The sequence below is a fragment of the Dromiciops gliroides genome, chromosome 3, assembly GCF_019393635.1.
Source record: "Dromiciops gliroides isolate mDroGli1 chromosome 3, mDroGli1.pri, whole genome shotgun sequence".
NCBI classification, from domain to species: domain Eukaryota; kingdom Metazoa; phylum Chordata; class Mammalia; order Microbiotheria; family Microbiotheriidae; genus Dromiciops; species Dromiciops gliroides.
In genome coordinates this window covers 351,247,965-351,315,185 of record NC_057863.1, presented here as the reverse complement: position 1 = coordinate 351,315,185, position 67,221 = coordinate 351,247,965, and the positions used below count along the sequence as shown (strand labels likewise).

Sequence of the window (67,221 nt, the reverse complement as noted above, 5' to 3'; positions counted from 1 at the left end):
TTCCTAGGACACATAATAGGTGCTTAATAAATGTTTGTTGACTCATTGGGTGTACAGGTTTAGTTGTCGATCCGTTGTTTTTCACTCATATCCAACTCATAACCCCATTGGGGGTTTTATCAGCAAAGATACCGGAGTGCTTTGCCATTTCCTTCTCCAGCTCATTTTAAAGATAAGGAAACTGAAGCAAACAGGGCTAAGTGACCTGCCAAGGGTCACACAGCTAGTGCGTGTCTGGGGCTGAATTTGAACTCGGGAACATGCCTGCAGGCCCAGTGCTCTATCTATTGTGCCACCTAGCTGCCCAGGTGTAGAGTGGTAAGCACTTAATAAATACTTGTCAACTGGCTGATTCTGCTAGGGAGATATGTTCTCTGGCCATACATGATCTCCATGTATGCCTTCTTCCCTAAGAGATCCCTGTGTAAGTGCCCTATCCTGTCAAGTCTGAAGCTATACCTGTTCTCTGCACATATTCTCTCTCCTGCCAGTGGAGTGGTCTTCTATAGGAGAATACATAAGTCTCCTGAACCCATGGAAGGTGAGAGGCTTTTATTATCATTTATTTTGCTGAGGTAGGTTTTGGGAGTTCCTGGGTACTGCACTTTGAAATCATCCATGGATCACAGACTGTCAGGAGCTAAAAGGGACTTAACAGGCATTCTAACCCAACTCATACCTGAACAAGAATCCCTTGCAATTCCGCATGCATGATCAATTAAGATTTTTTGGTTCTACACATCACCCTGTTGACCCATAAAAACCCTGGGATCATTTTCTGATGAACTGCTAACTTATTTGCAGACCATAAAAACCCCACTTTTCATCCCCCTATTGGAGACACTTATTCCCTTGGTGCTCTCCCTGTGGTCAGCACAGTATTTCAATAAAACTTGGGAAACTGAGTCACTGAGTCTTGTAATTCCTTGGGATGCTTCACGATCGATTTGATCAATTAAATCCATCCCACATCACATTCATAGTACCATTTTTTGTTTTTGTTTTTGCAGGGCAATGAGGGTTAAGTGACTTGCCCAGGGTCACATAGCTAGTTAAGTGTCAAGTGTCTGAGGCCGGATTTGAACTCAGGAACTCCTGAATCCAGGGCCGGTGTTTTATCCACTGCGCCACCTAGCCACCCCCCATAGTACCATTTTTAATGTAAATATTATTGTATATTAGTCATGAGTCATATGTCCCTAAAACTTCATAAAACTTCTTTCCCTTTATCCTCTGCAATAAATGTTAACATATAAACTAAAAGGATCTTCATGGTTGTGGGAAAATATGCCCCCCCCCCAAAAAAAAAGAAAAGCTGATTGAATTTGTCCGGAGAACAATTAATGTCTGGGAGGTGAATTTCAGCTGGGGGCAGGGTGCTTACCAATGGCTCTTTTGACTATACTGCATTTCAGTTGGCTAGTGTTTGGCAACAGTGTCTTGGTCCTCCCTCACTAAAGGAACTTTTCACAGGCAGATGGTCCACCCCCATCAGTCTTCTATAAAAGTACCTTCCAGTCTCCTGTTCGAGGAGATTGGTACCTCTGAGCCATGTGCTTTGTGCCGATCTCCCCATGAGAAGTCCAAGGATTTCTTTCATGGTTTCCCTCCCCGCACCCTTCCCTTCCCTTGGCCCTAAATAAACTACCACCTTATTCTAACTACTTTTGTGTGCAAGAGGGTGTAATTCTTTTGTGTGTGTGTGTGAGGCAATTGGGGTTAAGTGACTTGCCCAGGGTCACACAGCTAGTAAGTGTCAAGTTTCTGAGGTTGGACTTGAACTCAGGTCCTCCCGAATCCAGGGCCGATGCTCTATCCACTGCGCCACCTAGCTGCCCCAAGAGGGTATAATTCTTTAAAGAGGAATTCCCAAGAACCCCAACCCCTATCCTAACCCGTACCCCATTTCCCCCATTACATGCTCATCATGAAATCTGCAGAGAGATGACAAAGCATTCCATGAAATTATGCTCTTTGGAGAACAAAATGAAGCCAGTGCTATAAACTCTTTTATTTATGTCTTAAAGAAAGAACCTGTAGACCATCCTCCCATTTAGCTGCAACTGCTTTCAGTCTTATGGTTTCATTCACTGTGGAAAATATAGATATAACATAGGTTTATATATTACATTAATACAATACATTAATATATTTATCATATGTGTATATATTACATAAAATATATGTGTATATATACTGTGTTTTTAAACTTAATTTGCTATTGGTGTAGATATCAGTTTTGGTGGTGAGTATATATTAATTAATATGCTACCAGTAAAGGATTGACCATGAATCCTAACTTCTCATGGTCTCAGGTCACATAGTAGAGAAAGCAAGGAGAGAACTTCAGCATGTAAGTTAGCAGGAGCAGGAGAAAAGCCCCAGAATACCCATGCTGTCTCCCAGAGAGACAGCACATGGTTTCAAGGAGACACAAGAGAACTCACAAGACCTACACTGCCCTAAAAGAGAGAGCCAAGAAAACTCCTGGTGTCTTCCCAGGGTTTTTATCCTCTTTTCATAGAGGAGGGTCATTATACATTGATCAAAGCTAATTGGTTAGCATCATTCAGTTCCATTGGTTGACATGATTTGAAGGTAGTCTGCATTAAAATGAACTCCACAGATGTCAGGGAAAGTATGCAAAAGACCCTCACTCAAGTTGCTTAAGGCAAAGTCCATTAATCTAGGTGTGGTTTGATCCCATCAGTCCTTCACTGAGCTAGACAAAAGTATCTATCTCTATTTCTTTTGTTCCCTTGGGTTTGTCCCAGATCTAAGAGAACTGGACTTTCTGGAGTGGGGGTTGGGAGGAGAGAAAGGACTAAGAAACTGACCTCTGGGTCCCCCCAAGAAAGCCATTATTAAAAATTATTTTCTCACAATAAACATACATATATACATATACACATACATATACATATATGCATGTATACAATACACATATACATGCACTTACACACATATTACACACTTTACACACATACATACATATACACACACACATACATATACAGGTTGCTGGACAAGGCTCTCATACTGAGTATAGTGAAAATGTAAATTTGTGTTTATAGTCAGTCTAGAAACTTAGTGGTTTTTAGAATCCTCTGCCCTCTTTTCTATTACTTTGGCACCATCCATGCTCAGGACTGGGGACCTTTTGCCTTTCTTCATTTTATGTTTTATCATGATCAAACAATTGAACACCTCCTGGCCAATGAACCTGTGATGACCTTTTCTGTACTGGGAGATAAGCTGGTGCCACACTATCAGTCCCTGGGACGATCCTCAAACTGTCATGGGAGGATTATGGGCCCCAGTCACCCCAACAATTCTCTGGGGGGGTTCAAGGAACTTTTTCCTTGAAACCTCAGGGGTTTTTCCCTTGAAATCAAGTAGGCCTCTCCTTGAACACAATCAAGGACACACACACACACACACACACACACACACACACACACACACCCCTAATGGAGATAATCGGCACAGATCGAACTGAGCATGCTCCAGGACCATCACCCTACATTCCAGTCATCCTAAGCATCTGGATGAGGTAATCCAGGAGAAGACCACCTGGAACCGCCCATCAGCAGACTGCTTAGACCCATCAGGACAAGGTTGTCACCCACCACCAGATCTCTCACGAGGGATTCTTCCTACCCCAGAGCAACGAGGGAAGACCACCAGCCCCTCACCCAATAAGAGACTCTTGCCCACCCCATCTAAACCCTATAAAATGGCACCCCACAAGTTAGCCGGGGAGGAAAGCGTTTTGTTCTGGCAAAACCTTTCTCCCGGCCAGTTTCTCTTGTACCCCAATAAACCTGTTCTCTTATTCCTGATTAGGTCTTGTGCGAGAGTGTAATTCTTTACAGAGGAATCCTAAGGACCCATGTGCTTTCTCCTATCGGTTTCTCCCCCATTTCAAAACCCTTCCCAGAATGACAGAACTAGCCAAAACCTGGGTTCCACTGGCATAGCTCCCAAGAACCCAAGATCACCTCCAAGTCTCAGTTCAGTGAACACTGACTAAGTATCTGTTATGGGCAAGACATTGTATTAGCATTGGGAATATAAAGTCAAAAGCACAAAAAGCATGCCCTGTCTTTATGAAGCTTCCATTCCCCTGAAGGATACCAAAAGTACAGAGGTAAGTAAATTCAAGATAAATTGAGGAGGGAAAGGGTACTAACAACCAGTGAGCTCTGAAAATGTTCTGCAAAGGAAATTTGGTGGTAACCTTGGAGAAAACAGCTTCAATCTAATTGTGGGGTCAAAAGCCACCTTTAATACAAGATGAGAAAGTGGAGGCAATGAGTAAAGTTTGATCCCTTCTAGTTAGGCTCTGAAAGTGTTTTGGAGGGACTTGTAAAATAAAAAGAGAATTTATTAGGAATATATGGCCATTTTTATTCTACAAGATTCATGATGAGCCTCCAATTCTTTGGGTGAGCTGGCCCCCAATCCAGGTTGCAAACCATTTCAGGTGCTGAAACCTGGGAGAAGTCATCAGACAGGTAAAAAGGGGGCTGTTCATTTAGTTCTTGGATTCCCCAGGTGGGGTATGCACTGTGTTTCCTCTGTCAGGAGCCTCAGTTGCATTGGGCAGGCCCCCAAGGTCTGAGGTTGGAATAGCCAGGCTACTTACAGATTCTCGTTTCTCTACAGTTGGGAGACATCCCAGTTTAGAGACATACTCCCTGGGTTTTTGTCCACACCCACTTGGACGCAAGTGTGCTCATCTTTCCCAGTGCAGTCTAGCCCAACCCACCATGAAGGGACAAGGAGAGAGCAGGTGTATTCTTTTGCTTGACTGATTCCTGGTGTCTCATGGATTCCTTATCTTCCAACTGTCCAATTTTAATTTTTAAAGCATTGTTTTCTTCAGTAAGATTATGCACCTTTTTTTCCATTTGGCCAAGTGAATTTTTTAAGGCACTGTTTTCTTCAATGAGATTATGCACCTTTTTTTCCATTTGGCCAGATGAATTTTTTAAGGCATTGTTTTCTTCAATGAGATTATGCACCTTTTTTCCATTTGGCCAACTGAATTTTTTAAGGCATTGTTTTCTTCAGTGAAATTATGCACTTTTTTTTCCATTTGGCCAGTCAATCTTTGTGCTTCCTTTTCCAAGCTGCTGATTCTTTTTTCATAGTTTTCTTGTTTTGCTTTCATTTCTCTCCCCATTTTTTCTTCTACCTCTCTCAGTTGATTTTTAAAATCCTTTTTGAGCTCCTCCAGGAAGGCTTTTTGTTCCTGAGACCAATTCACCTTCCCTCGTGAGGCTTCACATGTAGGCAATTTGAGGGTATTGTCCTCATCTGAGTTTGCGTTGGCTTCTTCCCTATTGATACAGGAGCTCTCAATGGAGAGGGCTCTTTTTTGCTTCTTACTCATTATTGCAGCTTATTTATTTATTTTTTAAGTTGAGGTCTGCTCTTGGGGCACCAGAGTCCCTGTTTTGGGCTTCTTGTGCAGGGGTATAGGTGCTGTGTGACCGGTTTTTTACTCTGAGGCCTTTATGGTATGTGGAGATCCCCTGCCCTGCACTTCCTGTCTGGGTGCCCTCGGCCAGCCAGGCTCCCGCTCCTGGCGTCCGTTCCCGCCCCTGGCATCCGTTCCCACCCCTGGCATCCGTTCCCACCCCTGGCATCCGTTCCCGCCTGACCCGTTCCTCGCCCTCCCGGCCGGTGCAGGTAGGTTTTTCCACTGTCCTTCCTGGCCACCAGATTTTTGAACCAGGTTCCAGGGGCCTCGGTTGTTCGGCTGTGGCCCGCAGCTCCTGCTGACTTGCCCTGACCCCCTCGGCGCTGGGTTGCTGCCCTGCGCTGGGCCTCCCTTTTGCCTGAGTCAGACCGACCTTTTCCTGAAGTCTTCTAAATTATCTCTGGTTGGAGGACTATGTCTCTCTGTCCTTTTGCAGCTTCTGTAGTTTCAGAATCCGTCCAGAGGCTTGATTTAATGTTCTTTTTGAGAGAACAGAAGGAGAGCTCAGGCAGTTTGCTGCTTCCTCTCCGCCATCTAGAGCAGGTGTATTCTTTTTTTTTTTTTTTGCCTTTTTAAAAAATATTTAATATTTCCAGTGCACAGCATAGTACCTGTCACATAGAAGATTCTTTTTTTTTTTAATGTATGAGGGATTTTATTTTTTCCATTACATGTAAAGATAGTTCTCAACTTTTGTTTATACATGCTTTACAATTTCAGATTTTTCTCCCTCCCACCCCTCCCTCCCCCCTCCCCTAGACAGCAGGTAATCTGATATAGGTTATATCTATATATCTCTATACATATACATATAGATATATATACACACACACACACACACACATATATATACACATAATAACATTAATCCTATTTCTGCATTAATCCTGTTACAAGAGAAAGAATCAGAGCAGTGATGCAAAACCTCAAAATAGAAAGAAAAAAAAACCCAACAGCACCCAAAACAAAAGAAATAAAAGGTTCAATCAGCATCTATACTCCACAGTTCTTTCTTTCTTTTTTTTTTCTTGGATTTGGAGATCCTCTTCTATCATGAGTTCCCTGGAACTCTTCTGTACCATTGCATTGGTGAGAAGAATCTAGTCCATCACAGTAGGTCAACACTCAATGTTGATGATACTGTGTACAATGTTCTTCTGGTTCTGCTCATCTCACTCATCATCAGCTCACGTAAGACCCTCCAGGTTTCTCTGAACTCTTCCTGTAGAGCAGGTGTATTCTTAAAAATGGGGGGGGGGGGGTTGCGGGGAAACTGGATTTAGGCAAAAAGAAACAAATGATTTTTTATTATAACACCAAATGGCTGTTATTTTCAGGAGAGAGGAGAATGAAGGTAAATAGGCTTCCTGATTAGCCCCTACCACATCCCAGAGTGGACTAGACAGGAAGAAGTAACATCTCACAGTTGGTTTCCTTGTATGTCCTATGTGTATTTAAGTGTCTGTCAAACGTAATTGTGTACAATCTATGGGAAATTTTTGGTTCTGACTGATAAAGCTGATTCTAAACCCTGTCACCTTCCCAAGCTGTGGCCAGGCTCTGAAGGTGAACTACTCAGAGTTTGAATTTGGCATTTAGAATGTCAATTCTCTGCTATGCATTCATAGTCTTAGATGAACATTTTAAAAGTTGGGTTAAAAAAACAACCACCAAAAAACACTGTCCCTGGGGCAGCTAGGTGGCACAGTGGATAAAGCACCGGCCCTGGATTCAGGAGGACCTGAGTTCAAATCCGGCCTCAGACACTTGACGCTTACTAGCTGTGTGACCCTGGACAAGTCACTTAACCCCCATAGCCCCACAAAAACAAAAACAACAAAAAAAAAACACTGCCCCTTTTGAAATCGTTTGTAGTAGAATAGTTTAAAATCAGGAATTATTTGTAATGTGTAAAAGTTGCAAAGAAAAAGATCCCCCCCCCCCGAAAAAAAAAACTCTAACCATTGAACCACACCGCCCTAAGGGCAGCTTTTATTTAACTCTGGTAAATGGGCAGCAAAAACCTTGACAAAAAAGTCACTGGGGGAAAAAATTGGCTAACTTGTTGTTATCTGATAAGTTTCTAAGTTATGGATGGAAGTCTCAGCTCTTTTTTTTTTTTTTTTGTATGAGGTATTTTATTTTTTCCATTACATGTAAAGATAGTTCTCAACTTTTGTTTATACATGCTTTATAATTTCAGATTTTTCTCCCTCCCACCCCTCCTTCCCCCCTCCCCTAGACAGCAGGCAATCTGATATAGGTTATATCTATATATCTCTATACATATACATATAGATATATATATATACACACACACACACATATATATACACATAATAACATTAATCCTATTTCTGCATTAATCCTGTTACAAGAGAAAGAATCAGAGCAGTGATGCAAAACCTCAAAATAGAAAGAAAAAAAACCCCAACAGCACCCAAAACAAAAGAAATAATATGGTTCAATCAGCATCTATACTCCACAGTTCTTTCTTTCTTTTTTTTTCTTGGATTTGGAGATCCTCTTCTATCATGAGTTCCCTGGAACTCTTCTGTACCATTGCATTGGTGAGAAGAATCTAGTCCATCACAGTAGGTCAACACTCAATGTTGATGATACTGTGTACAATGTTCTTCTGGTTCTGCTCATCTCACTCATCATCAGCTCACGTAAGACCCTCCAGGTTTCTCTGAACTCTTCCTGCTCATCATTTCTTACAGCACAATAGTATTCCATTGTATTCATATACCACAACTTGTCCAGCCATTCCCCAATTGATGGGCACCCCCTCAACTTCCAATTCCTTGCTACCACGTAAAGAGCAGCTATAAATATTTTTGTACATGTGGGTCTCTTTTAAAGAAATTTTAAACAAAGCTGGGAAACTCACCATGTTATGGATAATAGTATTTTTGTTTTTCTTTTAAAGTACTAAAAGTATTAGGCTTTAGAAAGTTAAAACGTACCATTTATTATCTCATAAGACATAATGATTGATTTTCTGTGTAAAGTATAGAGTAAAGCACATGCAACTAAACTAAGAACCCCTGGTTGGTAATTGTATGGGACGATTTCCTCAGTTTACCTAAATAAATCGAGGATACCACCGAGTCAAGCAGAGACAAATTTATTTCATTCTCATGAGAAAGGGCAACCCCATTCAAGGAATAAGGAATTCGCTGATGAGCTCAGGAGTTGGGTTTTTATAGAAGTTTGAGGGGGGAAGTCCCCTCCTGTACTAGATGGGCTCAAAATCTAACATCCTATCCTGTCCCACCTGGTACTCATGTTAAGCTCGTGATCAGGGTGTGGAGGCATGCTCAGACAGGTCTGAGAGCTGGGGGAAGGGGAGGAGGAAAGGGCAGGTGGCTACGAAACTACTCCACCCGTGTAAGGAGGGGGCAGGTGGTGGTCTCACCCATGTGAGGGGAAGGGTGGTACCAGAAACTAGGGGCTTTGGAATGCAAGAAAGGAGGGGTGGTACCAGTGTAGGTTTGCACTGACAGGAGACAGCAAGGAGAAAGGGGTTGGGGTACACCATGTTCAGTAAAGCAAAGTGTAACGATTGGAATGACGCCACCTGCTGGAGACTTACTGTAGAAGAGTTCCGCCCATGAAGCGAAGGTCTTTGAGGGCAAGACCAGGAGTCCTTTCTTTGGCATCAGGAAGTGACTCGGGCTAGTGGGAGGAGGAAGGAAGAGACTGGCGCTCGATCTCACGCTCTTTCCTTTGGACTCTGGTGGAGAGTAGAGCTAGAAATGTGCTCTCCCTTTAATAGATAGGAATCTAGGCCTTTGTCTCTCTTTACCAAATTCTTATTCTCCTTAATAAATGCTTAAAAGTCCAACTCTTGCTAAAGCTTATAATTTCTTGGCGACCACTCTTCAGATATTTTAGACAGTTTAGCTAGAATTTTAGCCCTTAACAAAAGTATGTGTTTCTCAGGGAGATTGCTACAAGACCCTGTTTGGCCACAGAACAAGGTTGCGGTGTGTTCTAGCAACGGGATGGAATATGGACAGAATAGTCTAGCAATAACAGGGACTGGGGGCTGGGTACTTCCAGAACTCAGCCTCAGAGTCTGAACGGACTCAAGTCCACTATATCCCATTCAGTAATTAATTTGTTTTGTTTCAAGTTATATTGTTTTAAGGTACTATGTTTCTAAGTTTTCTTATAGTGTATAACTTGGTTACTGTTAAAAAGGGAATGAATGCGTTAGGAAGTCATTGGTCTGCTTACCATGTGTTCTGAAGTACTATTATATTGTTAACTAAGCTATTTGGAGTTACATAGTTGTTTGTTTTGTTTTGTTTTTTCAGAGAGAGAGAGAGTCTTTCCTGTCTCTTTTTCTCCCTCCTTCCCTCCCTGATGCTGATTGCAGCAGTATGGGGGGCTTGGGGGGGGGGACGGTGAGAGAGAATAAGCCCAGAGAATTTTATATGATTGGGTAAAAGCAAGTAGAAAGAAAGTTGTACTCTGCGCTGATGGTGGAAACAGTTTGGAAATTTTTGAGGAAAAAAAAAAGCATACTGTCACTTTAAGTGCTTACCTTGCAATTAAAGGGTCTGTGAAGAACCAAAAAGTAATTGAGTTTGATTGGAACATCTAGTTGGGTATTTACAGTCTTGCAAACTAAAGTACTGGTCAACTTTAAAGTAACTTTTAAATTGGTGTATGTGTGTTAAAATTAGAAACAACTGTAAATTAGGGGACTCCTACCTGTTTTTGTTGAGTATGTTAATTGTTTTGTTTTCTCTCTAAGACAAAGAGGAAAGCACTGGAAGAATTTTGGAACTAAGGGTAAATTGTTATTATTAAGTTGGTAAATTGTTGTATGGGAAAAGATAGGAGAAAAAGATCTTTTAAAGTCCCCTTCATTTGTAAACTTGCCTGAAAAGAGCTTGTCATGGGTTGTGAAATTCCTAGATAAGGAATGGTCTTACTGAGAATTTATAAGGTTGCTTATTATGTGGAAGTAATTTCTAATGGTTGATCTTTACACCAGGATAAGTTTAAACTTGAGAAGAAGGAAAAGAAAAACCAAGTGAAATATGTTATATAAAACCTCTTACATGTGTGTCTCCTGGTAAACATTTTTGCTCATTGCAATTCCATGAGAATAGAAATGTACTATTTAAGATAAAATATCTTGGTACTGTAATTTATATTGTTTTGAGATTTGAATTCAAGTATAGTTGTCTGGATCATCAAGTCAGTAATACACCACTCCAGAGAATGCCACTTTACTCAGAGGCAAAATGCTGCTACAGGTGGAGGGATCTAGGAAAAAGCAAAGAGGACAATCTTAGTCTTGCCTAAGGTAAGATCCTTCTGGCTCAAGTTTTCCCCAGTTCCTGCTGAATAGGAAATGTTTCCCACCTCACTATTTCTGAATCTATCTGGTTACTGGTTGTTGCTTGTGACTCTTACCTGAAATCAAACAGAGCTAAGGATGTTTTATCCTGGCTGTTAAAATCATGTCCCTGGCTTTTTCTTTTACAGCAGATTTCTATAATCAGAGCAAGTAGTCAGAAGATATGAGCACAATGGAAGTATGTAAGATCTTACTGTTTTCAGTCTAAATGTGTGGTCATTTGATATGCCAAACAATTAGGTATATTAATACTCAGGTTTGCCATCTGCCTAATGCTCACATGGCATTGTCACAAGGCTTAATTAACTGGGTAGCTGAAATTCCTCCCCAATGTAAACACATTTTGATGAGAAGGGGGATTGGGAGTAGGAGGATTTATTTAAGCTAAAGATAGTTATGCATTTTGTGTTTTCCATTTGGAAAGAAAGAGGACTATTGGCTTCAAAGAATTCTCCTATGGAGCATGGAGATTATAGGCCTACTTGAGGCTGTAAACCTGCCTAGTCATGTCTCTGTTACGCACTGCTGAGGGCACCAAGCTATCAACTCCTCCATAGCACAAAGAAATCACAAGGCAGGCTTAGCTGCTAAACTGACTGCCAGGTCCATTCACCCATCCACCCTAGCCCTGGCCCCTTCCACCCTACCGTGCCCCAAGGTATCTCCCCTTCCTATACCGAGGAAGAGACTAAACAGCCTAAAATTCATGATTTTATTCCTGAGGATACAGGATGGTGGCATTCTCCTTCTGATTTGCTGCTTCTCCCCAGGAATATGACTTGGAAATTTGCAATGGGCCTCCACAATTCCACTCACCTGGGCAGGGAAGCTCTAACCACTTTAGTGAAGTCTCTCTCTATGGGCAAGGGCATCTCCAAGACCATCCAGGATGTCTGTCTGCTGTTCCTGTGTTCTCTACACCCAAACTAATACCACCAGGGCCCTCAAACTTCCCCCTCTCCTTAAGCCAACCCAGAGACAAGGGGAACTATCCAGTCAAGATTGGCAGATAGATTTTACTCACCTACCACCTTGCAAAAAGTATAGGGTTCTCTTAGTAACCTCAACACCCAGCCCAGCCAGGGGACCTAGTGTTTCTGAAAACTTGGAAAACTGAGAGATAGAACCAACTAGTGTGCCTCGATGGAGGGTCCCCATTGAGTCATGCTATCAACACCCACAGCTATAAAGCTTAAGGGGCAGAATACCTGGACTCATGTTTCTTGCATTCAACCCTTTGTCCCCTCAGATAAACAATGGGGAAAAGAAGGACATATATCCCTGTGAACTGGTGGAGGATCTCAAAGTTTCTCTACTGCTGACAGACACCCTGGAATGAGTATTCCTTCTCTCTTCTTTGCACCCTCATTTGTTTACTTTTGACCCTTCTGCTGTTTGAGCCTATTGTTCCCACACTGACTACTGCCAAGGGGCCTGAACCATCCCACCTATGGCCACTCCCCTCACCATTCTCTGGGCTCTCCCATTACTTTTTTTTTGGCTGGGCAATGAGGGTTAAGTGACTTGCCCAGGGTCACACAGCTAGTAAGTGTCAAATCTCTGAGGTCGGATTTGAACTCAGGTCCTCCTGAATCCAGGGCCGGTGCTTTATCCACTGTGCCACCTAGCTGCCCCTCTCCCATTACTTTTGAATTAGGCACTCTCTGCTCCCTGGAGTATTAATGCCCTGTTTCAATTAGGAGACACAGTGGCTAAAGCAGACCCTTTGGACTGCTGGGTATGTAAGAGATGCCCACAGAGCAGAAGAGAACTCTCAGCCCCTAGCTCATGGCCTTAATCCCTCCAGGCCATAGCCTATACCTGTACTTTCAGGGAAAGACCCTATCTCAGGCAGGCATCAGACCTGGCATGCTTGTCTCCTGCTACAATTCTTCGGAATGGGAGGGCTAATGTTATGTTATGGTGGAAAATGGGGTATGGGGTTTGGGTTAGGGGTTGGGGTTCTCAGGAATTCCTCTTTAAAGAAAAACCATGAAAGAAATCCTTGGACTTCTCACGGGGAGATAGGTATGGAACAAAGCACGTGGCTCTGAGGTACCAATCTCCTCGAGCAGGAGGCTGGTAGGTACTTTTACCGATGGGGGTGGGGGGTGGTGTGTGACCATTTGACTTTGGAAAGTTCCTTTAGTGAGGGAAGACCATCCCCCACTGGTGGTGACTAGAGGAATTGGGTAAGGGGTGGCTATGGATCTCTCAAGCCATCTCTCTCTTCTGGACACAAAGGCTGCAGCCACACCCAAACTTATCTCCCCAGGGGTAAGGGAGATCAGAATGAAGGGTGGAGGTCTCAAAGCTAGCTCGGCCCAATGTGGTCCCGCTTATCTCTCAAGGCGTATCTGTCCTCTGGTTTAGTTTCTCAAGGACAAGATTCCTTGATGTGCCCCAGAGAACTTCTGGGGTACTTTGGGCCCACAACAGTTACTTGATTGTTAAGGTCAACCAAGCAACCTTATCTGGTCCTCCAGGATATAGGTGTATTTGTGGTCATTATATGACACCCCTGGCATCCTGGGCAAATACACCTGAGGAAGCTTTTATGTCCATGGTCCTAACTAACCACTTCCTGCCTCAGCCCCTATATCAATTATTGTCAGTGCACCTTGGGTTTTATAGCTACCTGTGTATCCCTATATCAGAACCCTCTGAGCCTTCTCCCTCCTGAGGAAAGGCATAGGGCAAAAAGGAAGTCTTGGGACAGTTTCCTGTAGTGGAGCCATAAAACTGCAGCTCTTGCCATTCCTTTAGTGGGCTTCCTAGAACATGAGGCAGTCCTGACTAATCTGACCTTGGCCCAAACTGCTTTGGGTCTTGAGGACCTCCAAGAGTCCCTAGATTCTTTGGCCAATGTAGTAATGGAAGTAGGATAACCTTCTGTGTGAAACCATTTCTATTGGTAATACTGTCATTTCTTTAGTCGCTTTTAGAATTAAAGCTTTCACTGAAGGCACAGCGATGCCCTTGCAACCCTTGGACTGTGTCCATAAGACCTTTCTCTCCCTCTCTCCTTAATCAACAAGGACATCTCTATGCCCCATTTTTCAGCCTTGAAGAAGCTACAGAAGATGGACCTTTGCCCCTTTCTACCCAGAAATAAAGGGGGGGGTGTTGTGGGAATACAGTGGGGATCCCAACCCCCAAGGCCAAAGGAAAAACAGCTCTCTCTCCCACCTCAGGTATGAGGTGTGGCAGGACATGACCCCAGTATGCTGATAAGCAATATAAAGGTCTGCAAGAGGATATGCAGGATATGGTTGGGTGCTGCAGATCCTACTGATCCCCTCACAGTTATCTTGCCCTTCCCTCCCCTTTCTTTGTTTTGTTTTGTTTTGTTTTTAGTGAGGCAATTGGGGTTAAGTGACTTGCCCAGGGTCACACAGCTAGTAAGTGTCAAGTGTCTGAGGCCGAATTTGAACTCAGGTCCTCCTGACTCCAGGGCCGGTGCTCTATCCACTGTGCCACCTAGCTGCACCCCCCCCCCTTTTCTTTGTTTTGTAAAGATACAAAAGGCCAGGTCTTCTCTTACTCCAGCTGGACAGTCATCATGGTGATCTGTACCCTGGCCATATATCCCTCTCTCCTAATAAATTCTCTTTTTATTTTCCAAGATTCATGATGAGCCTCTAATTATTTGGGTGATTTAGCCCCCTGATCAAAAAGGAAGAGCAGGAAAGGGAAGGGAAGGGAAGGAAACAAGCATTTATTAAGTGCCTACTTTGTACCAGGCACTGGGCTAGGTTTTTTACAGATATTTTTATTTCATTTGATCCTTACCACAACCCTGAGAGGTAGGTGGTATTATTATTCCCATTTTACAGTTGAAGAAACTGAGGTAAACAGAGGTTGAGTGACTTGTCCAGTGTCACACAGCTAGTAAGCTTCTGGAGTTGAATGTGAGCTCAGGTCTTGTTGACTCCAGGCCCAGTGCTCTGTCCACCACATTCCCTAGTGATAGGATGATAGCATGGAAGGATGGCAGGGTAAAAAGAAAGTTTTCTAAGGATGTAGGATACTTACACACATTTGTAGCCATCAGCGAAGGAGCCAGGAGATAAGGAGAGATTTTAGAAGGAAAACAAGGAGCAGAATATGATGAAAGGGACCAGTTCTTGAAAGAAACAACAGGGGAGGGAGTCAAGAGCAAATGCAGGGTGGTTGGCTTTGGTGAGACTGTTGACCTCTTTGTCATAGTCTGACATAAAAGAGGAAAGAAAAGGAGATTACATGGAGGGGTTTTAAATGTTTGATGGAGGGAAAGAGTTCACAGAAATCAAGAGAGTAGGAGGCAATGTCCTTTTCTGAGTAGCAGAGGTGAGGGAAAGGGGATGTCAGGTAGAGAACTCGAGAAGAGAAGGTTTGAAATAACTGCTGCAGAAAGTAGGATTCTCTGTCAAGGAAAGAATCAAACTGTTGACTGCCATAGAGCAATAAGGGCTCAGGTGAGATGAGTTGACAAATTTGCAGGGGGGTCCCACTGGATACAGTTCTGTGACTTCCTCCACTGAGGTTCCAATGCAAATGAGTAGGAGCAGAAAATAACTGTAGATTACTCAGAAATATGCTACCTGCATGTCACAAATACTTCCTTCCCAGAGAGAGTCAGAAGGTAGTGGACATAGCAAGTGCCAAAAATAGCAAAAAAAAAAAAATTAAAAAGGGAGGGAGGAAGGGAGGGGAGGGGAGGGAAAGGGAAAGGGGAAGGGGAAGGGGAAGGGGAAGGGGAAGGGGAAGGGGAAGGGGAAGGGGAAGGGGAGGGAAGAACCATCTTGGGGAATGACTGGTTACTAATAAGTAAAAATCCTTCTATAGAGACACCCATTCTTTCTGCTTTTGTTTGGTCTCTGATCCAAACACCCAGAGACAGCTGGCAATGCAGGCAGCTAGGTGGGACAGTGGATAGACTCAGCTATCTGTGCATATTCATCCAAACTAAGATGAGAATTTATTATAAGCAAGAAGAAAAAAAATAGTAATGGGGGAGGGGAGAAATGCAGGGCAGTTAAAAAAGATTTCACGTTGAATTATTTAAATAATCTAATGAAAGTCAAAAGTGGGAAAGGACACTAGAAATTGCATCAACATTAACTATAATTATTTCATCCAGAAGCTAAACCAATGTAAATTAATTACTACAGCATGAAGACCAAAAGGATTCAGAAAGTGCCTCAGTCAGCAAACATTTGATTTATTGGCCACATGAGAGAGATTGCTGCCATAGGCAACATGACTTTAGAGTATAAGCCCACTTGTAAAATCTTCCAGAGGAGGATAAGGGGCAATTATGAGCCATACCATCTCATAAAGCAGAGAACAGCAGCAGGGAGTAAATCAATCAGACTTGATAAGATTGCCAACTAAGCAAGAACATTCAAGAATGAAGGCAGAAAGAAGATTCTAAGTAAAAGAAATGTGGAAAGTGTTTGCAATATTACAGCAAAGCCCTCAAGGACAGTGGAATCACCACATCTGGACCCTAACATTGAAGTCACTAAGTAGAAGAAGTAGAAATGATTCTAAAGAGGGGCAGCTAGATGGCGCAGTGGATAGAGCACCAGCCCTGGAATCAGCAGTACCTGAGTTCAAATCCAACCTCAGACACTTAACACTTACTAGCTGTGTGACCCTGGGCAAGTCACTTAGCCCCAAATGCCTCACTAAAAAAACAAGAAAAGAAAAGAAAAGAAATGACTCTAAAGAGAGCAATGATGAGAGAAAGGTAGCAGGATTGGATCCAGCATGTACAGAGAACATTGGTGGTGGGGCAACAGAATTATGAGGGCACAATTAGTTATTAAGGTACTAACCTACGAGGTGTCTAAAGGAGAGAAAGACATCAAAGGCAAAGAAGAGAATCTTGGATTTTATTGATTCCCCAAAAAGGTGACCAAGAAAACATCAATAAAACTACTGACCATGTTTGCCTACTCCCATCTATATAAAACCTTTATGAAGGCCATGTATACATGAATTGAGGACATCTTCGATGAGGTTATCATTAGAGAATAAGCAAGAGTTTGCAAATGGAATTCAACAATGGATTGCATCTTTATATCTCATAACTGACTGAAAGATCTCGTACTTATTGGCAATATAGGACTTAAGTTCAGGAGAAAATCAAAGCTGAATATATAGGTCTCAGCATCTCAAAAATCAGCATTTAGCTCTACAAAAATACAGCTTTTTCAATTAAGTGTCTGCCATCTATATATCAAGGTTATTCAGGATTCCTTGGAAGATGCAAAAACTGAAATAAACTTATTTAGTGACCCTCTCATAATAAACATGAGCCAAACCGTAAAACATGGAAATATCTGTTCAAGGGGGCAGCTAGGTGTTGCAGTGGATAAAGCACCGGCCCTGGATTCAGGAGGACCTGAGTTCAAATCCAGCCTCGGACACTTGACACTTACTAGCTGTGTGACCCTGGGCAAGTCACTTAACTCCCATTGCCCAGCAAAAAAAAAAAAAAAAGAAAAAAGAAAAAAAAGAACTATCTGTTCAACAGAGGTATTGAGGTCCATGATGGAGGAGATCCAGTTCAGAGTCCAGGACTGTGGATGGTGAGGTCTTCCCAATGCTTCTGCTTGCAGATGACATTGTATTGATTGCATCTAGCCCCAAGACACTTCAGAACCTCCTGGAAGAGATCTGTAATCATGCAGAGCAATGTGGCCTGTCCAGCCACACCAAAAAGACAAAATAGATGAAGGAGATTACCCAGATTTCAACATGCATTTGAATGAAAGTGCTGTAGAACTTTTCCAATAACATGTATCTGGGATAGACAATACACGATGGACAGTGTGCTGGGGGCCCTGACTTACAAAGAAGGGGGAAAGCAGACTTAAATACTTTTGAAGAAATGTGAAGCTCTTTTACTAACTCTAAGTTTCCTATGAAAGTACAAGCCCATCTTTTTAATACTCACACCTTACCAGTGGTGTTGTATAGCATACACTCTTGGAAAATCATCGCCTCTGAAGAACTAAAGAGAGGTATCATGTAGAATATGTGAGCAGCCTGCAGCGTATAACCAATGAAGAACTCCAAAAATTGGATAACAGAATATGTTGAGAAGCAAAGGACAACAAGTAGGTGGCTTGGCTGCTTCATTGGTACCCGATGATGTTGAGAAAATCAAGGAAAGCCTCTACCACATTGGGTGGACTCTTAGGACTGAACTTAAGAGAGGATAAAAGTTGTGTAGAATGGGCAGGGGTGAATGAATCTCAATCTGCCTCATTGGTGGCAATTCCCAAATCAGTGTGATCACAAATCAACATGAGTATTTGAGCAGGATCACATTCATTTTATTTTGTTTTGTCTTCTTTGTCCACCACATCAAACCACTGACTCCTACTTTGGACAAAGTGTTATCTATACATATGTCTCTTTTGTACTTTTGAAATTAATTTTAAAAATCCAAGTAGAAGACTGAATATTTACCCCTGGGAGCCCAATGTCCTAGGATATATGTGTGTGTGTGTGTGTGTGTGTGTGTGTGTGTATATGAATCATCATCCAAAGAACCACATCATGTCAAAGTTGGGAGGGACTTTAGTGGCCATCTAGCTGAACCCATTCCTTAATCACAATCACCTCCTAGACTTTGCTTGAAGACTTCCAATAAAAAAAAGAAATCATTACATCCTGAGGCAGTCCTATCAACTTTGGTTTAGCTTTGAATGACTTGGTCCCTCTACTTCCTCTCCTCTCCCTCTCTTCTCTTTTTTTTTTCTTTTGGCAGGGCAATGGGGGTTAAGTGACTTGCCCAGGGTCACACAGCCAGTAAGTGTTAAGTGTCCGAGGCTGGATTTGAACTCAGGTCCTCCTGACTCCAGGTCCAGTGCTCTATCCACTGCGCCATCTAGCTGCCCCCTCTCCCTCTCTTCTTAAACTCTTGCAATCAGGCTTCCTACCTCATCTCAAATATTCAAATGGATCTATGTTCTCAATGATTTTGGAGTTTCTTAAAATGATACAAATCACAAACCATAATTGCCTGCCCATCCTGTGTGATATTCCATGTTCCCCCAATCATTCAACACAAGGAGTTTACCCAATATGCTGGAGGTCCTCTGTAATTTCTACCAAAATTATGAATGTACCAGGGGAGCACACTGGCTGTTCATCTATTATCCCTCACTCTTGTCACATGAGCAGTTCATCTTTCTTTCCTATCATACACTTCTTTGATAACATCCTTTCCTCTTATTTTTTCTGAATTCCTTCTTGTTTCCATTAAGGCAATGCCTCTGCTCTCTAATTGATTTTCTATTCCATCCATCATAGCAGTTGTTTCAAACATTCTTGTCTCCCCTCAAGACTCCCATGGTCTCCCCTTCCCCCATCCTCACCATTCAAGACGTCATCTCAGGTTTCACAGAAAAAAATAAACCATCTGGTGAGACCTCCCTCTTCCCTTTCCTTCCCCTCATCTCACATCGCTGACATCATCCCCTTCCACCTCCTCCTTCATTCCAGTCACTGATAAAACAGGCCTTCTCCTTACCAAAGCTAGTATGCAACCTCGATCCCAAACTTTTCTATCTTCTCCACCAGATAGACCCCACCATCACCCCCACTCTGCCCACAATATTCAGTCTCCTGCTATCAAATGAAATACTTGTAATGCACTTAGAACAGTGTCTGGCACATAGTAAGTGCTTAATAGATGCTTGTTCTCCACCCCCCCCCTTTCCTTCTATCTACCATCTCCTCCCCTGCTGCCTTCAAATGTGCCCACATCTCTGCCATCCTTACAAAGAAAGAAAGAATCTTTACTCAATCCAGCTTCCCTGATAGCTATTGCCCTATGTGTTGTTGAAAGGAAAATTCTTCATTTGAGCTTTCACCCTGATTAATGAGGCTACACTCAGGACAAAGAGAATTAAAAGGACTTTATTATAAGTTCATCAAGGTAGCAACACATTGAGTGGTTGATCACTGGAGATCGGCAATGGATTCAAGGTGGGGACAGCTTGGATAGGTAGCTTTTCTTTTCTTTTCTTTTCTTTTTGATAGGTGACTTTAAGATAATACAGATAGGTCCACCTCAGCAGAAGAGGTTGAGAGATCAGCAAATGAATCCAAGATGGGGACAGGTTAGATAGGTGACTTTAAGATCATTCAGATAGGTCCACCTCAGCAGAAGAGGTTGAGTGCTTGCATCTCAGTTCCTTTGCAATTTAGCAAGAACATGAAAATTTGCAGGTAAGGGTACATAACTAAGAGCATGTAATTCAAAAGCTGCAGAGTCTCCCCCAACACTCAGACACTTGACACTTACTAGCTGTGTGACCCTGGGCAAGTCCCTCCTTTCCCCGGGGGCGCGGGGGGGGGGGGGGGGGGGGGGAGAGGAAAATGCAACTTTTTAACTTTTTTTTTTTTCTCATTGAAAAGAGTGGACTTGGGGGCAGCTAGGTGGCGCAGGGGATAAAGCACTGGCCCTGGATTCAGGAGTACCTGAGTTCAAATCCGGCCTGAGACACTTGACACTTACTAACTGTGTGACCCTGGCCAAGTCACTTGACCCCCATTGCCTTAAAAAAAAAAAAGTGGACTTAACTCGAAACCAAAAACTGGCTAGAATTAGCCCGGGCACCGACTTTCATCCCGCAGCCAAAGATCTACCACCACACAAGGCAGGGCAAAGAAAAGGGGTGAGCAATTGGATTTGGAACTCGAAACGAAATGAAAGAAAAAAACAACAACCCCCACAGACCTTTTTACCTATAATTGAGGGAGAGAAACGAAAGGCTAGTTTAAAGACATGTCTTTTGGAAGCCGAGAAGCAACGTATGTCCTTAAAACATAACGTCGCTTCATCAACCTCGGCACACTCGAGTCTCTCAGCAGCACAGGCTCATAGGCTATCTTTTAGAAAACACAGATCAGGGGAGAGCGCGAACGCAGTCCCCCACTACCACAAATTATGCAGTCGAGTTTCCCGCATTTGGGGAAATCGCAGGGGTCAGCCCATCCGGAGTGCAATGGATAAGCCTCGCCCTGGGGAAACCACCTTCGTGATCATGGAATCACCCCTGCCAGGTAAGTATGCCTGCCTACCCCACGCTCCACAACCCCCTACACACTCACACACTCTAAACACACGATCACTCAACCGACGCTCCCAATGCCCAATCACACACGCTCCACACACACAATACGCGAAAACCCCCAAGAGCTTCAACCCCTACCAACCCCCCTAGTCCGGCTCACGCTCAAAATCCACCTTTTCCACGCACACTATCGGCTTAGAGAAAATGCCCACAGAGGTCTCCTCATCTGCATAACGGTCTGTCCCTAACTGACGTCACTCATCACACCTACTTCACTTGGAGACCGCCATCTATTGGCGGATCAGCAGAACTTAGACCGAGCTCCCTAAACATGAAGTGTGGTATGTAGACAATGTGGTATTCAAGACTCAAGATCCTGGCTGTGTGATCCTGGAAAAATTGCCTTACCTCTCTGGGCCTCAGCTTCCTCGTCAATAAAATATTAATATCCTTGCTCTACTGAATTCATGGGATTGTTGTGACAAATTAACACACTATTTTAAGATAGCTATTCTGATCATTATAAAACCTAAGTTAGCCTACATTTAGACATTTGTTCTCTTTTTTAGGGGGAGTGATGTGAGCAATAGACAATAAATTCTTAGTAATTGGAAGAAATTAATTTAAAAATAATTTTTTACAAGGAAATAAAAATACACCAGAAGTATGGTTTAAGCCTAATGAAGAAATAACAGGAAAAAGAATAACTTCCCTACATGTGTGTGTGTACTGCTTAAGAAATAGAGAGGTAGATCAGTGGAATAGAATAGACAGAAATTACACTACAGTAAGTGACTATAGTTATCTAGTATATGACAAACCCAAAGAGCCAAGATTTTGGAACAAAAACTCATTATTTGACAAAAACTGGGAAAACTGGAAAACAGCATGGCAGAAACTAGGTATAGAATGACATCTCATACTATATACTAAAATAATGTCAAAATAAGGTCAAAATAGGTACATGATTTACACAGAAAGAATGATACCATAAGGAAATTAAGAAAGCATGTAATTGTTTATCTGTTGGATTTATGGGCAGAGGAAGAATTTAGGACCAAAGAAGATAAAGAAAGCAAAAAAAAAGTAAAATTGATCATTTTGATTATATACAATTTAAAAATTTTGCACAAACAAAACTAATGTAACCAAGATTATAAAGGAAGCAGAAAACTGGGAAAGAATTTTTGGCACAAATCTCTCTGATAAAGGTCTCATTTCTCAATTATAGAGAGAACTGAATCAAATTTATAAAAATACAAGTCATTCCCCAATTGATAAATGCTCACAGGATATGAACAGGCAGCTGTGAGACAAAGAAATCAAAGCTATCTATAATCACATGAAAAAAAAAGCTCTAGATCACTATTGCTTTTCACAAGAGCTCCTGCAGAATACTGGCTAATTCCTCTTCTATGCTGGCAGTCTGTGTCGGAGCTCGGTCTAAGTTCTGCTGATCCGCCAATAGATGGCGGTCTCCAAGTGAAGTAGGTGTGATGAGTGACGTCAGTTAGGGACAGACCGTTATGCAGATGAGGAGACCTCTGTGGGCATTTTCTCTAAGCCGATAGTGTGCGTGGAAAAGGTGGATTTTGAGCGTGAGCCGGACTAGGGGGGTTGGTAGGGGTTGAAGCTCTTGGGGGTTTTCGCGTATTGTGTGTGTGGAGCGTGTGTGATTGGGCATTGGGAGCGTCGGTTGAGTGATCGTGTGTTTAGAGTGTGTGAGTGTGTAGGGGGTTGTGGAGCGTGGGGTAGGCAGGCATACTTACCTGGCAGGGGTGATTCCATGATCACGAAGGTGGTTTCCCCAGGGCGAGGCTTATCCATTGCACTCCGGATGGGCTGACCCCTGCGATTTCCCCAAATGCGGGAAACTCGACTGCATAATTTGTGGTAGTGGGGGACTGCGTTCGCGCTCTCCCCTGATCTGTGTTTTCTAAAAGATAGCCTATGAGCCTGTGCTGCTGAGAGACTCGAGTGTGCCGAGGTTGATGAAGCGACGTTATGTTTTAAGGACATACGTTGCTTCTCGGCTTCCAAAAGACATGTCTTTAAACTAGCCTTTCGTTTCTCTCCCTCAATTATAGGTAAAAAGGTCTGTGGGGGTTGTTGTTTTTTTCTTTCATTTCGTTTCGAGTTCCAAATCCAATTGCTCACCCCTTTTCTTTGCCCTGCCTTGTGTGGTGGTAGATCTTTGGCTGCGGGATGAAAGTCGGTGCCCGGGCTAATTCTAGCCAGTTTTTGGTTTCGAGTTAAGTCCACTTTTTTTTTTTTAAGGCAATGGGGGTCAAGTGACTTGGCCAGGGTCACACAGTTAGTAAGTGTCAAGTGTCTCAGGCCGGATTTGAACTCAGGTACTCCTGAATCCAGGGCCAGTGCTTTATCCCCTGCGCCACCTAGCTGCCCCCAAGTCCACTCTTTTCAATGAGAAAAAAAAAAAAGTTAAAAAGTTGCATTTTCCTCTCCCCCCCCCCCCCCCCCCCCGCGCCCCCGGGGAAAGGAGGGACTTGCCCAGGGTCACACAGCTAGTAAGTGTCAAGTGTCTGAGTGTTGGGGGAGACTCTGCAGCTTTTGAATTACATGCTCTTAGTTATGTACCCTTACCTGCAAATTTTCATGTTCTTGCTAAATTGCAAAGGAACTGAGATGCAAGCACTCAACCTCTTCTGCTGAGGTGGACCTATCTGAATGATCTTAAAGTCACCTATCTAACCTGTCCCCATCTTGGATTCATTTGCTGATCTCTCAACCTCTTCTGCTGAGGTGGACCTATCTGTATTATCTTAAAGTCACCTATCAAAAAGAAAAGAAAAGAAAAGAAAAGCTACCTATCCAAGCTGTCCCCACCTTGAATCCATTGCCGATCTCCAGTGATCAACCACTCAATGTGTTGCTACCTTGATGAACTTATAATAAAGTCCTTTTAATTCTCTTTGTCCTGAGTGTAGCCTCATTAATCAGGGTGAAAGCTCAAATGAAGAATTTTCCTTTCAACAACACATAGGGCAATAGCTATCAGGGAAGCTGGATTGAGTAAAGATTCTTTCTTTCTTTGTAAGGATGGCAGAGATGTGGGCACATTTGAAGGCAGCAGGGGAGGAGATGGTAGATAGAAGGAAAGGGGGGGGGTGGAGAACAAGCATCTATTAAGCACTTACTATGTGCCAGACACTGTTCTAAGTGCATTACAAGTATTTCATTTGATAGCAGGAGACTGAATATTGTGGGCAGAGTGGGGGTGATGGTGGGGTCTATCTGGTGGAGAAGATAGAAAAGTTTGGGATCGAGGTTGCATACTAGCTTTGGTAAGGAGAAGGCCTGTTTTATCAGTGACTGGAATGAAGGAGGAGGTGGAAGGGGATGATGTCAGCGATGTGAGATGAGGGGAAGGAAAGGGAAGAGGGAGGTCTCACCAGATGGTTTATTTTTTTCTGTGAAACCTGAGATGACGTCTTGAATGGTGAGGATGGGGGAAGGGGAGACCATGGGAGTCTTGAGGGGAGACAAGAATGTTTGAAACAACTGCTATGATGGATGGAATAGAAAATCAATTAGAGAGCAGAGGCATTGCCTTAATGGAAACAAGAAGGAATTCAGAAAAAATAAGAGGAAAGGATGTTATCAAAGAAGTGTATGATAGGAAAGAAAGATGAACTGCTCATGTGACAAGAGTGAGGGATAATAGATGAACAGCCAGTGTGCTCCCCTGGTACATTCATAATTTTGGTAGAAATTACAGAGGACCTCCAGCATATTGGGTAAACTCCTTGTGTTGAATGATTGGGGGAACATGGAATATCACACAGGATGGGCAGGCAATTATGGTTTGTGATTTGTATCATTTTAAGAAACTCCAAAATCATTGAGAACATAGATCCATTTGAATATTTGAGATGAGGTAGGAAGCCTGATTGCAAGAGTTTAAGAAGAGAGGGAGAGGGGGCAGCTAGATGGCGCAGTGGATAGAGCACTGGACCTGGAGTCAGGAGGACCTGAGTTCAAATCCAGCCTCGGACACTTAACACTTACTGGCTGTGTGACCCTGGGCAAGTCACTTAACCCCCATTGCCCTGCCAAAAGAAAAAAAAAAGAGAAGAGAGGGAGAGGAGAGGAAGTAGAGGGACCAAGTCATTCAAAGCTAAACCAAAGTTGATAGGACTGCCTCAGGATGTAATGATTTCTTTTTTTTATTGGAAGTCTTCAAGCAAAGTCTAGGAGGTGATTGTGATTAAGGAATGGGTTCAGCTAGATGGCCACTAAAGTCCCTCCCAACTTTGACATGATGTGGTTCTTTGGATGATGATTCATATACACACACACACACACACACACACACACACACATATATCCTAGGACATTGGGCTCCCAGGGGTAAATATTCAGTCTTCTACTTGGATTTTTAAAATTAATTTCAAAAGTACAAAAGAGACATATGTATAGATAACACTTTGTCCAAAGTAGGAGTCAGTGGTTTGATGTGGTGGACAAAGAAGACAAAACAAAATAAAATGAATGTGATCCTGCTCAAATACTCATGTTGATTTGTGATCACACTGATTTGGGAATTGCCACCAATGAGGCAGATTGAGATTCATTCACCCCTGCCCATTCTACACAACTTTTATCCTCTCTTAAGTTCAGTCCTAAGAGTCCACCCAATGTGGTAGAGGCTTTCCTTGATTTTCTCAACATCATCGGGTACCAATGAAGCAGCCAAGCCACCTACTTGTTGTCCTTTGCTTCTCAACATATTCTGTTATCCAATTTTTGGAGTTCTTCATTGGTTATACGCTGCAGGCTGCTCACATATTCTACATGATACCTCTCTTTAGTTCTTCAGAGGCGATGATTTTCCAAGAGTGTATGCTATACAACACCACTGGTAAGGTGTGAGTATTAAAAAGATGGGCTTGTACTTTCATAGGAAACTTAGAGTTAGTAAAAGAGCTTCACATTTCTTCAAAAGTATTTAAGTCTGCTTTCCCCCTTCTTTGTAAGTCAGGGCCCCCAGCACACTGTCCATCGTGTATTGTCTATCCCAGATACATGTTATTGGAAAAGTTCTACAGCACTTTCATTCAAATGCATGTTGAAATCTGGGTAATCTCCTTCATCTATTTTGTCTTTTTGGTGTGGCTGGACAGGCCACATTGCTCTGCATGATTACAGATCTCTTCCAGGAGGTTCTGAAGTGTCTTGGGGCTAGATGCAATCAATACAATGTCATCTGCAAGCAGAAGCATTGGGAAGACCTCACCATCCACAGTCCTGGACTCTGAACTGGATCTCCTCCATCATGGACCTCAATACCTCTGTTGAACAGATAGTTCTTTTTTTTCTTTTTTCTTTTTTTTTTTTTTTTGCTGGGCAATGGGAGTTAAGTGACTTGCCCAGGGTCACACAGCTAGTAAGTGTCAAGTGTCCGAGGCTGGATTTGAACTCAGGTCCTCCTGAATCCAGGGCCGGTGCTTTATCCACTGCAACACCTAGCTGCCCCCTTGAACAGATATTTCCATGTTTTACGGTTTGGCTCATGTTTATTATGAGAGGGTCACTAAATAAGTTTATTTCAGTTTTTGCATCTTCCAAGGAATCCTGAATAACCTTGATATATAGATGGCAGACACTTAATTGAAAAAGCTGTATTTTTGTAGAGCTAAATGCTGATTTTTGAGATGCTGAGACCTATATATTCAGCTTTGATTTTCTCCTGAACTTAAGTCCTATATTGCCAATAAGTACGAGATCTTTCAGTCAGTTATGAGATATAAAGATGCAATCCATTGTTGAATTCCATTTGCAAACTCTTGCTTATTCTCTAATGATAACCTCATCGAAGATGTCCTCAATTCATGTATACATGGCCTTCATAAAGGTTTTATATAGATGGGAGTAGGCAAACATGGTCAGTAGTTTTATTGATGTTTTCTTGGTCACCTTTTTGGGGAATCAATAAAATCCAAGATTCTCTTCTTTGCCTTTGATGTCTTTCTCTCCTTTAGACACCTCGTAGGTTAGTACCTTAATAACTAATTGTGCCCTCATAATTCTGTTGCCCCACCACCAATGTTCTCTGTACATGCTGGATCCAATCCTGCTACCTTTCTCTCATCATTGCTCTCTTTAGAGTCATTTCTTTTCTTTTCTTTTCTTGTTTTTTTAGTGAGGCATTTGGGGCTAAGTGACTTGCCCAGGGTCACACAGCTAGTAAGTGTTAAGTGTCTGAGGTTGGATTTGAACTCAGGTACTGCTGATTCCAGGGCTGGTGCTCTATCCACTGCGCCATCTAGCTGCCCCTCTTTAGAATCATTTCTACTTCTTCTACTTAGTGACTTCAATGTTAGGGTCCAGATGTGGTGATTCCACTGTCCTTGAGGGCTTTGCTGTAATATTGCAAACACTTTCCACATTTCTTTTACTTAGAATCTTCTTTCTGCCTTCATTCTTGAATGTTCTTGCTTAGTTGGCAATCTTATCAAGTCTGATTGATTTACTCCCTGCTGCTGTTCTCTGCTTTATGAGATGGTATGGCTCATAATTGCCCCTTATCCTCCTCTGGAAGATTTTACAAGTGGGCTTATACTCTAAAGTCATGTTGCCTATGGCAGCAATCTCTCTCATGTGGCCAATAAATCAAATGTTTGCTGACTGAGGCACTTTCTGAATCCTTTTGGTCTTCATGCTGTAGTAATTAATTTACATTGGTTTAGCTTCTGGATGAAATAATTATAGTTAATGTTGATGCAATTTCTAGTGTCCTTTCCCACTTTTGACTTTCATTAGATTATTTAAATAATTCAACGTGAAATCTTTTTTAACTGCCCTGCATTTCTCCCCTCCCCCATTACTATTTTTTTTCTTCTTGCTTATAATAAATTCTCATCTTAGTTTGGATGAATATGCACAGATAGCTGAGTCTATCCACTGTCCCACCTAGCTGCCTGCATTGCCAGCTGTCTCTGGGTGTTTGGATCAGAGACCAAACAAAAGCAGAAAGAATGGGTGTCTCTATAGAAGGATTTTTACTTATTAGTAACCAGTCATTCCCCAAGATGGTTCTTCCCTTCCCCTTCCCCTTCCCCTTCCCCTTCCCCTTCCCCTTCCCCTTCCCCTTACCCATTCCCTTTACAGCCCCTCCCCTCCCTTCCTCCCTCCCTTTTTAATTTTTTTTTTTTTGCTATTTTTGGCACTTGCTATGTCCACTACCTTCTGACTCTCTCTGGGAAGGAAGTATTTGTGACATGCAGGTAGCATATTTCTGAGTAATCTACAGTTATTTTCTGCTCCTACTCATTTGCATTGGAACCTCAGTGGAGGAAGTCACAGAACTGTATCCAGTGGGACCCCCCTGCAAATTTGTCAACTCATCTCACCTGAGCCCTTATTGCTCTATGGCAGTCAACAGTTTGATTCTTTCCTTGACAGAGAATCCTACTTTCTGCAGCAGTTATTTCAAACCTTCTCTTCTCGAGTTCTCTACCTGACATCCCCTTTCCCTCACCTCTGCTACTCAGAAAAGGACATTGCCTCCTACTCTCTTGATTTCTGTGAACTCTTTCCCTCCATCAAACATTTAAAACCCCTCCATGTAATCTCCTTTTCTTTCCTCTTTTATGTCAGACTATGACAAAGAGGTCAACAGTCTCACCAAAGCCAACCACCCTGCATTTGCTCTTGACTCCCTCCCCTGTTGTTTCTTTCAAGAACTGGTCCCTTTCATCATATTCTGCTCCTTGTTTTCCTTCTAAAATCTCTCCTTATCTCCTGGCTCCTTCGCTGATGGCTACAAATGTGTGTAAGTATCCTACATCCTTAGAAAACTTTCTTTTTACCCTGCCATCCTTCCATGCTATCATCCTATCACTAGGGAATGTGGTGGACAGAGCACTGGGCCTGGAGTCAACAAGACCTGAGCTCACATTCAACTCCAGAAGCTTACTAGCTGTGTGACACTGGACAAGTCACTCAACCTCTGTTTACCTCAGTTTCTTCAACTGTAAAATGGGAATAATAATACCACCTACCTCTCAGGGTTGTGGTAAGGATCAAATGAAATAAAAATATCTGTAAAAAACCTAGCCCAGTGCCTGGTACAAAGTAGGCACTTAATAAATGCTTGTTTCCTTCCCTTCCCTTCCCTTTCCTGCTCTTCCTTTTTGATCAGGGGGCTAAATCACCCAAATAATTAGAGGCTCATCATGAATCTTGGAAAATAAAAAGAGAATTTATTAGGAGAGAGGGATATATGGCCAGGGTACAGATCACCATGATGACTGTCCAGCTGGAGTAAGAGAAGACCTGGCCTTTTGTATCTTTACAAAACAAAGAAAAGGGGGGGGGGTGCAGCTAGGTGGCACAGTGGATAGAGCACCGGCCCTGGAGTCAGGAGGACCTGAGTTCAAATTCGGCCTCAGACACTTGACACTTACTAGCTGTGTGACCCTGGGCAAGTCACTTAACCCCAATTGCCTCACTAAAAACAAAACAAAACAAAACAAAGAAAGGGGAGGGAAGGGCAAGATAACTGTGAGGGGATCAGTAGGATCTGCAGCACCCAACCATATCCTGCATATCCTCTTGCAGACCTTTATATTGCTTATCAGCATACTGGGGTCATGTCCTGCCACACCTCATACCTGAGGTGGGAGAGAGAGCTGTTTTTCCTTTGGCCTTGGGGGTTGGGATCCCCACTGTATTCCCACAACACCCCCCCCTTTATTTCTGGGTAGAAAGGGGCAAAGGTCCATCTTCTGTAGCTTCTTCAAGGCTGAAAAATGGGGCATAGAGATGTCCTTGTTGATTAAGGAGAGAGGGAGAGAAAGGTCTTATGGACACAGTCCAAGGGTTGCAAGGGCATCGCTGTGCCTTCAGTGAAAGCTTTAATTCTAAAAGCGACTAAAGAAATGACAGTATTACCAATAGAAATGGTTTCACACAGAAGGTTATCCTACTTCCATTACTACATTGGCCAAAGAATCTAGGGACTCTTGGAGGTCCTCAAGACCCAAAGCAGTTTGGGCCAAGGTCAGATTAGTCAGGACTGCCTCATGTTCTAGGAAGCCCACTAAAGGAATGGCAAGAGCTGCAGTTTTATGGCTCCACTACAGGAAACTGTCCCAAGACTTCCTTTTTGCCCTATGCCTTTCCTCAGGAGGGAGAAGGCTCAGAGGGTTCTGATATAGGGATACACAGGTAGCTATAAAACCCAAGGTGCACTGACAATAATTGATATAGGGGCTGAGGCAGGAAGTGGTTAGTTAGGACCATGGACATAAAAGCTTCCTCAGGTGTATTTGCCCAGGATGCCAGGGGTGTCATATAATGACCACAAATACACCTATATCCTGGAGGACCAGATAAGGTTGCTTGGTTGACCTTAACAATCAAGTAACTGTTGTGGGCCCAAAGTACCCCAGAAGTTCTCTGGGGCACATCAAGGAATCTTGTCCTTGAGAAACTAAACCAGAGGACAGATACGCCTTGAGAGATAAGCGGGACCACATTGGGCCGAGCTAGCTTTGAGACCTCCACCCTTCATTCTGATCTCCCTTACCCCTGGGGAGATAAGTTTGGGTGTGGCTGCAGCCTTTGTGTCCAGAAGAGAGAGATGGCTTGAGAGATCCATAGCCACCCCTTACCCAATTCCTCTAGTCACCACCAGTGGGGGATGGTCTTCCCTCACTAAAGGAACTTTCCAAAGTCAAATGGTCACACACCACCCCCCACCCCCATCGGTAAAAGTACCTACCAGCCTCCTGCTCGAGGAGATTGGTACCTCAGAGCCACGTGCTTTGTTCCATACCTATCTCCCCGTGAGAAGTCCAAGGATTTCTTTCATGGTTTTTCTTTAAAGAGGAATTCCTGAGAACCCCAACCCCTAACCCAAACCCCATACCCCATTTTCCACCATAACATAACATTAGCCCTCCCATTCCGAAGAATTGTAGCAGGAGACAAGCATGCCAGGTCTGATGCCTGCCTGAGATAGGGTCTTTCCCTGAAAGTACAGGTATAGGCTATGGCCTGGAGGGATTAAGGCCATGAGCTAGGGGCTGAGAGTTCTCTTCTGCTCTGTGGGCATCTCTTACATACCCAGCAGTCCAAAGGGTCTGCTTTAGCCACTGTGTCTCCTAATTGAAACAGGGCATTAATACTCCAGGGAGCAGAGAGTGCCTAATTCAAAAGTAATGGGAGAGGGGCAGCTAGGTGGCACAGTGGATAAAGCACCGGCCCTGGATTCAGGAGGACCTGAGTTCAAATCCGACCTCAGAGATTTGACACTTACTAGCTGTGTGACCCTGGGCAAGTCACTTAACCCTCATTGCCCAGCCAAAAAAAAAGTAATGGGAGAGCCCAGAGAATGGTGAGGGGAGTGGCCATAGGTGGGATGGTTCAGGCCCCTTGGCAGTAGTCAGTGTGGGAACAATAGGCTCAAACAGCAGAAGGGTCAAAAGTAAACAAATGAGGGTGCAAAGAAGAGAGAAGGAATACTCATTCCAGGGTGTCTGTCAGCAGTAGAGAAACTTTGAGATCCTCCACCAGTTCACAGGGATATATGTCCTTCTTTTCCCCATTGTTTATCTGAGGGGACAAAGGGTTGAATGCAAGAAACATGAGTCCAGGTATTCTGCCCCTTAAGCTTTATAGCTGTGGGTGTTGATAGCATGACTCAATGGGGACCCTCCATCGAGGCACACTAGTTGGTTCTATCTCTCAGTTTTCCAAGTTTTCAGAAACACTAGGTCCCCTGGCTGGGCTGGGTGTTGAGGTTACTAAGAGAACCCTATACTTTTTGCAAGGTGGTAGGTGAGTAAAATCTATCTGCCAATCTTGACTGGATAGTTCCCCTTGTCTCTGGGTTGGCTTAAGGAGAGGGGGAAGTTTGAGGGCCCTGGTGGTATTAGTTTGGGTGTAGAGAACACAGGAACAGCAGACAGACATCCTGGATGGTCTTGGAGATGCCCTTGCCCATAGAGAGAGACTTCACTAAAGTGGTTAGAGCTTCCCTGCCCAGGTGAGTGGAATTGTGGAGGCCCATTGCAAATTTCCAAGTCATATTCCTGGGGAGAAGCAGCAAATCAGAAGGAGAATGCCACCATCCTGTATCCTCAGGAATAAAATCATGAATTTTAGGCTGTTTAGTCTCTTCCTCGGTATAGGAAGGGGAGATACCTTGGGGCACGGTAGGGTGGAAGGGGCCAGGGCTAGGGTGGATGGGTGAATGGACCTGGCAGTCAGTTTAGCAGCTAAGCCTGCCTTGTGATTTCTTTGTGCTATGGAGGAGTTGATAGCTTGGTGCCCTCAGCAGTGCGTAACAGAGACATGACTAGGCAGGTTTACAGCCTCAAGTAGGCCTATAATCTCCATGCTCCATAGGAGAATTCTTTGAAGCCAATAGTCCTCTTTCTTTCCAAATGGAAAACACAAAATGCATAACTATCTTTAGCTTAAATAAATCCTCCTACTCCCAATCCCCCTTCTCATCAAAATGTGTTTACATTGGGGAGGAATTTCAGCTACCCAGTTAATTAAGCCTTGTGACAATGCCATGTGAGCATTAGGCAGATGGCAAACCTGAGTATTAATATACCTAATTGTTTGGCATATCAAATGACCACACATTTAGACTGAAAACAGTAAGATCTTACATACTTCCATTGTGCTCATATCTTCTGACTACTTGCTCTGATTATAGAAATCTGCTGTAAAAGAAAAAGCCAGGGACATGATTTTAACAGCCAGGATAAAACATCCTTAGCTCTGTTTGATTTCAGGTAAGAGTCACAAGCAACAACCAGTAACCAGATAGATTCAGAAATAGTGAGGTGGGAAACATTTCCTATTCAGCAGGAACTGGGGAAAACTTGAGCCAGAAGGATCTTACCTTAGGCAAGACTAAGATTGTCCTCTTTGCTTTTTCCTAGATCCCTCCACCTGTAGCAGCATTTTGCCTCTGAGTAAAGTGGCATTCTCTGGAGTGGTGTATTACTGACTTGATGATCCAGACAACTATACTTGAATTCAAATCTCAAAACAATATAAATTACAGTACCAAGATATTTTATCTTAAATAGTACATTTCTATTCTCATGGAATTGCAATGAGCAAAAATGTTTACCAGGAGACACACATGTAAGAGGTTTTATATAACATATTTCACTTGGTTTTTCTTTTCCTTCTTCTCAAGTTTAAACTTATCCTGGTGTAAAGATCAACCATTAGAAATTACTTCCACATAATAAGCAACCTTATAAATTCTCAGTAAGACCATTCCTTGTCTAGGAATTTCACAACCCATGACAAGCTCTTTTCAGGCAAGTTTACAAATGAAGGGGACTTTAAAAGATCTTTTTCTCCTATCTTTTCCCATACAACAATTTACCAACTTAATAATAACAATTTACCCTTAGTTCCAAAATTCTTCCAGTGCTTTCCTCTTTGTCTTAGAGAGAAAACAAAACAATTAACATACTCAACAAAAACAGGTAGGAGTCCCCTAATTTACAGTTGTTTCTAATTTTAACACACATACACCAATTTAAAAGTTACTTTAAAGTTGACCAGTACTTTAGTTTGCAAGACTGTAAATACCCAACTAGATGTTCCAATCAAACTCAATTACTTTTTGGTTCTTCACAGACCCTTTAATTGCAAGGTAAGCACTTAAAGTGACAGTATGCTTTTTTTTTTCCTCAAAAATTTCCAAACTGTTTCCACCATCAGCGCAGAGTACAACTTTCTTTCTACTTGCTTTTACCCAATCATATAAAATTCTCTGGGCTTATTCTCTCTCACCGTCCCCCCCCCCAAGCCCCCCATACTGCTGCAATCAGCATCAGGGAGGGAAGGAGGGAGAAAAAGAGACAGGAAAGACTCTCTCTCTCTCTGAAAAAACAAAACAAAACAAACAACTATGTAACTCCAAATAGCTTAGTTAACAATATAATAGTACTTCAGAACACATGGTAAGCAGACCAATGACTTCCTAACGCATTCATTCCCTTTTTAACAGTAACCAAGTTATACACTATAAGAAAACTTAGAAACATAGTACCTTAAAACAATATAACTTGAAACAAAACAAATTAATTACTGAATGGGATATAGTGGACTTGAGTCCGTTCAGACTCTGAGGCTGAGTTCTGGAAGTACCCAGCCCCCAGTCCCTGTTATTGCTAGACTATTCTGTCCATATTCCATCCCGTTGCTAGAACACACCGCAACCTTGTTCTGTGGCCAAACAGGGTCTTGTAGCAATCTCCCTGAGAAACACATACTTTTGTTAAGGGCTAAAATTCTAGCTAAACTGTCTAAAATATCTGAAGAGTGGTCGCCAAGAAATTATAAGCTTTAGCAAGAGTTGGACTTTTAAGCATTTATTAAGGAGAATAAGAATTTGGTAAAGAGAGACAAAGGCCTAGATTCCTATCTATTAAAGGGAGAGCACATTTCTAGCTCTACTCTCCACCAGAGTCCAAAGGAAAGAGCGTGAGATCGAGCGCCAGTCTCTTCCTTCCTCCTCCCACTAGCCCGAGTCACTTCCTGATGCCAAAGAAAGGACTCCTGGTCTTGCCCTCAAAGACCTTCGCTTCATGGGCGGAACTCTTCTACAGTAAGTCTCCAGCAGGTGGCGTCATTCCAATCGTTACACTTTGCTTTACTGAACATGGTGTACCCCAACCCCTTTCTCCTTGCTGTCTCCTGTCAGTGCAAACCTACACTGGTACCACCCCTCCTTTCTTGCATTCCAAAGCCCCTAGTTTCTGGTACCACCCTTCCCCTCACATGGGTGAGACCACCACCTGCCCCCTCCTTACACGGGTGGAGTAGTTTCGTAGCCACCTGCCCTTTCCTCCTCCCCTTCCCCCAGCTCTCAGACCTGTCTGAGCATGCCTCCACACCCTGATCACGAGCTTAACATGAGTACCAGGTGGGACAGGATAGGATGTTAGATTTTGAGCCCATCTAGTACAGGAGGGGACTTCCCCCCTCAAACTTCTATAAAAACCCAACTCCTGAGCTCATCAGCGAATTCCTTATTCCTTGAATGGGGTTGCCCTTTCTCATGAGAATGAAATAAATTTGTCTCTGCTTGACTCGGTGGTATCCTCGATTTATTTAGGTAAACTGAGGAAATCGTCCCATACAATTACCAACCAGGGGTTCTTAGTTTAGTTGCATGTGCTTTACTCTATACTTTACACAGAAAATCAATCATTATGTCTTATGAGATAATAAATGGTACGTTTTAACTTTCTAAAGCCTAATACTTTTAGTACTTTAAAAGAAAAACAAAAATACTATTATCCATAACATGGTGAGTTTCCCAGCTTTGTTTAAAATTTCTTTAAAAGAGACCCACATGTACAAAAATATTTATAGCTGCTCTTTACGTGGTAGCAAGGAATTGGAAGTTGAGGGGGTGCCCATCAATTGGGGAATGGCTGGACAAGTTGTGGTATATGAATACAATGGAATACTATTGTGCTGTAAGAAATGATGAGCAGGAAGAGTTCAGAGAAACCTGGAGGGTCTTACGTGAGCTGATGATGAGTGAGATGAGCAGAACCAGAAGAACATTGTACACAGTATCATCAACATTGAGTGTTGACCTACTGTGATGGACTAGATTCTTCTCACCAATGCAATGGTACAGAAGAGTTCCAGGGAACTCATGATAGAAGAGGATCTCCAAATCCAAGAAAAAAAAAGAAAGAAAGAACTGTGGAGTATAGATGCTGATTGAACCATATTATTTCTTTTGTTTTGGGTGCTGTTGGGGTTTTTTTTCTTTCTATTTTGAGGTTTTGCATCACTGCTCTGATTCTTTCTCTTGTAACAGGATTAATGCAGAAATAGGATTAATGTTATTATGTGTATATATATGTGTGTGTGTGTGTATATATATATATCTATATGTATATGTATAGAGATATATAGATATAACCTATATCAGATTGCCTGCTGTCTAGGGGAGGGGGGAAGGAGGGGTGGGAGGGAGAAAAATCTGAAATTATAAAGCATGTATAAACAAAAGTTGAGAACTATCTTTACATGTAATGGAAAAAATAAAATACCTCATACAAAAAAAAAAAAAAAAAGAGCTGAGACTTCCATCCATAACTTAGAAACTTATCAGATAACAACAAGTTAGCCAATTTTTTCCCCCAGTGACTTTTTTGTCAAGGTTTTTGCTGCCCATTTACCAGAGTTAAATAAAAGCTGCCCTTAGGGCGGTGTGGTTCAATGGTTAGAGTTTTTTTTTTCGGGGGGGGGGGATCTTTTTCTTTGCAACTTTTACACATTACAAATAATTCCTGATTTTAAACTATTCTACTACAAACGATTTCAAAAGGGGCAGTGTTTTTTTTTGTTGTTTTTGTTTTTGTGGGGCTATGGGGGTTAAGTGACTTGTCCAGGGTCACACAGCTAGTAAGCGTCAAGTGTCTGAGGCCGGATTTGAACTCAGGTCCTCCTGAATCCAGGGCCGGTGCTTTATCCACTGTGCCACCTAGCTGCCCCAGGGACAGTGTTTTTTGGTGGTTGTTTTTTTAACCCAACTTTTAAAATGTTCATCTAAGACTATGAATGCATAGCAGAGAATTGACATTCTAAATGCCAAATTCAAACTCTGAGTAGTTCACCTTCAGAGCCTGGCCACAGCTTGGGAAGGTGACAGGGTTTAGAATCAGCTTTATCAGTCAGAACCAAAAATTTCCCATAGATTGTACACAATTACGTTTGACAGACACTTAAATACACATAGGACATACAAGGAAACCAACTGTGAGATGTTACTTCTTCCTGTCTAGTCCACTCTGGGATGTGGTAGGGGCTAATCAGGAAGCCTATTTACCTTCATTCTCCTCTCTCCTGAAAATAACAGCCATTTGGTGTTATAATAAAAAATCATTTGTTTCTTTTTGCCTAAATCCAGTTTCCCCGCAACCCCCCCCCCCATTTTTAAGAATACACCTGCTCTACAGGAAGAGTTCAGAGAAACCTGGAGGGTCTTACGTGAGCTGATGATGAGTGAGATGAGCAGAACCAGAAGAACATTGTACACAGTATCATCAACATTGAGTGTTGACCTACTGTGATGGACTAGATTCTTCTCACCAATGCAATGGTACAGAAGAGTTCCAGGGAACTCATGATAGAAGAGGATCTCCAAATCCAAGAAAAAAAAAAGAAAGAAAGAACTGTGGAGTATAGATGCTGATTGAACCTTTTATTTCTTTTGTTTTGGGTGCTGTTGGGTTTTTTTTTCTTTCTATTTTGAGGTTTTGCATCACTGCTCTGATTCTTTCTCTTGTAACAGGATTAATGCAGAAATAGGATTAATGTTATTATGTGTATATATATGTGTGTGTGTGTGTGTATATATATATCTATATGTATATGTATAGAGATATATAGATATAACCTATATCAGATTACCTGCTGTCTAGGGGAGGGGGGAGGGAGGGGTGGGAGGGAGAAAAATCTGAAATTGTAAAGCATGTATAAACAAAAGTTGAGAACTATCTTTACATGTAATGGAAAAAATAAAATCCCTCATACATTAAAAAAAAAAAGAATCTTCTATGTGACAGGTACTATGCTGTGCACTGGAAATATTAAATATTTTTTAAAAAGGCAAAAAAAAAAAAAAAGAATACACCTGCTCTAGATGGCGGAGAGGAAGCAGCAAACTGCCTGAGCTCTCCTTCTGTTCTCTCAAAAAGAACATTAAATCAAGCCTCTGGACGGATTCTGAAACTACAGAAGCTGCAAAAGGACAGAGAGACATAGTCCTCCAACCAGAGATAATTTAGAAGACTTCAGGAAAAGGTCGGTCTGACTCAGGCAAAAGGGAGGCCCAGCGCAGGGCAGCAACCCAGCGCCGAGGGGGTCAGGGCAAGTCAGCAGGAGCTGCGGGCCACAGCCGAACAACCGAGGCCCCTGGAACCTGGTTCAAAAATCTGGTGGCCAGGAAGGACAGTGGAAAAACCTACCTGCACCGGCCGGGAGGGCGAGGAACGGGTCAGGCGGGAACGGATGCCAGGGGTGGGAACGGATGCCAGGGGTGGGAACGGATGCCAGGGGCGGGAACGGACGCCAGGAGCGGGAGCCTGGCTGGCCGAGGGCACCCAGACAGGAAGTGCAGGGCAGGGGATCTCCACATACCATAAAGGCCTCAGAGTAAAAAACCGGTCACACAGCACCTATACCCCTGCACAAGAAGCCCAAAACAGGGACTCTGGTGCCCCAAGAGCAGACCTCAACTTAAAAAATAAATAAATAAGCTGCAATAATGAGTAAGAAGCAAAAAAGAGCCCTCTCCATTGAGAGCTCCTGTATCAATAGGGAAGAAGCCAACGCAAACTCAGATGAGGACAATACCCTCAAATTGCCTACATGTGAAGCCTCACGAGGGAAGGTGAATTGGTCTCAGGAACAAAAAGCCTTCCTGGAGGAGCTCAAAAAGGATTTTAAAAATCAACTGAGAGAGGTAGAAGAAAAAATGGGGAGAGAAATGAAAGCAAAACAAGAAAACTATGAAAAAAGAATCAGCAGCTTGGAAAAGGAAGCACAAAGATTGACTGGCCAAATGGAAAAAAAAGTGCATAATTTCACTGAAGAAAACAATGCCTTAAAAAATTCAGTTGGCCAAATGGAAAAAAGGTGCATAATCTCATTGAAGAAAACAATGCCTTAAAAAATTCATCTGGCCAAATGGAAAAAAAGGTGCATAATCTCATTGAAGAAAACAGTGCCTTAAAAAATTCACTTGGCCAAATGGAAAAAAAGGTGCATAATCTTACTGAAGAAAACAATGCTTTAAAAATTAAAATTGGACAGTTGGAAGATAAGGAATCCATGAGACACCAGGAATCAGTCAAGCAAAAGAATACACCTGCTCTCTCCTTGTCCCTTCATGGTGGGTTGGGCTAGACTGCACTGGGAAAGATGAGCACACTTGCGTCCAAGTGGGTGTGGACAAAAACCCAGGGAGTATGTCTCTAAACTGGGATGTCTCCCAACTGTAGAGAAACGAGAATCTGTAAGTAGCCTGGCTATTCCAACCTCAGACCTTGGGGGCCTGCCCAATGCAACTGAGGCTCCTGACAGAGGAAACACAGTGCATACCCCACCTGGGGAATCCAAGAACTAAATGAACAGCCCCCTTTTTACCTGTCTGATGACTTCTCCCAGGTTTCAGCACCTGAAATGGTTTGCAACCTGGATTGGGGGCCAGCTCACCCAAAGAATTGGAGGCTCATCATGAATCTTGTAGAATAAAAATGGCCATATATTCCTAATAAATTCTCTTTTTATTTTACAAGTCCCTCCAAAACACTTTCAGAGCCTAACTAGAAGGGATCAAACTTTACTCATTGCCTCCACTTTCTCATCTTGTATTAAAGGTGGCTTTTGACCCCACAATTAGATTGAAGCTGTTTTCTCCAAGGTTACCACCAAATTTCCTTTGCAGAACATTTTCAGAGCTCACTGGTTGTTAGTACCCTTTCCCTCCTCAATTTATCTTGAATTTACTTACCTCTGTACTTTTGGTATCCTTCAGGGGAATGGAAGCTTCATAAAGACAGGGCATGCTTTTTGTGCTTTTGACTTTATATTCCCAATGCTAATACAATGTCTTGCCCATAACAGATACTTAGTCAGTGTTCACTGAACTGAGACTTGGAGGTGATCTTGGGTTCTTGGGAGCTATGCCAGTGGAACCCAGGTTTTGGCTAGTTCTGTCATTCTGGGAAGGGTTTTGAAATGGGGGAGAAACCGATAGGAGAAAGCACATGGGTCCTTAGGATTCCTCTGTAAAGAATTACACTCTCGCACAAGACCTAATCAGGAATAAGAGAACAGGTTTATTGGGGTACAAGAGAAACTGGCCGGGAGAAAGGTTTTGCCAGAACAAAACGCTTTCCTCCCCGGCTAACTTGTGGGGTGCCATTTTATAGGGTTTAGATGGGGTGGGCAAGAGTCTCTTATTGGGTGAGGGGCTGGTGGTCTTCCCTCGTTGCTCTGGGGTAGGAAGAATCCCTCGTGAGAGATCTGGTGGTGGGTGACAACCTTGTCCTGATGGGTCTAAGCAGTCTGCTGATGGGCGGTTCCAGGTGGTCTTCTCCTGGATTACCTCATCCAGATGCTTAGGATGACTGGAATGTAGGGTGATGGTCCTGGAGCATGCTCAGTTCGATCTGTGCCGATTATCTCCATTAGGGGTGTGTGTGTGTGTGTGTGTGTGTGTGTGTGTGTGTGTGTGTGTGTGTGTGTCCTTGATTGTGTTCAAGGAGAGGCCTACTTGATTTCAAGGGAAAAACCCCTGAGGTTTCAAGGAAAAAGTTCCTTGAACCCCCCCAGAGAATTGTTGGGGTGACTGGGGCCCATAATCCTCCCATGACAGTTTGAGGATCGTCCCAGGGACTGATAGTGTGGCACCAGCTTATCTCCCAGTACAGAAAAGGTCATCACAGGTTCATTGGCCAGGAGGTGTTCAATTGTTTGATCATGATAAAACATAAAATGAAGAAAGGCAAAAGGTCCCCAGTCCTGAGCATGGATGGTGCCAAAGTAATAGAAAAGAGGGCAGAGGATTCTAAAAACCACTAAGTTTCTAGACTGACTATAAACACAAATTTACATTTTCACTATACTCAGTATGAGAGCCTTGTCCAGCAACCTGTATATGTATGTGTGTGTGTATATGTATGTATGTGTGTAAAGTGTGTAATATGTGTGTAAGTGCATGTATATGTGTATTGTATACATGCATATATGTATATGTATGTGTATATGTATATATGTATGTTTATTGTGAGAAAATAATTTTTAATAATGGCTTTCTTGGGGGGACCCAGAGGTCAGTTTCTTAGTCCTTTCTCTCCTCCCAACCCCCACTCCAGAAAGTCCAGTTCTCTTAGATCTGGGACAAACCCAAGGGAACAAAAGAAATAGAGATAGATACTTTTGTCTAGCTCAGTGAAGGACTGATGGGATCAAACCACACCTAGATTAATGGACTTTGCCTTAAGCAACTTGAGTGAGGGTCTTTTGCATACTTTCCCTGACATCTGTGGAGTTCATTTTAATGCAGACTACCTTCAAATCATGTCAACCAATGGAACTGAATGATGCTAACCAATTAGCTTTGATCAATGTATAATGACCCTCTATGAAAAGAGGATAAAAACCCTGGGAAGACACCAGGAGTTTTCTTGGCTCTCTCTTTTAGGGCAGTGTAGGTCTTGTGAGTTCTCTTGTGTCTCCTTGAAACCATGTGCTGTCTCTCTGGGAGACAGCATGGGTATTCTGGGGCTTTTCTCCTGCTCCTGCTAACTTACATGCTGAAGTTCTCTCCTTGCTTTCTCTACTATGTGACCTGAGACCATGAGAAGTTAGGATTCATGGTCAATCCTTTACTGGTAGCATATTAATTAATATATACTCACCACCAAAACTGATATCTACACCAATAGCAAATTAAGTTTAAAAACACAGTATATATACACATATATTTTATGTAATATATACACATATTGTGGTAAAATATGAAAGTTTTTAACAGTCGGTTAGGATAAGTGAAAGACGCCAGTTTTTCAGGGACCACCCTTTTGGGGAGGAGATGAGCGGTCTGCCTGCTGCGCATGTCGGACTGCCTGCCGGGTGCAGTCCGCCTGCTGCGCATGTCAGACTGCCTGCCGGGTGCAGTGCGCCTGCTGCGCATGTCAGACTGCCTGCCGGGTTTTTTTTTGACTTCCGGGGTGGAGAGAACGGGAGGAGCCTTTTTTTTTGGCCGGCTTGGCGGGACTCCGGGCGGCGCGGCACAGACGGTCTGACTCACTCCAAAGGTGGCCTAAATCGGTTTGGTGAGTTTTTATAAGGAATATAGACAGCCTAGATTTAAGACGATTTGTACTGTATTTCTGTTTTCCTATCCTTCTAATCAACAACACCTTATATACAATAAAGGCTCTATCTAGAAAACCAGAAGCTTCTTCCATTTACTAGTCTGGGAGATGAATTAAGGGAAGGGTTAAGTAGGGGAGATTTATGATCTAATATCCAATTTTAAATCTCACAATATGATAAATATATTAATGTATTGTATTAATGTAATATATAAACCTATGTTATATCTATATTTTCCACAGTGAATGAAACCATAAGACTGAAAGCAGTTGCAGCTAAATGGGAGGATGGTCTACAGGTTCTTTCTTTAAGACATAAATAAAAGAGTTTATAGCACTGGCTTCATTTTGTTCTCCAAAGAGCATAATTTCATGGAATGCTTTGTCATCTCTCTGCAGATTTCATGATGAGCATGTAATGGGGGAAATGGGGTACGGGTTAGGATAGGGGTTGGGGTTCTTGGGAATTCCTCTTTAAAGAATTATACCCTCTTGGGGCAGCTAGGTGGCGCAGTGGATAGAGCATCGGCCCTGGATTCGGGAGGACCTGAGTTCAAGTCCAACCTCAGAAACTTGACACTTACTAGCTGTGTGACCCTGGGCAAGTCACTTAACCCCAATTGCCTCACACACACACACAAAAGAATTACACCCTCTTGCACACAAAAGTAGTTAGAATAAGGTGGTAGTTTATTTAGGGCCAAGGGAAGGGAAGGGTGCGGGGAGGGAAACCATGAAAGAAATCCTTGGACTTCTCATGGGGAGATCGGCACAAAGCACATGGCTCAGAGGTACCAATCTCCTCGAACAGGAGACTGGAAGGTACTTTTATAGAAGACTGATGGGGGTGGACCATCTGCCTGTGAAAAGTTCCTTTAGTGAGGGAGGACCAAGACACTGTTGCCAAACACTAGCCAACTGAAATGCAGTATAGTCAAAAGAGCCATTGGTAAGCACCCTGCCCCCAGCTGAAATTCACCTCCCAGACATTAATTGTTCTCCGGACAAATTCAATCAGCTTTTCTTTTTTTTTGGGGGGGGGGCATATTTTCCCACAACCATGAAGATCCTTTTAGTTTATATGTTAACATTTATTGCAGAGGATAAAGGGAAAGAAGTTTTATGAAGTTTTAGGGACATATGACTCATGACTAATATACAATAATATTTACATTAAAAATGGTACTATGGGGGGTGGCTAGGTGGCGCAGTGGATAAAACACCGGCCCTGGATTCAGGAGTTCCTGAGTTCAAATCCGGCCTCAGACACTTGACACTTAACTAGCTATGTGACCCTGGGCAAGTCACTTAACCCTCATTGCCCTGCAAAAACAAAAACAAAAAATGGTACTATGAATGTGATGTGGGATGGATTTAATTGATCAAATCGATCGTGAAGCATCCCAAGGAATTACAAGACTCAGTGACTCAGTTTCCCAAGTTTTATTGAAATACTGTGCTGACCACAGGGAGAGCACCAAGGGAATAAGTGTCTCCAATAGGGGGATGAAAAGTGGGGTTTTTATGGTCTGCAAATAAGTTAGCAGTTCATCAGAAAATGATCCCAGGGTTTTTATGGGTCAACAGGGTGATGTGTAGAACCAAAAAATCTTAATTGATCATGCATGCGGAATTGCAAGGGATTCTTGTTCAGGTATGAGTTGGGTTAGAATGCCTGTTAAGTCCCTTTTAGCTCCTGACAGTCTGTGATCCATGGATGATTTCAAAGTGCAGTACCCAGGAACTCCCAAAACCTACCTCAGCAAAATAAATGATAATAAAAGCCTCTCACCTTCCATGGGTTCAGGAGACTTATGTATTCTCCTATAGAAGACCACTCCACTGGCAGGAGAGAGAATATGTGCAGAGAACAGGTATAGCTTCAGACTTGACAGGATAGGGCACTTACACAGGGATCTCTTAGGGAAGAAGGCATACATGGAGATCATGTATGGCCAGAGAACATATCTCCCTAGCAGAATCAGCCAGTTGACAAGTATTTATTAAGTGCTTACCACTCTACACCTGGGCAGCTAGGTGGCACAATAGATAGAGCACTGGGCCTGCAGGCATGTTCCCGAGTTCAAATTCAGCCCCAGACACGCACTAGCTGTGTGACCCTTGGCAGGTCACTTAGCCCTGTTTGCTTCAGTTTCCTTATCTTTAAAATGAGCTGGAGAAGGAAATGGCAAAGCACTCCGGTATCTTTGCTGATAAAACCCCCAATGGGGTTATGAGTTGGATATGAGTGAAAAACAACGGATCGACAACTAAACCTGTACACCCAATGAGTCAACAAACATTTATTAAGCACCTATTATGTGTCCTAGGAACTGCAGGGGTTTGGGAGGGGGGGAGGCAGGTGTAGGAAGGAAAGGTGGGTAAAAAACAGAACCTGCCCTCAAGGAGTGTACTTTTTTTTTTTTTTTTTTTTTTTTTGCGGGGGCAATGAGGATTAAGTGACTTGCCCATGGTCACACAGCTAGTAAGTGTCAAGTGTCTGAGGCCGGGTTTGAACTCAGATCCTCCTGAATCTAGGGCCAGTGCTTTATTCACTGTGCCACCTAACTGCCCCAGGAGTGTACTTTCTAATGGGGAGCACAATTTGCAATTAATTAGATACACACAAAATACTCAGGGCAGATAGAAGGTACTTTGAGAGAAGGGATTATCAACTGGGGGGATTGTGACATGCCTCTTGCTGAGACCTGAGCTGGGTCTTGAAGGAAGTCGGGCTAACCAAGAGGCATAGGTGGTGGAGACAGCCAGTTTAAAAGCACCCAAGTCACTGGGCTACCCCAGGGCTATGATTTACAGTTCCTCTGCTGCCACCTTCTGGCCTTCTGTTGAGTTTCCGCCATTATACTGATTATATAGAAATTAATCCATTGTGGGGCAGCTAGGTGGTGTAGTGGATAAAGCACTGGCCCTGGATTCAGGAGTACCTGATCAGGTTCAAATCCAGCCTCAGACACTTGACACTTACTAGCTGTGTGACCCTGGGCAAGTCACTTAACCCCGATTGCCCATAAAAAAACATTAATCCATTGACTTTATTAACTCACAGCCCCTAATGCTATTTTGGCTCTGTTGTGATTAAGACCCTGGTAGCCAGAGCAACCCATAAGCATTAGTGGTTTTTCAAACTCTTTTATTTCTGCCTGAATTGCCACTCTGCACTGAATCTACTCTGACCCCCCCCCCCGCCCCCCCAATCTTTCTCCTGTTCCTTAGGGGTTCATGCAGTCCAAGCTTCCTTTCAAGACTAGAAAGGACTGGGTGTGCCTGGCAATCTTTGTCCTACTTCCCCGCTAGCAATGAAGTTGCTGTATTTTCTACCAGACAATAGAGCTCTGAACATCCCTTGCCTGGGATATGGTTGGGGGACATTAGAGTTCATCGATTGAAACCCTGCTAATCATTTAACATATTAGGAAACAGGTGCCAAGTGTTTTTGATGTGTCCAAGTTTGCCCCAGGGCAAAGTTGAAATTTGAACTCAAGTCTAAATCCAATATTATTTCACTGTACCAAACAGCGACTCTATTTTGCACAATTTTTTATCTTGGTACTTAAAAACAACAACAACAACAACAACAACAACGAAACAACAATAACCCTTTGTGCTTCTGTATTACATTGAAATGTCGGAAGAAGACTTTAGTAGACAATCAGGTCCACTGAGAGAAAAACCTAAATGGCTTGGTTAACTATGCCTCTAAGGTCTTTTCCTTTTCCTGGGAGAAAGAATTGAATCGGACTTCTTTATTTACCGCCAAATGATTCCTCTGGCCCATGTGGTCTCTCCCTGGTGAATATCTCAAAATGAAAGATGAGGGAGTAATCTTATCCTGTCTTCGGAGACACATAAGACTCACAACAAGAAAGGACATTCAGGTTCTAATGGGAAATCGAGGAAAAGGAGGAGGCTCCAGACCAGCTATCTGTCTAGGGAATGACTTGTCCTAGTAATAGGCAGAGGGCAGATGGGCTTTCTAGGACTGAGAGGAATTCAACAGAGAAAGAGGGAGAGGGAAGATTTTTGGGGTAAAGGGAACGGTGAGAACAAAAGTATACATGTGGAGGGTTCATCCCAGAGGTAGCAAGTTGTCCATTTGGGCTGGCCTATAGTGTACATGGAGAAGAGTAATACGTTATAAAATTGTAGTGCCAGGTTGTGCCAGGGCTAAATAGTTTGACCTCTAGGGGCAGCTAGGTGGTACAGTGGATGAAGTGCTGGAAAAGTGTCATGGGGGAAATGGGGTACGGGGTTTGGGATAGGGGTTAGGGGTTTGTGAAAGGGGTTAGGGGTTTGTGGTCCTTAGGAATTCCTCTTTAAAGAATTACACCCTCTTGCACACAAAAGCAATTAGAGTAAGATGGTAGTTTATTTAGGGGCAAGGGAAGGGAAGGGAAACTATAAAAGAAGTCCTTGGACTTCTCATGGGGAGAAAGGCATGGCACAGAGAGAGTGGCTCTGAGATACCAATCTCCTCGAGCAGGGGACAGGCAGGTACTTTTATAGAGGACTGATGGGGGTGACCATCTGACTGTGGAAAGTTCCTTTAGTGAGGGAGGACCATCCCCCACTGGTGGTGGCTGGAGGAATTGGGTGAGGGGTGGCTGCAGATCTCTAAAACCATCTCCTCAGGACACAAAGGAAGCAGCCACACCTAATCTTATTGCCCCAGGGTTGAGGGAGACTAGAATGAAGGGTGGGGGTCTCAGGGCTAGCTCAGTCTGATCTGGTTCCACTTATCTCTCTAGACGTGTCTGTCCTCTGGTTTAGTTTCTCATGGAGAAGATTCTTTGATGTGCCCCAGAGAACTTCTGGGGTGCTATGGGCCCATAACATGATATATCTCCTCACAACAACCCCAGGAGGTAGCTGACATTTTCCCCCTATTTTACAGATGAGCAACTTGTGGCAGACAGAGGTTAAGTGACTTACTCAGGATCACAAGCTAATAACATCGACAAGAACAAGAACAATAGCTAACGTTTATATAACACTTGCTATGTGCCAGACACTGTCTAAGTTCTTTACAAATATCTCATTTGATCCTCACAACAGCCCTGGGAGGTATGGGTTATTATGATCCTCAATTTGCAGAAGAGGAAACTGAGGCAAACAAGTGTTGTGGGCCCAAAGTAACCCAGAAGTTTTGGGGGGCACATCAAGGAATCTTGTCCTTGAGAAACTAAACCAGAGGACAGATACGTGGAGAGAGATAAGTGGAACCAGATGAGACCTGAGCTAGCTTCAGGACCTCCACCTTTCATTCTGGTCTCCCTTACCCCATGGGAGATAAGATTAGGTGTGGCTGCTTCTTTTGTGTTCTGAGGAGATGGCTTGAGAGATCGGCAGCTACCCCTCACCCACCTCCTCTAGCCACCACCAGTGGGGGATGGTCCTCCCTCACTAAAGGAACTTTCCACAGGCAGATGGTCGCTCCCATCAGTCTCCTATAAAAGTACCTACCAGCCTCCTGCTCGAGGAGATAGGTACCTCAGAGCCACGTGCTTTGTTCCATACCTCTCTCCCCATGAGAAGTCCAAGGTTTTCTTCCATGGTTTCCCTTCCCCTCCCTCCTTCCCTTCCCTTGCCCCTAAATAAACTACCATCTTATTCTAACTGCTTTTGTGTGCAAGAAGGTGTCATTCTTTAAAGAGGAATTCCTAAGAACCCCAACTCTTACCCCAAACCGGTACCCCATTTTCCTCCATAACACAAGGTTAAATGATTTAGCCAAGGTCACACAGCTAGTAAGTACTGGAGGCTCCATTTGTTTTTGTTTTTGTTTTTGTTTTTGTTTTTGTTTTTGTTTTTGCTGGGCAATTGGGGTTAAGCGACTTGCCCAGGGTCACAGAGCTAGTAAGTGTTAAGTGTCTGAGGTCGGATTTGAACTCAGGTACTCCTGAATCCAGGGCCGGTACTCTATCCACTGCGCCACCTAGCTGCCCCTTGGAGGCTCCATTTGAACTCAGGTCTTCCTGACTCTAGGACCAGTCCTCTTTCTATGGGGCCCATGTAGCTACTATGATATTTGGGTGTATATTGTTATTTATTTATTTATTCATTCATTCATTTTTTTTATTTGTTTATTTAGCAGGGCAGTGAGGGTTAAATGCCCAAGGTCATGCAGCTAGTAAGTGTCAGGTGTCTCTAGCATCAATGAGATTTTTTCGCCTGTGCAGCTGTCACCACATTGCCACCGATAACCTGTGAGTGGTTGTATTTCTCCTTGATGTGCTTGATCATGTTAACTTGGAAAATGGAGTTTCCTTGAGAAGAATCCAGCACAACCACATCGACACCAGCCTGGGCCAGCAAGTCAAGCCGATACTTGTCGTTCTCACGGGTGCCGGTGGCTGCCCCACACAGAAGCTGCTTCTTGGTGTCCTTGGATGCCAGGGGGGTAGTCCCGATTCTTCTTCAGGTCTGTTCGGGCAATGGTGGCTACTAGCTCGTCATCCTCATTCACAATGGGGAGCTTCCCTTTCTTGCTCCGCTGCAAGATTTCATTGGCTTTCTTTAGTGTGACTCCTGCAGGAGCCACTACTAGATCCTCCCTCCTAGTCATGGTCTCGCCCAGAAAACAGTCATGTTCCTCCTCCTTAAGAAAGTCGATGTCACGAAAGGAGATGATGCCCACCAGGCGGCTGCCCATCTTGTCATTGTCTGTGATTGGGATTCCACAGAAGCCATGCCTTGCCCTGGCTTCAAACACATCTCTGACTCGATCTTTAGAGCTCAGGACCACAGGGTCAGTGATGAAGCTCTGCTCATATTTCTTTACTTTACGCACTTCATTGGCCTTCTTGGTAAGTGCTGAAGTTAGGGCTACTTGATCTGCTGAGAAGTCTATATAGCCCGGGAGGATAAGGGAGTCATTGCACGTGAACCCATCTCCGCAGTTGAAGAGTCGCTGCGCCGTGAGCCCATCATCTGGAACGTAACAAGTGCCACCGCTGTTGAGATAGTCTGCCATGAAGACTCATATGAACCGATGTATAGTGAAGTGAGCGGAAGTGGGAAGACATTGTGCAAAGTGGCAGCAGTATTGTTCCGATGAGCAGTTGTGAATGAGATAGTCTGCCATGGGGAGGACGGGACGGGGAAGGGGGAGGGGGAGGAAGTGGGCCGGGCTGGCAGGAGACCCGGGCAGAGCCACGTGGGGTTGATACTTCTCCCGCCTCAATACGGTACTTGTAACGTTAGCTATAGCAATGAGAAGAAAAAGGAATGGAAGGAATTAGAAGAGGCAATGAGGAAACATAATCATCACGCTTTGCAGATAATAGAGAACCCTAGAGAATCAACTGAAAAACACCTTGAAATAATTAACAACTTTATCAAAGTTGCAGATGTAAAATAAACCCATATAAATCATCAGCATTTCTTTATATGGCCAAGAAATTTCAGCAGCAAGATAAGATAAGAAAGAGAAAATCCATTTAAAAATAACTGTAGACAATATAAAATACTTAGGAGTCTACCTGCCAAGACAAACCCAGCAACTACATGAACACAATTACAAAACACTTTTTTCTTCCTTCCTTCCTTCCTTTCTTTGTGAGGCAATTAGGGTTAAGTGACTTGTCCAGGGTCACACAGCTAGTAAGTGTCAAGTGTCTGAGGCTAGATTTGAACTCAGGTCCTCCTGACTCCAGGGCCGTGCTCTATCCACTGCGACACCTAGCTGCCCCTACAAAACACTTGTCACACAAAGTCAGATCTAGACACTTGGAAAAACATTAATTGCTCATGGGTAGGCCAAGCCAATATAATGAAAAAGACAATTCTACCTAAATTAATTTACTTACTCAGTGCCATAACAATAAAACTACCAAAAAGCATTTGATAGAGCTAGAAAAAATAACACAATTCATCTGGAAGAACAAAAGATCAAGAATATCAAGGGAATTACTGGTGGTGGTGGTGGTGGTGGTGGGAATACAAAGAAAGGTTGCCTAGCAAAACCAGATCTCAAACTATATTACAAAACAGTAATCATCAAAATTATCTGGTACTGGCTAAGAAATAGAATGGTGGCTCAGTGGACTAGAGTAGGTACATAAGACACAGTAGTTAGCAACCATAGTAACCCAGTGTTTGATAAACCCAGAGACCCCAGCCTTTGGGATAAGAACTCACTATTTGACAAACACTGCTGGGAAAACTAGAAAACATTAGGACACAAATGAGGTGTAGACCAACATCTTATACCATATATCAAGATGAGGTCAAAATGGGTGTATAATGTAGACTTAAAGGGTGACACCATAAGCAAATTAGAAGAGCAGGGCATAGTCTACCTGTCAGATATATGGAGAAGGGAAGAATTCATAACCAAACAAGAGATAGAGAGAATTAAAAAATATAAAGTAAATAATTTTGATTACATTAAAATAAAAAGCTTTTGTATACACAAAACCAATGCAACCAAGATTAGAAGGAAAGCAGAAAGCTGGGAAACAATCTTTACAGTAAGTGTCTCTGACAAAGTCCTCTTTTCTCAAACATGTAGGGAACTGAGTCAAATTAATAAGAATACAAGCCACTCCCTGATTGAGAAATGGTCAAAGAATATGTACAGGCAGTTTTCAGCTGAAGAAATCAAAGCTATCTATAGGTATATAAAGAAGTGCTCTAAATCACTTTTGATTAGAGAAATGCAAATTAAAACAAGTGTGGTGAACCACCTCACACCTATCAGATTGACTAATATGACAAAAAGGGAAAATGATAAACGTTGGAGAGGATGTTGGAAAATTGGGACACTAATGCACTGTTGTGGGAGTTGTGAAGTGATCTGACCATTCTGGAGAGCAATTTAGAACTATGCCCAAAGGACAATCAAACTGCATACCCTTTGATCCAGCAGTAACACTACTAGGTCTGTCTCCCAAAGAGATCATAAAAAAAGGGGAAAGGACTTACATGTGTAAAAATATTGATAATAGCCCTTCTGTGGTGGCAAAATATTGGAAACTGAGGGATGTCCATCAATTGGGGGATGGCTGAACAAGCCATCCATATACCACTATTGTGCAATCAGAAATCTTGAGCAGGCCGATCTCAGAAAAACCTGGAAAGACTTGTAAGAACTGATGGAAAGTGAAATGAGCAGAACCAGGAAAACACCTTACATGTTGTCTGCAACATTGTGTGATGATCAGGTATGAATGACAGCTCTTCTCAGCAATACAATGATCCAAGACAAGTACAAGAGACTCAGGAAGGAAAATGCTATCCAGATCCAGATCCAGAACATGATGGACTCCGAATGGAGATTGAAAAGCATTCTTTCACTTACTTTATTCTTTTTCATGATTTTTTGCTTTGATCTATTTCTTCTTTCACAACTGTGAATCACATGGAAATGTTTTACATGATAGCACATGTATAACCTATATCAAATTGCCTACCATTTTCCAAAGAACAGAGTGAATGGAGGGGAGGGAGAAAAATTTGGAACTCAAAATTTTGTAAAAAGGAATGCTAAAATAGAGCACCGGCCCTGGATTCAGGAGGACCTGAGTTCAAATCCGGCTTCAGACCCTTGACACTTACTAGCTGTGTGACCCTGGGCAAGTCACTTAACCCCAATTGCCTCACCAAAAAAAAAACAAAAAAAGAAAGAAAGAAAAAGAAAAGAATGCTAAATTTTTTCTTGACGTGTAATGGGGGGGAGGGAACAAAATACTAATTTTTTTAAAGGAAAAAAAAAGACCATGAGGTAGGGCTTACTAGCTGTCATGGGGTGCAGAGCACCCCAGAAGTTCTCTGGGGCACATCAAGGAATCTTCTCCTTGAGAAACTAAACCAGAGGACAGATAACGCCTAGAGAGATAAGCTGAACCAAATCGGATTGAGCTAGTTTCCGATTCCTACCCTTCATTCTGGTCTCCCTTACCCTGGGGAGATAAATTTGGGTCTGACTTCGGCCTTTGTGTTCTGAAGAGGGATCTGTAGCCACCCCTCACCCAATTCCTTTAGTCACTACCAGTGGGGGATGGTCCTCCACTCCTCACCCAATTCCCCCAGCTACCACCAGTGGGGGATGGTCCTCTCTCACTAAAGGAACTTTTCACAGGCAGATGGTCCACCCCCATCAGTCCTCTATAAAAGTACCTTCCAGTCTCCTGTTCCAGGAGATTTGGTACCTCTGAGCCATGTGCTTTATGCCAGTCTCCCCATGAAAAGTCCAAGGATTTCTTTCATGGTTTCCCTCCCCGCACCCTTCCCTTCCCTTGGCCCTAAATAAACGACCACCTTATTCTAACTACTTTTGTGTGCAAGAGGGCGTAATTCTTTAAAGAGGAATTCCTAAGAACCCCAACCCCTAACCCAGCCCGTACCCCATTTCCCCTATATCATAGCCTTCATATAGTTTGGGGAAGTATGAGAGAACAAAGAACAGGAAGCATAAAACAATGAGATTAATTACATACTCTGAAGTATCAGATGATGTTAACACAATTGGATAGAAGTCAGGAATGCAGGGCTAGCAACAACCCCGCTTTCCTTCTTGTAAGTATGGAAAGCTCATCAGTGGTGTCTACCTACATGGCTAGTTAGGGTCACCTAACAGTCCAGACTCTGGAAGGACAGCCATATTTGCAAAGATAACACTTCCTGGTAGCCACCTGCATCTTGCAAAGCTTGTTAGACAGGATAACAAATCTCACTTAATTGCACATTGGCAACAAGATGTGTAGAGACAAAGAGATCATTGTACCATTATAATTATATAATTATAATGATGTGAAAGACTTAGTTACTCTGATCAATACAATAATCCAAGACAATTCCAAAGGACTCATGATGAAAAATGCTATCTGCCTTCGGAGGGAACAGAGGACCCCTGAGTGCAAATCAAAATATAATTTTCTCACTCTCCTTATTTTCCTTGCCCTTTTTTTGGAGACAAGAGTTAATATGGTGTTAATACGGACCACCTGGATTTGATGGAGCTGCCTTATTATCCAAAAGTATTTTATGAAACCCTGGATTAATAGGAGCAAAATGCCCTTTGCCTGAACTCCAAACTGAACCCAGATAAGTCCCTCCCTGGTGACATCTTTCCCCAGGATAGTAAGTTCCTATCTTGTGGGGACATATTTCCTCCATATTTGTTATAACTGGAATTGTTAAAAACTGCTTTGCATTACATCCATTTTTGTTATAGTATTTGCTTTGGGGTTGATTTGTATCATGCTAATGAAACTGACAACACCCTGTAACCACTGAACAAAAAAAACTTATATACCCTCAGAAAGAGGGAGTCTTCGAGCTCCTCCTTTGGAAGGGGTCTTCGCATGAATCATGCTTGTTTTTTCCTGGGACAAAAAACTGGTACTGTTTTTCCTGTCTGTCTCTGATCTGTTTTTTCCTGTAGGAGAAATTATGTTCTCTGATTTGTTTGTTTTTTGTTTGTTTGTAGGAGACAGGCAAATAATATCATATCGCTTGCCTTCTCAGTGGGCGGAGGAGGACGAGGAAGACGGAATAACTTGTTCCTATTACGTCTTCCTCCCCAGGAGTGTTCTATCACGTTGAAAATGCCGTCCGTCCGTCCGTCCGTCCGTCCGTCCGTCCGTCCGTCTGTCTGTCTGTCTGTCTGTCTGTCTGTCTGTCTGTCTGTCTGTCTGTCTGTCTGTCTGTCTGTCTGTCTGTTGAGGCTGGGGAAAGAGAAGAGGGTTGGGACAGGCAGAAAGAAGCTCAGATGTGAGCCCAAGGAAGCGATTGGTCGCCTTGTTGCGGAAGTGGGGAGGGCTATGCAAATGAAGTTTCCGAGTAGGCAAGATTTTCTGGGGGCTAGGCCAGGGAAGTGTCTTCTTGCGCGAAGAAAGTGCTAAGTTTAGCAAAAAGTCCGTTTTCTCGCGTTTTTTCAGGTAACCGACTAGCTGTGTGAAGGCTCAAGTCTGGCGGCGGTTTTGGAGGGTGTGGGAGCTAGCTGGCGGAGACGGGGAGGCTTGGTCAACTATTTAGTAGTCGTCCCGCGTTTATAGGGGTTTTGTTGCGAAGGTGGCGGGGGCGTGGCAGACCCACCCTTTATCACTTCTCGGCCCTTCTGTTCTTATCAGTTTAATATCTGATGCGTCCTTTGTCGAGGACAATCTATTAAATGGATTTTTGAAGCTGGGAGTCAGAATAGGAGCTTTCTCCGTCCGCTCCACGCGTCGACCCGGCATTGCAGTACTTCTGAGAACGGTGCATTTTCCCTCGGGGAAGAAAAAGTCGGTTTGAATAGTAAAAAGTGATTCCTAGGAAAGAGATTGAGGTGATTTTTGCGGGTCTGAGGGGAACGTTCGGTTAGTTAGAACAACTTCGGGTACCGAGGGGGATGACGAGAGGTCGGATAATCCGTAGATCGCCTACCCGGAGGAATTTGCCTCTCTACCTTCCTCCCCACCCCCGTGCCCCCCTCTCTGTACAAATAACGATTTCTCATGCTTTCACTATCAGACTTTGTACTCTGTGAAGATACAGTTTCCATGCCTTCGCTGTGAAGAGTTTCCATACCATCATTATCCATTCTATGTTGTATCGTATCGCGGTCATTTTGACAACATTCTTGCCCCACTACGTCAAGTACTTAAAGGGATTCGGTTCTCCTACTACTCCCTTAGAACCAGTTCCGCCAATAGGGGATGGGAGATTTTCCTTATTTGCCGGTTCAGATCTACTTTGATGATCAATGGGAGTTAAGCCGCCTGAGCCAAAAAACTGGACCGGTTATGCCAGGTGTCCAGTAGGGGGAAATATAAAGCTTTTTTTTTTTCCTTTTTTTTTTTTAGTGAGGCAATTGGGGTTAAGTGACTTGCCCAGGGTCACACAGCTAGTAAGTGTTAAGTGTCTAAGGCCGAATTTGAACTCAGGTACTCCTGACTCCAGGGCCGGTGCTCTATCCACTGCGCCACCTAGCTGCCCCGGAAATATAAAGCTTTAGCAAACGTGGTACCTTTCTTCACTCCTGGTGGTAACACACCCAATCCACAGAGTACAGAAAGAGAACACAAATGCAAAGGATTCAAAACAAAACCCTCTTACAGAACTGAATAGGGGAAAATCCCTTTCCCCTCAGGAGATCAGGAAATGCCATCCAGGTGGGTTTGCTTTCCAGAAGCAGAAATGGGGTTGTATGGACAAAGGGGAGGAAAAAGACAATTTGGGGAGATAAAGGATATTTATCCCGTGTTCTGGGGCGGGGGGGGGGGGGAAGGGGACGGGGCAAGGGGGACACAAGCCTAAAATAAGTATGAAGAACCAGTCCCAGTTCCAACATTGACTAGATTTGTGATCTTGGGGAAATGGATCCTCACTCTCTTCCTCTGTAAAAGAGGCTTAATAAATACTTCCACAACCTCCATTCCTGGACTTTTTGTAGAGAAAATTGCTTTCTAAGCCTTCAAAGCACAAGTTAAGCAGAAGAACTTAAGTGGCATTAGTAGGAAAGGCTGCTGTGGCCAGCAAAAATCAAAAGGAAAGACCCTCGCTCCTACACCAGGTAGAAGCTATGGTTAATGTAGGGGATATTCCCCTTTGTCCGAACAAATCATCACACACACACACACACACACACACACACACACACACACACACCGCAACTGACTGAATCATTAGGGAATAATCAGTTGAGACTTAGTGGCCTCTTGATGATGAATGATCCCTGGTATCATGTGATGGGAAGGGGGAAGGGGGGAAGGGGAGAAGGGGGGAAAACCGAACCTGGTCTCGTGCCATTAGGATGAAAAAATGCCTAGTATTGCCCATACAGCCTAGGGTCATTTCCTGCTACAAGTTCCAGTAGAGATAGTGCGGGTTTGCTGGCGGTTCCCTGCAGGCTGGAAGTGTGACGTGAGGAAAGGGCAGGCAATATGCAGATAAGGAGGCTTTCGGGCGAGTATTCCCTGAGCTTTTCTGTGGCATACAGAGATTTTATGGGGTAGAGAGAATTAAGTGCGGTGCTCTGGTTAGAAATGTCGAGCGACGTTGTTGTGTTTTGGGCCTGGATTTTTGCGTAGGCGAGGTGGGAGTGCTGTGTGAGTGTTGCCATGTCTTTAATGTGTGTGTGTGTCGCGGGAGTGGGCGTTCATGGTGTCCCAAAGCATACTTACCTGGCAGGGGTGATTCCATGATCACGAAGGTGGTTTCCCCAGGGCGAGGCTTATCCATTGCACTCCGGATGGGCTGACCCCTGCGATTTCCCCAAATGCGGGAAACTCGACTGCATAATTTGTGGTAGTGGGGGACTGCGTTCGCGCTCTCCCCTGATTTACGAGTTGTAATGTGAGGCGTTAACTGTACTTTTTTTTCTTTTTCTTGCTATCTTTTCTGCGTTGTTTCTCGAGGCAGGGATATGGTTGTCTTCTTCTTTCTTGGCGCTAGTTGCTTCGTTTGGGAATTTTTTATGGGTGGTGCTGATTCCTTTTACTCGCCGCACACGGAACGCATCGCCACGATTTCCCTTTTGATAAATCAAGCTCGCACCTGCTCAATCTTTCGCTTTCCACTTAATGCCAGAAAGGGTCCTTCGAAAAAGAAGCTTAGTCATTGAAGTTCTTTACTTATTTCTTCGCGCCACCTCTCAATTTTTCAATTCCCAGTTCCCTGTCTTCTGCTCAAAGCGACAGATCTCGCCATCACCCCCAATCTAAAGGGAGAATAGTACCTAGAGTCTGGGAAAAGCCTTCCATTAGACAAGCTGGTTCAAATTAATGCAAGCACAGGGAAAACATCACCAGAGAAGAAGACACGGGCCGGGGGGCCTTCACGGTGTCTTACCGGTGATCCCTTGCCAGGTGCCTGAGGGTGTATAAGAGGGTATGGATACTCCTGTGTTTCCTCTCTGCTTTGCCACGTCGGGAGAGAAAGTCATTTTAGAGGTGGTTTTTTTTTTGTTTGTTTTGTTTTGTTTTAATTCAACAGTGACCATTTTCCGCGCTTTATCGTTTTTACCGAAAGGGACGAAAAAGGAGCTCTCAAGCCCAGCAGTTTTCTGAAATTCTGCGCCAGTTTTCATAAAAGTCACGGACAATTGAATCGGTATCCTGTATAAGTAAAGACACGAATTTGTTTTCCTCCTGGTCATATGTAATCACAGTCCCAGTTGGTTCGCTGTAGCGTTCCTGAAAAATCACTTTTAAAAGCACTTGCCATTTTCGAGAGATTGGCTTTGGTTTACCCAACAAATGTAGACACCCCTTGCGGTGTGGTTGTTCCTTTCCTTTCCTTTCCTTTCCTTTCCTTTCCTTTCCTTTCCTTTCCTTTCCTTTCCTTTCCTTTCCTTTCCTTTCCTTTCCTTTCCTTTCCTTTCCTTTCTCCTTTCCTTTCTCCTTTCCTTTCTCCTTTCCTTTCTCCTTTCCTTTCTCCTTTCCTTTCTCCTTTCCTTTCTCCTTTCCTTTCCTTTTTCCTTTCCTTTCCTTTCCTTTCCGAGGCAGTTGGCGTTAAGTGACTTGCCCAGGGTCACACAGCTAGTAAGTGTCAAGTGCCTGAGGCCAGATTTGAACTCAGGTCCTCCTGAATCCAGGGCCAGTGCTCTATCCACTCTACCACCTAGCTGTCCCAGCAACAACCACAACTACATCGAAACATACTGGAATGGGGCAGCTAGGTGGCACAGTGGATAGAGCACCGGCCCGGGAGTCAGGAGTACCTGAGTTCAGATCAGGCCTCAGACACTTAACACTAGCTGTGTGACCCTGGGCAAGTCACTTGGCCCCAATTGCCTCACTAAAAAAACCAAAAACCAAAACAAAACAAAAAACAAAACATACTGGAATGTTCAACAGATTGTGCGTTTGTTTGCATTCGAATCAATTTTTTTGAGATCGCAACTACGTAACCGAAAAAACACTGGTCAGAGAGACAACTCCGGGGCACATACCAGGTCTGCAAGTGATAGATTCAAAGGCAGCTAATTCGTTTTTTACAGGAAATGGCATTTTATTCAGGTACTGCCCAGAATGTGAATCACATAGTGGTTTCCATTTCCCATAAGGATCACGGCTGCCTTAAACGGGGCAATTCCACTGGAACAAAGGTTTATGCTTATGCAGATCAGGAGCTAATATCCCGTATCTAGCTGGATCCTGAAAAGTCAAAACTGAGAAGCTAGGAATTATAGGTGTTTGAAAGAAAGAACACACAACTCACACAAAATAGATAGTCTGGATGCAAGATGAACTAACACTGCAAGGGTGTGTGTGTGTGGGGGGGGCGGTTGAGAGCTCCAAAATATGCCTGCTAAATACAAAAATAGACCTTTACATTACCCCAATTTTTACCTAAAGGAAAACTGAATAGACATTCGTTTTTCTGTCATAGATGTGAATTTGATGTAAAACCTCTGTCAGCACAGCTTGACTTTGGACAGATTATCTGGTCCTGGTCATTGTCCTTGACTTTAGCACTGTCCCTATCTCTTTCTTTATCAAAATTTGGTATCTCCCCCCCCCATTACAAGTAAAAACAGTTTTAAACATTGTTGTAACATTTTTTGAGTTACAAATGCTCTCCTGCCCTCCTTCCCCCTCCTCCACTCCCTACCCCAGAAGGCAAGCAACTTGATTTTGGTTGTACCTGTGCAGTCATGCAAAACATATTTCCATGTTAGTCATGCTGTGAAATAAAACACAGATAAAAAGAAATGAGAAGGGGCAGCTAGGTGGCACAGTGGATAGAGTACTTGAGTTCAAATCTGGCCTCAGACACTTAACACTTACTAGCTGTGTGATCTTGGGCAAGTCACTTAACCCCAATTGCCTTGCTAAAAAAAAAAAAAGAAATGAGAAAAAGAAATAAGGAAAAAGTGTGCTTCTACCTGCATTCAGTTCTTTCTCTGGAGATAGACAGCATTTTTCTTCATAAATCCTTCAGAATTGTCTTGGATCATTGTATAGCTGAGAAGACCTACATCATTCACAGTCAACCATCACATAATATTGCTGTTACTGTACACAATGTTCTCCTGGTTCTGCTCATTTCACTTCGTATCAGCTCATGTAAGTCTTTCCAGGTTTTTCTGAGAGCATTCTGCCCATCATTTCTTACAGCACAATAGTTATTCCATCACAATCATACACAACACCTTGTTCAACCATTCCCCGATTGATGGATATCCCTTTGATTTCAAATACTTTAAAAAAAATCATGAAAGTATTTTATTATTTTCCAGTTACATGTAAAGATTAGTTTTCAATATTTGGGGGGGGGCAGGGCAATGAGGGTTAAGTGACTTGCCCAGGGTCACACAGCTAGTAAATGCCAAGGGTCTGAGGCAGGATTTGAACTCAGGTCCTCCTGAATCCAGGGCCGGTGCTTTATCCACTGCGTCACCTAGCTGCCCCCAATATTTGTGTGTTTTTTTTTAAATAAAAGTATTTTATTATTTTCCAGTTACATGTAGAAATAGTTTTCAACATTTGTTTATATAAGATTTCCAATTTCAAATTTTTCTCCCTCCCTCCCTTCCCTCTCCCCCCCCTCCCCTAGACAGCAGGTAATCTGATATAGGTTATATATACATAATAACATTAAACATATTTCTGCATTAGTTATGTTATAAGAGAAGAATCAGAGCAAAAAGGAAAAACCTCAAAACAGAAAACCAACAGCACCAAAAACAAAAGAAATAGTATGGTCCAATCAGCATCCATATTCTACAGTTCCCTTTTTTTTTTCCCCTGGATTTGGAGAGCCTTTTCCATCATGAGTCTTTTGGAACTTTCTTGTACCATTGGATTGGAGAGCAGAATCTAGTCTACCACACTTGATCAACACATAATGTTGATGATACCGTGTATAATGCTGTTCTGGTTCTGCTCATCTCAGTCATTATCAGTTCATGCAAGTCCTTCCAGGTTTCTCTGAACTCCTGCTCATCGTTTCTTAAAGCACAATAGAATTCCATTACATTCATATACCACAACTTGTTCAGCCATTCCCCAATTGATGGACATCCCCTCAATTTCCAATTCCTTGCCACCACAAAAAGAGCAGCTATAAATATTTTTGTACATGTGGGTTCTTTTCCCTTTTTGATGATCTCTTTGGGAAAAAGACCCAAAAGTGGTATTGCTGGGTCAAAGGGTATGCACAGCTTTATAGCCCTTTGGGCATAATTCCAAATTGCTCTCCAGAATGGTTGAATCAGTTCACAGCTCCACCAACGATGCGTTAGTATTCCAATTTTTCCACAGCTTCTCCAACATTTATTATTTTCCTTTTTTGTCATATTAGCCAATCTGACAGGTGTCAGGTGGTACCTCAGAGTTGTTTGAATTTGCATCTCTCTAATCAATAGTGATTTAGAGCATTTTTTCATATGGTAATAGGTAGCTTTGACTTCTTCATCAGAAAATTGCCTGTTCATACCCTTTGAGCATTTCTCAATTGGGGAATGACCTGGATTCTTATAAATTTGATTTAGTTCCCTATATATTTTAGAAATGAGGCCTTTATCAGGAGTACTGGCCATAAAAACTGTTTCCCAGCTTTCTGCCTCCCTTCTAATTTTGGATGCATTGCTTCTGTTTGTACAAAAACTTTTTAATTTAATGTAATCAAAGTCATCCATTTTGCATTTCATAATATTCTCTATCTCTTGTTTGGTCATAAACTGCTCTCCTTTCCAAAGATCTGAAAGGTAGACTATTCCTTCTTCTCCTAATTTACCTATGGTATCACCTCTTATGTCTAAATCATGTACCCATTTTGACCTTATTTAAGTATAAGGTGTCAGATGTTGGTCTATGCCTAATTTCTGCCATACTATCTTCCAGTTTTCCCAGCAGTTTTGGTCAAATACTGAATTCCTATCCCAGAAGCTGGGGTCTTTGGGTTTATCAAACAGTACATTACTAATGTCATTTACTGCTGTGTCTCCTGTGCCCGGCCTATTCCATTGGTCCTCCACTCTATTTCTTAGCCAGTACTAGGTGGTTTTGATGACTGCCACTTTATAGTAGAGCTCCACATTTGGTACAGCTAACCCACCTTCCTGTGCATTTTTTTCCCCATTATTTCCCTTGATATTCTTGACTTTTTGTTTTTCCAGATGAATTTTGTTATTATTTTTTATAGCCCTATAAAATAATTTTTAGGCAGTCTGATTGGTATGGCACTGAATAAAAGGACATTAATTTAAGTAGAATTGTCATTTTTATTATATTTACTTGGCCTATCCACGAGCAATTGATATCTTTCCAATTATTTAGATCTGATTTGATTTGTGTGAAAAGTGTTTTGTAATTGTGTTCATAGAGTTCCTGGGTTTGTCTTGGCAAGCAGACTCCCAAGTATTTTATATTATCTACTGTTACTTTATTTATTTATTGGTGGGGGGAGGGTGTTTTGTTTTGGTTTTGGTTAGGCAATTGGGGTTAATTGACTTGCCCAGGGTCACACATCTAGTGATTGTCAAGTGTCTGAGGCTGGATTTGAACCCAGGCCCTGACTTCAGGGCCGGTGCTCTATCCACTGGGCCACCTAGCTGCCCCCCTCTACCCCTACTTTATTTATTTTTGTTTGTTTGTTTGTTTTCTGGTGGGTTTTTTTGTGAGGCAATTGGGGTTAAGTGACTTGCCCAGGGTCGCACAGCTAGTTAGTGTCAAGGGTCTGAGGCCAGATCCGAACCCAGGTCCTCCTGAATCCAGGGCCGGTGCTCTATCCACTGCGCCACCTAGCTGCCCCTCTACTCTTACTTTAAATGGAATTTCTCTTTCTATCTCTTGCTGCTGGACTTTGTTGGTCATGTATAGAAATGCTGATGATTTATGTGGGTTTATTTTATATCCTGCTAATTTGCTAAAGTTGTTAATTGTTTCAAGTAATTTTTGAGTTGATTCTCTAGGATGCTCTAAGTATATCATCATATTATCTGCAAAGAGTGATAGTTTTGTTTCCTCTTTACCTATTCTAATTCCTTTAATTCCTTTTTCTTCTCTGATTGCTAAAGCTAACATTTCTAGTACAATATTAAATAATAGGGGTGATAATGGACATCCCTGTTTCACCCCTGATCTTATTGGGAAGGCCTCTAACTTATCTCCATTACATGTAATGCTTGCTGATGGTTTTAGGTAGATACTGCTTATTATTTTAAGGAAAGCTCCACCTATTCCTAAACTCTCTAGTGTTTTTTTATTAGGAATGGGTGCTGTATTTTGTCAAAGGCTTTCTCTGTATCTATTGAGATAATCATATGATTTTGGTTAGTTTTCTTATTGATGTGGTTGATTATGTTAATAGTTTTCCTAGTGTTGAACCAGCCCTGCATTCCTGGTATAAATCCCACCTGGTCATAGTGGGGTTTTTTTGTTTGTTTTTTTAGTGAGGCAGTTGGGGTTAAGTGACTTGCCCAGGGTCACACAGCTAGTAAGTGTTAAGTGTCTGAGGACGGATTTGAACTCAGGTACTCCTGAATCCAGGACTGGTGCTCTATCCACTGTGCCACCTGGCTGCCCCTGGTCATAGTGTATTATCCTCGTAATCACTTGCTGTAATTTCCTTGCTAATATCTTATTTAAGATTTTTAGCATCAATATTCATTAGGGAAATTGGTCTATAATTTTCTTTCTCTGTTTTTGCTCTGCCTGGTTTTGGTATCACCACCATATTTGTGTCATAAAACGAATTTGGTAGAACTCCTTCTTCACCTATTTTTCCAAATAATTTGTATAATGTTGGAATTAATTGTTCTTTAAATGTTTGGTAGAATTCACCTGTAGACCCATCTGGCCCTGGGGATTTTTTCTTAGGGAGTTCACTAATGGCTTGTACAATTTCTTTTTCTTTTTCTTTCTTTTTTTTTTTTTTTTTGGTGAGGCAATTGGAGTTAAGTGACTTGCCCACGGTCACACAGCTAGTAAGTGTTAAGTGTCTGAGGCTGGATTTGAACTCAGGTACTCCTGAATCCAGGGCCGAGTGCTTTATCCACTGTGCCATCTAGCTGCCCCACAATTTCTTTTTCTAATATGGGCTTATTTAAGGATTTTATTTCCTCTTCAGTTCACCTGGGCAGTTTGCATTTTTGTAAATATTTATCCATTTCATTTAGATTGTTAAATTTATTGGCATACAGTTGGGCACAATAGTTCCTAATTATTGCTTTAATTTCCACTTCATTGGTGGTAAGATCACCCCTTTTATTTTTGATACTGGTAATTTGGTTTTCTTCTTTCTTTTTTTAAATCAAATTAACCAGTGGTTTATCTATTTTATTGTGGGTTTTTTTTTTTCATAAAACCAGCTCTTAGTTTTATTGATTCATTCTATAGTTTTCTTGCTTTCAATTTTATTAATTTCTCCCTTAATATTCAGGATTTCTAATTTAGTATTTAATTGGGGATTTCTAATTTGTTCTTTTTCTAGTTTTTTAAGTTGCATGCCCAATTCATTGATCTCCTCTTTCTCTTTTTTATTCATGTAAGCAGTTATAGCTATAAAATTTCCCCTAAGCACTGCTTTGGCTGTATCCCATAGATTTTGGTATGTTGTCTCATTATTGTCATTCTCTTGGATAAAGTTATTGATTGTTTCTATGATTGGTTGTTTGACCCACTCATTCTTTAGAATGAAATTATTTAGTTTCCAATTGATTTTCAGTCTACCTTTCCATGGCTCTTTATTACATGTAATTTTTATTGCATCATGATCTGAGAAGTATGCATTTACTATTTCTGCCTTTCTACATTTGACTATGATGTTTTCGTGCCCTAATACATGGTCAGTTTTTGAAAATGTGTCACGTACTGCTGAGAAAAAGGTATATTCCTTTCTATCCCCATTCAGTTTTCTCCAGACATCTATCCTGTCTAACTTTTCTAGTATTCTATTCACCTCTTTTTCACTTCTTTCTTGTTTATTTTGTGACTAGAGTTATCTAATTCTGAGAGGGGAAGATTCAGATCCCCCACTAGTATAGTATTACTGTCTATTTCCTCTTGTAACTCATTTAACTTCTCCTCTAAAAACTTGGATGCTATACCACTTGGTGCATACATGTTTAATATTGATATTACTTCATTATCCATAGTGCCTTTTAGCAAGATGTAGTTTCCTTCCCCCCCTCCCCCCATTTTTGCCTTTGCTTTGTCTGAGATAAGGATTGCTACCCCTGCTTTTTTTACTTTAGCTGAAGCATAATATATTCTGCTCCAACCTTTTACCTTTACTCTGTGTGTATCTCTCTGCTTCAAATGTGTTTCTTGTAAACAGCATGTTGTAGGATTCTGGTTTTTAATCCACTCTGCAATTCGTTTCTGTTTTATGGGAGACTTCATCCCATTCACATTCACAGTTAAAATTATTTATTTAATTGTTTATTTCCCTTCATCTTCTTTTCCCCTTTGTACTCTTTTCCCCCTTCTTTCCCCCTATTCCACTTGACCAGTGTTTTGCTTCTGACCACTGCCTGCCTCAATCTGCCCTCCCTTTTATCAGCTGCCCTTCTTTATCTTGCCCCTTTTCCCCCCACTTGTGTCCTCCCTTCTATCCCTTCCCCTTTTGTTTCCTTAAAGAGAAAGCCAAGTTTCTTTATACAAATGGGAGTGTATTTTATTCCCTCCCTGAACCAAATCTGATGAGAGTAAGGTTGCAACAATGCCCACCCCTCCCTTCTTTCCCTCTGTTGTAATGGGTTCTTTTTGTGCCCCTTCATATGATATAATTAACCCCATTCTACCTCCCCCTTCCTCTCCTCCCCCTAGTCTTCTTTTATTCTGCCCCTTAAGCTTCTTTATATCATCACATCAAAGTTGATTTAATAACAATACCTTTACAGAGATACCGATCTCAAGAGTTAAAAATATTATCCTCCTTCATGTGGACTCAAGCAGTTTAACATCACTGAACAACCCTTTTCTCCCCCTTGTTTACCTCTTTATATTTCTCTAGAGTCTTGTATTTGGAGATCAAATTTTCTGTTCAGTTCTGGTCTTTTTCTCAGGAAGCCTTGGAAGTCCCCTAGTTCATTGAATGTCCATCTTTTCCTCTGAAAGAGAGTGCTTGGTTTTTCTGGGTGGTTGATCATGGGTTGTAATCGAAGCCCCTTTGCCTTCCTGCATATCATATTCCAAGCCCTGTGATCCTTTAATGTTGAAGCTGCCAGGTCCTGTGCAATCCTGACTGTGGCTCCATGGTATTTAAATGGTTTCTTTCTGGCTGCTTGGGGTATTTTCTCCTTCACCTGATAATTCTGGAGTTTGGCTACAATATTCCTTGAAGTGTTCCTTTTGGGGTCTCTTTCAGGAGGTGTTCGGTGGATTCTTTCAATGATGATTTTATCCTCTGAATCTACAATTTCCTTAATAATTTCCTGGAATATGGTGTCTAGACTCTTTTCTTGATCATGGCTTTCAGGTAGTCCAATAATTCTCAGATTATCTCTACTGCACCTATTTTCCAGGTCAGTTGTTTTTCCAATGAGGTATTTCACATTTTCTTCTATTTTTTTCAGTCTTTTGATTCTGCTCATCAGATTCTTGTTGTCTTGTGGAGTTATCAGCTTCCATCTGGTCAATTTTAATTTTCAAGGCCTTATTTTCCAGAGTAAACTTTTGCACTTCTTTTTCCATTTGGCCAATTTTTTCTCTCATTTGGCCAATTGTATTTGTTAAGGAATTGTTTTCCTCAGTCATTTTTTGTGCTTCTTTTTGCAGTATAACTCTCAGTTCTCTTCTTTTTCCATTTTTCTTCCACCTTTCTTATTTGGTTTTTGAAAGCCTTTTTGAGCTCTTCAAAGAAGGCTTTTTGGTCTTGAGACAAGATTATCTTCCCTCTTGAGTCTTCACTTGTGGGCATTTTGGCCAACTCATCTGCGTTTGGGTTTTGGTCTTCCCTTTCACCATAGAAGTTGTCAATGGTAAGGGTCCTTTTTTGTTTCTTGCTCATGTTGTAGGCTATTTTTAAACGTATCAAGTTGAAGTCTGCTCCTGGGGCACAGGGTTCATGGTTGCAAGCTTCTTACTGCTCTTAGCTGCCCCACTCTCAGCTGTGTCCAGTTGCAACAGTGTTGAGGTGCCCACTGAGCCGACCTATGCTGAGAGAGCTACCCACTGAGCTGAGCTTTGCTGAGGTGAGCTGCCAGCTGAGACGAGTAATGCTGAGCCGCCCTCCCCTTTTTAGCCAGGTGAGAAAGACCTTTTCTGAAGTATTCTAAATTAGCTCATGTAGCAGGATTTTGTCTCTCATTTTGTAGGTTCTGTAGTTCTAGAATCTGTTTAGAGGCTTGATTTAATGTTGTGGGTTTTTTTTTTTTTGGGGGGGGTTGTTTTTTTAAGGCAGGCAATTGGGGTTAAGTGACTTGCTCAAGGTCACACAGCTAGTAAGTGTTAAGTGTCTGAGGCCGGATTTGAACTCAGGTACTCCTGACTCCAGGGCCGGTGCTTATCCACTGCACCACCTAGCTGCCCCCTAATGTTTTTGAGGGAAATACGGGAAAGCTCAGGAAAGTCCTTAGCTTCTCTCCGCCATCTTGGCTCCACCCCAATATTTGTTTTTATAAGATTTCTAATTCCAAATTTTTTTCCCTCCATCCCTTCCCTCCCCACTCTCCAAGACGGAAGGCAAGTTGATATAGGTTATATATGTACAATCATATTAAGCATATTTCCAGAGGGAAGCCAGGTGGCAGCTGGACCTGAGTTCAAATCCTGCCTCAGACACTTGACACTTACTAGCTGTGTGATCTTGGGCAAGTCACTTAACCCTCATTGCCCCACCCCACCCCCAAATGTTTTTTTTCCACTTTAGTCGTGTTGAGAAAGAAGCATCAGAAGGGGAAAACCTAAAATTTAAAAAAATAAAAGGAGAAACATGATTCAATCTGCATCTAGATTCCAGAGTTCTTTTTTCTGCATGTAGAGAGCACTTTCAATCATGAGTCCTTTGGAATTGTCTTGCATCATTGCACTGCTGAGAAGAGCCAAGTCTATCATAGCTGATCATCACACATTATTGCTGTTACTGTGTGCAATGTTCTCCTGGTTCTGCTCACTTCACTCAGCTTAAGTCTTTCCAGGTTTTTCTGAAATCTTCCAGGCTCATCATTTCTTGTTTTTTGTTTTGTTTTTTGCTGGGCAATTGGGGTTAAGTGACTTGCCCAGGGTCACACAGCTAGTAAGTGTCAAGGGTCTGAGGCCAGATTTGAACTCAGATACTCCTGAATCCAGGACCGGTGCTTTATCCACTGCACCACCTAGCTGCCCCTCATCATTTCTTACAACACAATAGTATTCCATTACATTCATATACCACAACCTGTTTGGCCATTCTCCAATTGAGGGGCATTCCCTCGATTTCCAATTATTGGCCACCACAAAGAAAGCTGCTATAAATATTTTCTTACAT

General features: G+C 42.7%; 1 protein-coding gene, 3 non-coding genes and 1 pseudogene across 4 annotated transcripts; 3 read left to right on the top strand and 2 right to left on the bottom strand.

Annotated features, from left to right (window-relative positions):
• Positions 1-20,780: 20,780 nt before the first annotated feature.
• On the bottom strand, positions 20,781-20,944 carry LOC122752150. Its single transcript, XR_006355946.1, has one exon. It is a non-coding gene; the product is annotated as a U1 spliceosomal RNA (small nuclear RNA).
• Positions 20,945-22,708: 1,764 nt separating this feature from the next.
• On the top strand, positions 22,709-22,872 carry LOC122752138. Its single transcript, XR_006355935.1, has one exon. It is a non-coding gene; the product is annotated as a U1 spliceosomal RNA (small nuclear RNA).
• Positions 22,873-48,033: 25,161 nt separating this feature from the next.
• On the bottom strand, positions 48,034-48,853 carry LOC122747590 (inosine-5'-monophosphate dehydrogenase 2-like). The gene is given in 2 exon segments (XM_043993523.1): positions 48,034-48,279; positions 48,281-48,853. Coding segments are annotated over 2 exon segments (819 nt in total).
• Positions 48,854-53,924: 5,071 nt separating this feature from the next.
• On the top strand, positions 53,925-54,092 carry LOC122752022 (annotated as a pseudogene).
• Positions 54,093-55,980: 1,888 nt separating this feature from the next.
• LOC122752126 lies at positions 55,981-56,144 on the top strand. Its single transcript, XR_006355924.1, has one exon. It is a non-coding gene; the product is annotated as a U1 spliceosomal RNA (small nuclear RNA).
• Positions 56,145-67,221: the final 11,077 nt, after the last annotated feature.